This window comes from Homo sapiens, chromosome 20 (genome assembly GCF_000001405.40).
Source record: "Homo sapiens chromosome 20, GRCh38.p14 Primary Assembly".
In the NCBI taxonomy this organism is placed as follows: Eukaryota; Metazoa; Chordata; class Mammalia; order Primates; family Hominidae; genus Homo; species Homo sapiens.
In genome coordinates this window covers 24,070,515-24,142,186 of record NC_000020.11, presented here as the reverse complement: position 1 = coordinate 24,142,186, position 71,672 = coordinate 24,070,515, and the positions used below count along the sequence as shown (strand labels likewise).

Here is a 71,672-nt window from a genome sequence, read left to right as displayed (position 1 = left end):
AATTTAAAAAGTAGTAATTATGAAATAGGAAAAAAATAGAAGGGAAGGTTAGAATGTACACAACTCCCCCAGATGAATTCCAGGGATACTTCCTTATGAAACCGAGCAGAGTGGGATATCACTGATGAGGCTGTTCTCTGGGGTTAGGAAGAAGAGAGGTGATGGGGTTTATGCTTTAGGGAGAGACATTTTATCTCAAGACTTAGAACCTAAGTGACCTTAAAAAGTGTGAGAGAACTTCATGATTTGAATGGGAAAGAAAAAGATAAAAATCAAGACTAAATCTTTGTGGAAACTTTATTGGTTCCAATGCAGGCAGGAGGGTGGCTCCATCTGCAGGAGGATGGCCTTTTCAGGCACCAATGCTGACAGTGACAGGAGGCAGTCAAATGCCTAGGCAAACAGGGGTGGTTCCCTGGTGAAACCTCACCTTCGAGCCAAAACACCCTGGACTGCTGGTTCCGGATGAAACCCACGACCCAGAGTGACAACTTCTGTTCCTGTTTGCCTACCCTTCCCCAATTGGTTCTTTCTGAATAATGCTTTTAGCCAATTGAATGTTGACTTTCCCAATACTACATCATTTGGCCCATGGCTCCTCCATCCTGTGCCTATAAAAACCTCAGACTCAGCCACACTGGGGAAGACAACCTGACTTCGGGTGAGAGACCACCTTCCTGTTCCCTCTCTACTGATAACTGTTTCGTTGCTCAATAAAACTCTCCGTCCTCATCACCTTTCAATTGTCAGCATGACTTCATTCTTCTTGGATGAGGGACAAGAGCTCGGGACCCACCAAAGGCGGGTATCCAGAAAGGCTGTAGCACTGTGTTCCCCTGCCCTCACAGTGGAGGGTAGCTGCCCCACACAACAGAAACAGGAGTGGGGCCCAGCCAGTCCCACAGCTGTGGGTCAGAGTGGGCCACGGGGCTGACTGAGCTGCTAACACATTGCTGTTCATCAGGCTGTGGATAGCAGAACTAAAATAGCTAATTAGCACACTGTAATACCCCCTCTGAGGCTTAGGGGTCGCAGGCACCCCTGACTTGGCACCACCATGTTCCCCTTGGGGTGACACACCTGGTCTGGTGTGGGCTTTGCACAGAGCCTGCTCCTGTGTCTGTGCTCAGACTGGCTGGCCAGACCCCATACTTGCTCACTCACATGTTCCCACCAGTCAGAGGCTGAGCGCACAGTCGTGGCAGCATGAGATCCACACCAGAGGCTTGCCTTTAGGCATGGCTAGGTGGGCTGAGTCGATGGGGCATCTCCTACCGGGAGCCCAGCAGAGGGGCTGAGAAAAATCTTGCTTTAGTGCAACAAGGGAGAACTGGCCTTGAGCTACTTGCATGGGGCTGGGTTAGCTGCTACTCATCCTCACTGAGGAAGGACAGGACAAGAAAGAGGAACAGGCAGCCACACATCCTGGGACACCAGCAGCACCAAGTACAGGCATAGCACCCTTCTTTCTGTGGGAACAGCCCTGGCCACCACCCTCTCCCTAGGGCACCTTGAGCCTGATCAACTGCATGGCCCTCCATGGGTCCCTGCACTTCATAGGCCGACTAGGTGTTTTTTGCCCTAAAATTAAAACAATAAAATAGATACCAACCACTACGTATGTGGAAGCACAAAGATGAGGTGTGCAGTTCACTCCTGCATGACAGTTCTAGAGGGGAAGGCATCAAGTATACAGATGTCTGCAATGCAATGGCATGCACTGGGATTTGGGGAGAGATTCAGGAGCAAAGGGCAAGGACAACTGAATTCTTGGGGACTTGGGGACAGGATATTGGGGTGGAAGTCTCTTAGGGGAAGATATTCAAGTAGTAACTGATTTGTACCCACTCCCATTCCCACAAGCCCCTCCTTTCTTTGCTCCCTGAGACTTTGTCTCTTATCCCAAATGCTTGGCCCAAGGACCACATCCTTTGGGCCTGGTCAAGAAGGGACAGCAGTTCCTATCCATGCCCTGCCCATGTCTCCCAGACCCTTCACTGTACTCTGCCAACTTACAGCTACAGCTGGAAGCATTTCTATGCTAGGAAGCTCCTTCTAGAACCACAGAGGCCCTGCCCTGGGCCTGAGCCTAAAGGTGCCCAGAAATGAGCATCCTCTCAATAGCAGCAGTCAACCAAGGACTGGGGTAGCTGGGGATAGACAGCCCACCCCGCACAGCCCTCTGTAACAGAGTGCCACTCATGAGCAGCTTAAACAACAGAAACTTGCCTCTCTCAGTCTAGAGTCTGCAAGTCCACAAGCAAGGAGTTGGCAGGGCTGTGCTCCCCCAAAGCCTCTGGGAGTTCCTTCCTTGCCTCTTCTAGCTCAAGACTGTGGCCCCATACATGGCCTTCTACCTTCTGTGTCTCTGTGTCTCCTCTTCCTATAAGGATACCAGTCCTTGGATTTGGCTTACTCTGGTGATGCCATCTAACTTGATTGCATCTGCAAAGACCCTGTTTCCAAATAAGTCACACCCACAGGTACTGGGGCCAGAATGTCGACATGTCTTTTGTCTGGACATCAACTAACCCATAACACTGTCTGACGAGAGACTTCCCAGGCGCGGCAGAATCTATACATTTCCTAGGTATCCCCGAGTGATTAAGCTCCAGGTGACCATGGTAATTGGCTTATCAATACGCCCTCCTTCCAGGGACTATTCCCTCACCTCCTAAATAAACCACTTGACTTTGAATTCAACCTGAGACACAGGCTTCAAGTTCATGGCTTCAAGTTCATGGCTTTGGTGAGGGGGAGGGAGAAGAAGGACAAACCATGGGGACTGGGGCCCAGTCAGCCTCCAGGCTTCTTCCCAGAACATTTTGGGATTGGCCACCTCCAGGTCCAAACCAGGGAGTGACCTGGAAGCCAGATGGTAACATCACATGGGGGCCAGCAGACCTGGGTCTTTCAGAGAGCAGCATTGGGTGCAGAGTCCTCTTCTCAGCAGTAGCCAGCATAGCCTCCCGGGCCATTCAGCAGAACTGGGGGCCTCTGTGACCTGGGATTCTGCTCAGCACCATCCTGTCTACCCCATGTGGATGCCCTGTTCCAGCAGCACAGAACCCTTGGAGCCCCTTACTGCAGGTCAGACCAGAGAAGCCCCACCCTGGCCCCAGCAAAGGAAGGCATGGCCAGTGCCCAGGGTCCCCTCAGTGGACGCACCTTCTGTACCTCCTGTGTCATTTAAATGAACTCTGAGTCAGGCCCTGCAGGGTGAAGACACATTTTCTAGGGGGAGGAACGGGAGTGGCTCTAGGCAAAGGAACACCATGTGAATGGCAGGCCAGGAGGACAAGCAGGGCTGTGCCCAGGGCAGGGGTTTTTTGCCGTTCAAGCCCAGAACCAAAGCCCTGATGGGCACACACAGAGCCATGAAAGATCTTAAAGCCACCAAAGGACAGGCTGGACAGGGGAAAGCTGCATTTCAGAAGCCTTCATGGTGAGGTAGGCAGGAGGAGAGAGAGAAATGGGTGGCTGAGAATGTGAAGCTGGAGGCTCTCAAATAGTCTTGTGAGAGAGGATGGAAACCTGGAATGAGGCCGCAGGCCAGGCTGAAACAGAGGCCAGGGTTGGACTTGAGAAACAGGTCTGTAGTTGCATTTAAAGGGCTGGATTCCCTGTACGATGGAAAGGAGACTGGCATTCCTAAGTAAATGATGGGGAAAATGATGTTAATGTCACTACAGGGATGCAGTTGGAAGCTCCTTTGGGACTTGGGGACTGGAACTCTGTCATTCTGCTTTCTGCACTGGCAGGTTCATTGCAAGCAGTTAAATGGGAACCTTCACAGGCTCCACCTGCAAGTGTGCTGCCAAAGAGCATTGAAGGAAACCACTAGGGACCAGCAGCCTCAGCACTGCCAGGGAAAATGACAGAAATGCACATTCTTGGCCCGGCAGCTTACGGAATGAAGTCACAAACCCTCCAGGTTCCACCTTGAGAACCACTGCCCAAGAGCAGGCTGTCTCAGGCTGCACCCACTGGGGTTGGAATGAGGATCCTGTATTCTCTTCTCCCTTTCCATCTTCCCCATCCCCGCGGGCTCACAGCCCCTCCTTCCAAGTACAAATATTGGCCACTCTTCTATAGAAATACCCCTTTGCCATTGAGCACTGTTTGCCATTGGCCTCATAGACATCTGCCAAATTCTGAGGACATTCCTGAATATAAACCTAAGGAAAAGAAAATTCCACCTGGGGTGCAAAAGCCCCAACTTCATATTGGGGGGCACTGACGTTGCAGTGAGGTCCTGTTGAGTGGCCCCAGCAAGCAACCCCACTGCTGCCTGGTGCCAAACTGGACAGCGGTGAAATGAACACAACTTATCTTTTAGCGTTGCCAGTCTGAGGATGGTAAAGCATCACTTGGGTGGGAGCCCTCTGGGGCCATGACGATAGTGGATAGTGCACTGCTGGCATCCACAGAGGGCAGGAAATCCTGCAGCCCTGCTAGTGAATCCCTTAATCAGACAATATCACACCAGACCAGGTAAAAAAAGATAATGCCTCTAGTAGGTGTACCATCAAAGCCACCCAAAATGCCACCATGTTCATGTAAACGTAATCCACAGTATCAGGTCATTCCAGCTCCCTTTTCTTGGTGTGCACCCAGGAGGAATCCAGGAGGGATCTATGAGCATGAGAAACAGACTTCTCACCAGCATTAGGATCATGCCTGCCAAGCTTTCGAATTGATGCTGAAATTTACTAACATGGAAAGCACTCATACCAGTACGAAGCAAGGTGCCAGATGCTAACTAAATCCATTCCACCTTAAAGAGCATTTTAAGGAATCAGATGCTTAGGGCCTCTTACCTAATTACTGTTTTTATAACCATAAAGTTTCTCTAAGCATTTATAATGTAAGGATCTCTGGGCTCATTTTCATACTGCTGCTTTTTTAAATCTATAAAGGATACAATTTTTTTGATCTTAGGGAATTAGAAGAAGAAATTTATTCAAATAATTTTCAAAAAGAAAAAGTCTGAGGGAGAAGTGCTGCTTTGGGACAGGCACAGAGTGGGACGAGAATGGAGACTTCAGGCTCCATGTCCCCGCATGAAGCAGCTGTGGAGGCCCTGGGGGTTGGGACAGCTCAGCTCCTCTAAGTCCTGCACTTATTTCCTTGTTTCCTGGGGAGACACCTCACCTCCCAGCCCATTTTTAATTCTGTAAACTGGAGACAGGCCCCACCACAGGCATGTGAATATTACACAAGATACAAAAAGGGGAAGGTACAAAATTAGGTCACTCTGATAATTACTGTTCATCATGGTAACTAATATTCCCTGACACTTTACACTTTCCATGAATTTTTTTACACCTTCCCTCCTTTGATCAGAACACAAGTAAAGATGACACATAGGTCTGCCCACAGCACAGGGCATATGGCAGCTCTGCACATGATCTCACTTACTAGTCAGCACACCTGCTCCAGGAGTCAACAGCTGGGCCTGATAAACTCTGCTGACATCTGCAGAACCCTACAGATGCCAGGCTTTCAGGAATGGAATCCAGGATACAGTGACAATGTCCCAGAAAGAGTCAGACTGGACACTAATGAGCACCTGTCATTTATACCCTGTGGGCTAGATCTTCACTGTTCAATATGGTAGCCACCACCCACACTCAACTTTTTAAATTTAAATGTGAATTAACTAAAATTAAACTAAAATCAGTGCGCCGGTCCCACTAACTGCATTTCAAGTGCTTAACAGCTACGTGGGTCTGGTGGCTGGTGTATGAACAGCATCAGAAAAGAAATGCCTGTCTCCACAGGTGACTGGGCAGCACTGGTCCCGTTGCACCTTAACCCCCAGGTGTTCCTCTCTGTCTAGTTCCAGGGGTTATGAAGGAGACGTCCACACCCAGGAGGGTCCATTCCTCTGTAACCCTTTCCTGCTTGGCCTGGCATGTGGAAATGAGAAGCAAGCCTGCCCAGCATGGGTGGGTCCTGCGCGGCGGGGGCCTATCACCTACACTACCTGTGAGTCCCTCAGTGTCCACAGAGCAGGTCCCACCATCCCCTTCATAGTTTAGGAAAGAGATGTGGCTGAGCATGGAGGGCTGGCCGACGCAGCTCTGAGCACGGCTCCCTCATCTACCCTGGGCCTTGTTAAATTCTTAAGTGAGGCTCTCAACCCCGATGATCACTTCTGACCCCGATAGGCACACAGGAGACTGTGGGTTGACACTCTGTAGCCGAGGGGCATGTGGCTTCTTGAGAACAGAGGCGCATCCTGTGAGTGTTTCCAGGAACTGCTGGTGCACGGCCGGGAAGCAGGAGAGGCTCAGGCTGTGTGGCTTCTGGGTACGCAGCGCATGTGCTCCCTGGTTGGCTGTTGAAGTCCGGGTAAGATGCTTTCTATTGCTGTAGTTTAATTTCCCTAGTCATACCAGGCATCCATTTATTCCGAATTTCCCATAATGGATCCAGAATGTGTAAATGAGTTATTTGAGGGTCTGAGAAAAGCCATCTGTGTTGTAAAGATTACCCAAGTCACTACGGAAGTCACGCTGCCCTGACCGAAGAGGCTAGTGAAAGCCCGGTAACAGGCAGGGAGCACAAAACAGGAGTGGGCTTTTTTTTTTTTTTTAAACTTTCCCCAGAAGTCCAATGCCTCCTTCCAAAGGTAAGCTCCTGCTCTGCCCAGAGATGCAGCACCCGGGTAGACCCCAGCTCTGCCCAACATTACCAAGTGAGGCAGTGAGGCTAGGAGGCCTCCTGGAGGCCGCCAGGGCAGCTGTGGGGTCGTGGAGTTGCTCACCTGGCCTTAGGCATGCTATTTAATCCTCTGAACCTGAGTTTTCTTACGTGTGAAGTGAGGACAAAATCCTGCCCAGGGTTTTGGGACAGAATGTAGGAGATACAGGCACAGTCCTGCCGCACCAAAACGCTCAAGCAGATCTGTCATCTCTTTACCAGTGAGCGGGAGAGACCCGCAGAGCGCGGGGCTGCGTGAGCATTTGTGCCTGCCCCTTCCCCGGCGCCACCACCTCCGCACCCATGTGTCCATGGACTCACCTCACAGTGTCCCTACCTCGTACCTGCTTTGATCCAGAATCTGATCCCAGCTAACCCCAATCCAGGGCGGTTTCGCGGCCTCTGCTGCCGGGGTCCCGACCCGGCGCTGCCCAGGCTCACCGCTGTCCTCTCCAGCCTCTGCTCCACTGTCCCTGAGTCAGCTGGGTTCTCTCAGAGCCGCCTCGGTGGAGACTCAGATAGAAAGGGAGGCCCTGAGAGCCGGGAGCAGACCTCCACCCTGAACCGGGCAGCACAGGCCAAGGATCTGCACTGGAGATGGGACCAGCAAATCTCCTTTTCAGAGCTGTGCCCTAGAGTTCTGTTCCAGTTACCCCGTTCTCCCCAGTGGCTGCTCCAGGCTGGGCTCCCACACTGTGCGGTGGGCAAAGGCAACATCTTTGCCCTTATGTAAACGGCAGGACCTGGTTTACATGTATCAATAAAACAAGCCATTAAATAAAATGTATCCTGTCTTCCTGCCTTAGCAAATACCCCTTCAATTGTTCTAGAATTCATAGAATCCTAGGAATCATCCTGCTGGAATGTGGCTTTGCAAGGAGAGCCAGCTCCAGGCCAGGGCTGACCCCCTTTTCTGTTCTAAATAACCCCCTCCCTTTTGTTCTTTATAGCCCTTTCCTGCTTTGCCTAGCAGTGTGGAAAACGAGAAGCAAGCAGCACCCTGACCACATGTCCAAGCTCCATCTGCACCCCTTGGCAAGCCTCCACTTTAGGAGTGTCACAGCGTGCTCTGCTCCCAGGAGGTCTGGTCTGGGCAGAGGCCCTGGAGGTAGGCTCAGGAAGTTGAGACAGTTCTCTCCAGGCCGCCAGAGACTCTCCTAAATTGCTCTTCACTGAGCCTCCTGTTCCAACCCTTACTTCTTGTTATTGAGGTGTTCTGTCATGCACCTAAATGATATGGCTTTGTGGCTACTTCTTGATTCTGCCTTCTGGGTGTTACCTCTAGGCTTCCCACCACAGCAAACAAGACCCATGCTCTTTCTGTCACCCCTCCCACCCCTCATGTACTTCCCACATGGTTATATCACAAACTGGGGTAGAGGAGTATTCAGTGTCTACATGATTGTGATTGTATAAAGATCATTCACAGGTGAGCCATGTCATATGCACAATTATCTTGATATTTTAGGAGAAACATTTTAAAAATTTTGTTTTCTATAGAGTTAAAACTTATCTTGGCTTTTTATGTGCTTAGATTGCTATGAAATCACAACTAATTTATACTCTGAGTTCACTCACCTTGTTCAAAATAGGACTCAGCAAACAATGCCCTGCAAGTCAAATCTAGCTTGTTTATCTTTTTATAAATAAAGTTTTACTGGAACACAGCCACACCCATTAGTTTCTGTATTATCTATGGCTGCTTTCACTCCATATTATAATGACAGAGTTCAATGGTTGTAACAGAGACTATACGGCCTGCAAAGTCCGAAATGTTCACTATCTGGTCCTTCAAGAAAAATGTGCAAACTCTGGTATAAATCATTTACCTGTAACAGGTATTCCACCAACTGCATTTTCTTAACATCTCCCCAGGGTCTCTGTAGCCTGTTTCATTTAAAACTGCTCATCCTCTGGAACTGGAGCACAGCTGCCATCCTAGGGTCATTTTGTCATGCTGGGGATCCACTTTAACTCTCTCTCTCAAGTTTTACCTCCTTTTCTGGATCTCTCGTCTTCCTGTTTCTCAGTTTAGCCCCTTGTTTTGGTGGAGCACATCCTCCAAGCTCCAGAACAGCTTTCTCTGAAAGGACATGTGAAAGATAATTTTTCAAGATCTGCATGCTATACAGTATTTACTCTTGTGTTTATTGACAGTTTGGTTAGGGAAAGGATTATTGGTTAGAAATAATTTTCCCTCAGAATTTTGAAGACATTGTTTCATTATTTTCTACCATCCAATATTGTTGCTATATACCCAAAGCCACCCTGATTCCTGCTTTTTTTGCACTCCTCCCCACATTTTTAGACTTTCTTTCTAACTCTTGGGAATCATTTAGCTTCTTCTGTCAGTTCTGATTTCAGAACTCTTTGTTTACCCACCTCTTTTCCATCTTCTTTTTTTTTCTGCCACCCAGATAATTTTTTTCTCTTCCAACTTCCATTAGGTGTTCCAGTGTGCTACCATGTTTTTATTTTTTCCATGGGTTTATATGTGCTCTTTACTCTCTGTATGGCTCCTATCTCCTTCAGAAAACTTTGTTGACCTCTCCTATTAGATGCTGAATTGAGCATTTCCCATGTATTACCTTGTATCCTCTTTGTCCACCCTTCCTCCAGCCATTTGCTGGTGTTCACCTAAAGGAAGAAGCTGAGGCACAAAATATAACTTTAAGTAGTTTACTTGAGGCAAGATGCTCACAGCTGCCTAGAATACTGAGACCCTAGATATGTACTCCATTTTGTCTTTGTTACAAGCAGGTTTTTAAAGGCAAAGGGGTACAGGGAGTGGGAAGATACAAAGTTGTTTGTTGGGAGTTCTCACTGGTTTATGGAAATTACATTAATTAGTGATTGACTAGACATTGTTATTTGTATCATGAATTCCAGGAACATGAAGATCATGGGTGAGGTCACATTGTGAAACTTGCAGTAACATTTTAGGTCATTTATCAGCTAGTCTAGAAACTACAGGGAAGAAAAGAAAGAACTAAATGCCTTTAAATAATTGCCCCTGGCCATGGGTGCAGGGCTGACTGAAGTTTCCTACTCTCTGGGCCTGATAAATTTTGCATAACTCACATTCCTCAGACTGCTCTGAGCTATTTTTCTTTCTCACTGCATTGATTAACTTTGCAAAGTGTGGCCAGAAGAGTCCACTTCCCTGAACCCTGCACCTCTTGCTCTCCACATCAGGGTCAGGGGAGCCATATAAGTGTGGCTGACATCAGGGTCAGATGACACCACATAAGGGTCACCTGTGGAACTCACCTGGCATGCACACGTGTGCTACCTCATAGCACATGGACATGGCACCACAGGGGCATTCTTGACGATTTGGGGTATGGGGGTGGTGGGGACATGATATAGTTTGAATATGTCTCTACCGAAATCTCATGTTGAAATATAACCCTCAATGCTGGAGGTGGGGCCTGGTGGGAGGTGATTGGATCCTGGGGGTGGATTTCTCATGAATGGTTTAGCACCATCTCGTTGGTGCTGTTCTAGTGACAGTGAGTGAGTTCTTGTGAGATTTGGTTGTTTAAAAGTGTGTGGCACCTCCCCCTTGTTTTCTTGCTCCTCCTTTCCTCATGTGATGAGTCTGCTTCCTGTTTGCTTTCCACCATGATTGTAAGTTTCCAGAAGCCTCCCCAGAAGCCAAGTAGATATTGACACCACACTTCCTGTACAGCCTGCAGAAATATGAGCCAATTAAACTTCTCTTCTTCATAAATTACCCTGTATCAGGTATTTGTTATAGCAATGCAAGAATGGCATAACACAGGATGTCAGCTTTAAATAATGAGATTCAGAGAATGTGATTAAGTATTGCAAACCAAAAATAAAATCCTAAGCCACCCAACCTGTTGGAGGCATTTAAGCCAGACTGATTCCATCTTGAATAAGGGCTAGGTACAGTAAGGATGAGACCTGCTGTGCTGCATTCCCAGGAGATTAGGCATTCTTAGTCACAGGATCAAACAGAAGGCTGGCACAAGATACAGGTCACGAAGACCCTGCTGATAAAACAGGTTGTGGTAAAGAAGCCTGCCGAAACCCATCCAAACCAAGATGGCAACGAAAGTGACCTCTGGTCCTCCTCACTGCTCATTATATGCTAATTATAATGCCTTAGAATGCTAGGAGACACTCCCACCAGTGCCACGACAGTTTATAAATGCCATGACAATGTCCAGAAGCTACCCTGTATGGTCTAAAAAGGGGAGGGAACCTCAGTTCCAGGAAATCTCTGCCTCTTTCCCAGAAAACTTATGAATAACCCACCCCTGTTTATCATATGATCAAGAAATAACTATAAGTATGTTCAGTAGAGCAGCCCATGCCCTACACTGCCTATGGAGTAGCCATTCTTTTATTCCTTTACTTTATTAATAAACTTGATTTCACTTTACTCTTTGGACTCACCCAAAATTCTTTCTTGCATAAGGCCAGAAACTCTCTTTTGGGGTCTGGATCGGGACCCCTTTCTGGTAACAAACTGACTGAATAGATTCCCCCATCTTGGCCACAGGAAACTTAGAGAATTGTGAAAAGCTGAATTCCAGACCATGCTGGAAAGTGATGTGAGACACACCTCATTATACCCATCCTTTAAAGGTTTAGGGACAAGGGACCAGCATTAGCATTAAAATAGAGACCACAGACTCAAAAAACAGACCCTTTGTGGCAAAAAGGTGCCAAATTCCAACCTGACTCTGGTATCAATCACAAGTCAGAAGCAGACCCTGAAGGAAATAAAAATATTTTATCCCAGAATATATTTCTTTGACATGTTTTGAAATGGTCCTGAAAAGCTGTCTTTTGTGGGAGAAATTTGCATCTGCAGTGAATCTCCATGAGTATAATCAGGCATTTCCTAGATCTAGCAGAGAGTAACAACAAGTCTGATACCTTTTAAGATCTGGAAGGAGACATTTATCATCCATTCCTTCTGAAGCCAGTTACCTGGAGGCTTCATCTACATAACAAGAACCTTGGTCTCTGCAACTCCCCTTTATCTTAACTCAAGCACTTCTTTCTGATGACTTCGAGTCTTTAGACAAAGCTTAACTCTTCAAACCAATTGTCAATCAGAAGATCTTTGAATCTACTTATGACCTGTAAACCCACCTTCCCCAAGATATCCCACCTCTTTAGGTGGAATCAATATACACCTTTATGATTTTACCTACAACTCCTATCTCCCTAAAATGTATAAAACCAAACTGTAACCCAGCTGCCTTGGGAACACTTTCTCAAGATCTGTTGAGACTGTTTCCCAAGCCATGGTCACTCATACTGGCTCAGAATAAACCTCTTTAAATATCTTACAGAGGTGTTTTTTGTTTTTTTGTGTTTTTTTTTTTTGGCTTTTTTCTTCATTCCATCCAGAGTATAGAGTTTATATGAGCACAAAGCTTGAGGGTGGCCACCCAGGAAAGCACTGACTCCAGATGAAAGGGGGTCAACATTTCCAGAGTGGGAAAGTTATGGTTTCATTTACATAGGCAGAGACAGAAAAGTTCCAACAGAATCACAACAGTTTCCTTACAAGACCAGGTGCAGGTGCCACAGCTATTTGGTTGGTTACAGATTACTTTATTATTCCATGAGGAGGGGTGGTGATCTGAGGGGGTCTTTTCTCTGGTGCACTTTGGTCTTAATCATTTATAGAAAAAAGGCAGAAGTCACAGCTGCTTGCACATGACTCAAGTTGCATAGCCACGTTCCCTCAAGGTCAGGATAAGTTAAAGTTCAAACTTTCATACATTTGAATTATTTTAAGTTTGAATTTTTGAATTTAACCAAGAGGACTCCTTTCTTCTATATCTTGTGTGGAAAATTTTGAGGGGTATTCCACATGACCTCCCAGAGGAAGCCCAGCAAGAGTGAACCCCAGTTGCCCACAGTGGCGACCTGCTCAAGGCACAAGCTTGAATTGTCTTTATTCCTTTGCCTGCTTTGCTTCTTCCAGTTTTTATTCCTATTCTCTAGGGTCATGCTCCCTGAATAAATTCTCCTCCACCAAACTATTTTCTCAGCATCTGATTTCCTGCCTGGAACTCAAACTAAAGCAATAGGTATCTGCATTTTTTAAGCGAACTTGCTATGTAATACTAAGAGTTCTATATTAAATTAAGGTTTCCTCCCAAAACCAAGTTTGGGAGGATAGCAAGTGGTGGGGATGTAGAGTTAGAAGTAGTCTGGCCAGGCCTCAGCCTGTTGTCCCCAAGGAAGACAAAGGGAAGCCCCAATTCCTTACTCCATTGTTGCAAGTTACTGTCATGGAGGGAAATGTCTCCTCATGAGCATGTGTATTAAAATAGAGACAGCTGCAGCAATGGTGATGCTGAATTCCATTCCTTTTTTATTATTGACTTCAGGCCCTAATAAAGCCCATTTGAACAGAATGAGTAGAGAACAGAATTAAATGGAGAAGGATAAGCCAGCTTCAAACTGAACATTGTTAGTTCTTCCATGATTTGCAAAATACATCTAGGTTCTAAAACATCTGTGGAAATGACAATCAGTAATTTTCATTTAAATAGAGGAAAAAAAACCTTCAAATGATAAAGGAAAGTGGATTAGACTGTTTTCTCAACTATGTCATGCTAACTTTAAACACAGATTAAAGGGGAAAATGTCTTCCAAATTAAGCTAATATTTCAAATTGCATCTTTAATGTCATCTTGTAAATATATCTCTCTTCAGTGGGTATCAGTTTGAACTGAAAAGTAGATGTCTTTGTTCCTCAACTATTAGTTTGGTTATTTTATCCCCTGCAAGGATGTTTGGATTGCACTTGGTTACAAGTGACATAAAACCTGAGACAATGACCTGAACAATAACAACACAAAAGGTTGTTTCTCTTCACCTGACAAGTCCGAGGTAGGCAGCTGTTGCCATTGGTTCAGTGGCTTGACAACATGAAAGCAGGTGGTATTCATACTCTCTTGACCCTTCTTTCACATTTGCAAAATGGCTGCTGCAGCTCCAGTCATCATAACCATATTCAAGGTAAAAGAAAGAGGGCCAGGGAGGGGGTGGTGTCCAGTGTGTATGCTTCCTTTTACTCAGAAAGCAGAACAATTTTGAGATGCTCCACAAAAGAATTCCTTTGACTTTCATTGATCAGAACTGGGTCAATGTAGAGTAAATGCACCTGATAGCAATAATTTAAGTTACACGGGGAAATGACCCAGTATAGCAGATGCACCTGAATGTGTGTTCTGAGCTAGGGAACCTCGATGTGGCCAACCCGGTGATTAGTTCCTTGTCTGTGAGAAACATCTGAACCCCTGGCCTGTCTCATGGAACATGGGCCATACAGAGGATTGAGGCCCCAAGTTTTGGATTGGATGAAAGTTGTCAGCTGGAGGTCGATAAGGTGAGGGTATTAATTGAAAATGCTATATAAATTGCATGCTGTTTGCAAGCAGTTGTGGCTTTACTGCCCAGCCTGCTGCCACTGGACAATTTCTGCATGTAAGGCAGTTTTCCTGTCCCATCCACAGCCACTAGACTCTCTCCTGTATGTAGCCCCTAATAAAACCCCATGTCTCATTTGCTGGCTCTGGATCTCTTCTTCAGCCTCTTGAACCTGGTGCTTTCCCTACTGAGGTTAATAGGGATTCTGCACAACAATCACCTGACCCCAGCTGCCAGGGAAGCTGGGAACTCTAGAAGTGGATTGGCTGGGGCTCCATTAATAAACTTCAATAAGACTGTGCTGCTGCTGGCAAGAATGACAAGGGATGGGTGTTAGCTTAATGGTTTGGGTCCCTAGAAGCAGAGTCTGAGATGAGGATTCTTGAGAAGCAATTTATTGGGGGAGAGCTCTCCAGAGAAGAGCATAAAGAACAAAGCAATCAGGATGGGGCAAGCATCATGTGATTTCTTCAGAAGTCTAGCCTCTGTCTGTATGGAGGACCATATTCTTTAATGCCTCTGCCATTGAGAGGTGAGGTATATGGCCCCTCCTCTTGGACCTGGGTGGCCTGGGACTACGTTTTTATTTCTAAGTTGTATTTTAGGTTCAGCGGGTACATGTGCAGGTTTTTTACATGGGTAAATTGCATGTTACTGGGGTTTGGTGTACAAATGATTTCATCACTCAGGTACTGAGCACAGTACCTGACAGGTAGTTTTTTGACCCTCACCCTCCTCCCTCCTTTCCTCAAATAAGCCCCAGTGTCTACCGTTGCCCTCTTTGTGTCCAGGTTTAGCTCCCACTTTATAAGTGAGAACATGTGGTATTTGCTTTTGTTTCCCTGGTTAATTTGCTTAGAATAATGGCCTCTAGCTGCATCAGTGTTGCTGCAAAGGACACAATTTCATTCTTTTGTATGGCTGTGTAGTATTCCATCGTGTATGTGTACCACATTTTCCTTATTTGGTCCTCTATTTATGGGCATATAGGTTGCTTCCACGTCTTTGCTATTGTGAATAGCACTGTGATGAACATATGTATACACGTGCTTTATGGTAGAACTATTTATATTTCTTTGGGTATATATCCAGCAATGAGATTGCTGGGTCGAATGGTAATTCTGTTTGAAGTTCTTTGAGAAATCTCTAAACTTATTTTCACAATAGCTGAACTAATTTACATTCTCACCAGCAGTGTATAAGCATTCCCTTTTCACCATAGCCTTGCCAACATCTGTTATTTTTGACTTTTTCATAATATCCATTCTGTCTGGTGTGAGATGGTATTTCATTGTGGTTTTGATTTGCATTTCCACATTGTCCTTTGCCCATTTTTAATGGGATTGTTTGCTTTTTGTTGATTTAAGTTTTTAATAGATTCTGGATATTAGACCTTTGTCAGAGGCATAGTTTGTAAATATTTTCTCCCATTCTGCAGGTTGTCTGTTTACTCTGTTGACAGTTTCTTTTGCTGTGCAGAAGCTCTTTAGTTTAATTAGGTCCCACTTAGCCTGTGACTACTTTGACAATAGAATATAGTGGAAATGAGGCTGTGATGGTTTCTAGGCTCAGGACCCAGGAACTGGCAGCTTCCATTCTCTGTTCCTTGGACCACTGGCTCTTGGAGCCCTCAACTGTCATGTAAGAAGTCTGGCTACCCTTCTAATAAGACCACACAGAGAGACCCCGAGACAACCTGAGGAGGGAGAGGAGGCCAGCTGTGTCTACCTTCCTACTTCCCCACCAAAGTGCCAGGTACTTGAATGAAACTGTTGGGATACTCTGGGCCCACTTAGCTGCCAACCGAATGCTGAAACCACAGTTAATACCCTGTGGAACAGAAGAACTGCCCAGCTGAGCCCTGCTGAATCCCTCACCCAAAGGATCAAGATATATAATAAAATGTTTGTTGTTTTAAGCCATTTAGTTCAGGGCTATGTGGCTGTTATGCCACATAGATAACTGGAATCCATAGATAAACTGGGAACTCTGGGACACAAATGGCATCCAAGGGTTACTTCACCTGAAGCAGGAAGCTGAGCCCTTGTGTCCCAGGATCAGTCAATCTTGGAGCCAGGAAGACTCTGGGGGTGTGAGGAACAGCAGGGGGCATTTCCAGGTAAGGCATTTCCCATCAGCCAAGGGCAATTCTCCATCACCCAAGGGCAGTGTTCCAGGGAGAGTATGGCTGAGGGACTGAGCAGTAAACCTCCTGGCAGCTGGAGGATGGGTGCACCAGCCCAGTAATGGTGATCTGGGTGAGATGCACCACTAGCTTATTTCACAGTGGACAACTAAGTGCCAGCCAGAGGTGGACATGCCCACACATGCACACACACTCACACACACACACACACACACCCCATATATATTTAGGTAAGCACATAAGTATCTCAAATATCAATAGAAATACTTCACTATTTTCCTTCAGTTCTGAAAATCGAGCAGTATATTTTTAGTTCTCATTGAATTCACCACCCTGTTGCTTTATATAAGAACTCTCTCATCCTTACTCTTTATCTCACTTCTTTGCTTTCTGTTGGCTGGCTATGGCAGCTTTCTAGATGGGAGGTGGAGCTTGTTCATGAGGAGCAAGCCGTGGTGGCCCAGTTTTCCAAATGCACCTGCTTGGTGAACACAATGACAGGCTCTGCGAGTGTGTAGATCTCAGGACAGAGCCTGAACCACTGCATAGAAAGAAAGGAACGGTGCTCCAGCAACCATGACATGTGGTCCAAATGTGCCATCAACAATGCAATGGCATTTCAAATGTCTATTAAAATGTGGGAAGTTGCCAGGCAGACTGACTACACATCTGATAACAACGTTACTTAAACTCAGTCATTCACATGCTCATGTATTCTTTCAGAGATTATTACCGAGGGCATACCTTGTACTAAATACCATTCCCACATAGGCTCAGGGTAATGCCCAAGGGCAGATTCAGAAGACACCATCCTGTGTTTGGACGTTAGCATCTGCTGAATGTGTGAGGCTCCTGGGGAAGCTCTGCTGCTTTCAGGCCGTGTAACCCAACTTCTCTCTGCCTTGCAGGGTTTTGTGCAGACTTACAGTACGTATGCGGTGGCTTGTATGGTGCATAGAATATAAGAGGGACCTCAGTGGTTCCTCTGCTCCTCCTTCCTAAGGGTATCATTTTGTATGAAGCCAGTACACCCACAAAAATTAGGAGATTTAAGATCTCACCAGGAACCTAGCTGCTATTCCATGATTGACAATACGTTTATAAAGTAGATTGACATTGTTTCTACACTTTATATAAGATGAAAGGTGCTGCATAGAAGGAGGCCAACATGACGATGGTGGAAAATAGGGAAGATCAATACAGAGTGTCAGAAAGTCAAACTTCTCATATGGAACATGGCTTTTAGGTGTATATTCATTGACTTGGGAATTTAAATGTAAGTTTGGAAGTGTAGCCTGTGGTGGTGCTTTGTTTTATCTTCAGAGCAAACTTTGAGTTTAAATTTAAGAAAAAGAGGTTTGCATTTGAGGAGAGGAATGACAAGGGCTCCCATGCAGTGTGGACTGTTGAAGTATGGCCCTCCCTTCAGAGCAGCACCTCACCTCCTAGAGGAACCCCTCCCCTGGGTCAGAATGGTTTCCTAGAGGCACTGGCTATGCTGAGGATTCTCTTCAGGGCTTCTTCTCTTAGGTACTCAGTATGACAAGCCCTAGCAGTCACAGGGTTCCAACAGAGAGCAAAGACTAGCGGGTGAGGAGCCGCTCTATAAAATCCACCTTTCTGCCCAGGCATCTGCCCATCTCTCTTCTTATCTCACAGAGAAGGTCTCAGGATCTCTGTGGGAAGTCCTCTGTTGGTCACCATGGAAACACAGTCTTGGTCCATGCTTTTTACCAATTACACAGACTCAGGACATTCAGCAGCCTGATGCCAGAACACACACACAGTCAGAGAAGAAAAACCCACTTCCCCAACGTCCTAGGTACAAGGAAAAACCCATTACCGCAACACCCCAGGTATGAGGGAAAACAAAGTCTGGGTGTTTTCTTTATTCCTGACCTCTTTTCTCTAGTTCCCTCCCCTAATTTTCAGCATGTGGCACCTTGGTCTCTCAAAAGTCATGAGTTTGATGTGGCAGTTCTTACACACCCAAGCCTGCATAAGCTTTGGGCTTGGTCCCACATAAATTTCCAACAAGCTATTGCCATTTCAGATAACAACAGAGAAACCGATTCACCTGGCCCGTGTATGAAAACCACATGCCTGCCACCTTTACCATTTCCAGCCTTGTATCTCACTCATCTCTCCCCAAGTCATTCACACTTTCTAAGCACCCTTTCACCTTCCCTTCCCCTCCACTCCCACCAGTCCCAGGTCAGGAATAAAGCCTTCTCCAAATGTTTAGCTCCTGTTCAGATAACTCTCAGACTCAATATCACTGAGGCCCATGCAGGTCACAACAGGTCCTTGTCTGTTGTCTTTGCTTGGTTGCATGTGTGGTTTAGCCCATCACTGCTCTGTGTCTTTCACAAGTTAAGTGAAGTTTAGTAAACCGGGATGGTTCTGATTCCTAGCCAAAATGAAATGCAGGGTATTGTCTCTCTGGAAAATAGACACAAGTTCCCCTCACCACTGTCCCTGTGCCCTGTTCCGTACTTCCCATGCCCTGTTCAGAGAACCAAGAAAATTATTGCAGCAATGACAAATCCTGGCATCCTTCCTGCTTGCTCTGTCCAGCCAATAGCAGATTTCACCCTCCATCCCCACTTCCTAGAGACTGGGTGAATGACTGTGATGGTGGTACCTGCTCAGATGGCCCTTTTTGCCTACACTCCAGCAGTGACAAGAGGGAGCAATGACCCACTTGGTTTGTCAAAACACAGTGTGGACTTGATCTTTACCCAATGACTACATTACTGTCTTGTTATTTTAAAAAGCAGTGCTTATTTATTCAAAGAAATCCATTTCCTCTTAAGTAACAAGCTATAATATTACTTTTGCTTTGGGCAAATATAAAAAGAAGGAAACTTAGAACCACATGGTTTAAAGGAGAGAGGAGAGCCAGATTCTAAGATCAGGCTAAATTGCTTTCCTGAAGGGCAAAGATTAGAACAGGACCTTCAAGATTTAAAAGTGATTTCTCCCTTTGTGCCAAATTGATTGGACACCAACTTCCATTTAAGAAGAAGGGACATGTTCCTATTTGGCACCTACTGAATACCTTGTATCCTGCTCAAATTACCACATGAACTTCCTGCTGTTGAATGAGTTCCCTTTTCCTTTCTCCCTAGTACCCATTATTTAGGGCTCCACATCTCTCATCTCCCCCTTCTTTCCTTCCTAAAGAAAGTGAGGCAGCAGATTAAAAGACCTATCATTTATGAAGTTCCTGCCATGCATGCCAGAGATGGAGCCAGCTCCTTCCTGGGGTGGGACTTGTTATTGGAAGCTGATGTGTACCGTAAGAGGCCTCTCAAAGGCATTATAGTTTAAGCAAAAAGTGTGTGTGTATGATATATTTATTGAATAATGAATGTGAAATTTATAAGACAGGTTGATTTTGGAACATGCCTATCCAGCATGAATGCTTTTACTCCCACAGTCCTATGCTAAAGATGGAAGTTTAGGGGTAGAGGTGGGGGATAATATTCCAAAGCTTTGTCTATTTTAGGTACAGCTGCTTTAAATCCACTGATATTTGAGCCATCGTCTTTTGAAGACTGTGCGGTCAATCTCAGCAAGTTTTCCTACTTTTTGCCCTGCCAGGCTAGTTCCTCCAGAACCAATGGTGTGTTGCTCTCCAGTCAGCCCCCAAAGTCAGCCTCCTTATCTTCCTGAAATCTTGCAACTTCTTCAAAACTGATGCTTTCACTTTCACAGTTGATTTGCATTTTCTTTGATTCATCCCAAGTTAACAACTATCAACAGAAGGATACTGACAAAGGTATTAGTGGATTAGTAAAGGCAGATGTCAGAGTTAAGCAGAGAGAATGAGACTGAACAGAGACTAGTTACACAAGTGGCTTGCAGCTTTTAGAGGAATATTTTCATGCCAGGGTGGCTCCCTGTGAAACCACAAAACTGTGCAGGATCAGGGAATGGCACTCAGACAAGAAGGATACTTTGAAGATGCAATTCAACCCAGAGAACATCTAGCAGGACTCAGGCATCTGTTCCCACTTCAAAGAGAGAAAACTGAGGCTCAGAGTTGGAAGAACTTGCACCAGTGTGCCCTGCTTCACCAGCACCACATGGAAGTCCAAGATTATAGTCCCTTCCACCTCTGCATTATATTAAGTGAGGTCCTCCTTTCCATCACTAAGCGCTAAATGCTCCCTGTGAGCACTCAAAGCCACACCCCACCCAGGTCTCCCAATTGTTTTCCATTCCAGAACACATTCAATCTTATCAAGCCCAAAGACTTATGGAAGGAACATCTCCACCCAGATACCCCAAATCACCCCAAACTGCAAGTGTTCCAAATAATAATCAGTATCCCTCACCTGAAATGAACACCCACCCTTGATCTTCCCAACTCTCCGTTAACCAAATGGCACCAACATTCACCCAAATGTCTGATCCAGGATCCGAGAGCTGTCCCTGTCTTCCCCTTTACCAACCAATCCAGTAGATTACCTTCTCTTTCCAATCTATTCCTTCTCCTCCAACACTATCCTCACTACCCTAATCCAAACTAGCACCACCTCTTACCTGGATGATTATGATTGTTATAAACAATTAGCTAGCATGCCTTGGATCTTATACATTCTTAAAGTGGCAGCTAAGGTGGTTCACTAAAATGTAAATCCAATCACTCTTAACACCCACCCCCACCACCAGAGATTCCTTGTGCCATAAAATAGAAACCAAACTCTTGTGCAAAATATGCAAATCTTTCATTTCCTATTGCAGCTTAACCTTTAACCCCCCTTCCCACCAGTCGCCTTAACATACCTCTCTGTCTCCTGAGAGAGAACCACCTCTCCGACCAGGGCCCTCAAAGCATCAGTACAGTCCATGCTCCCCAGCCAGAGACCACGAGTCAAAGTCTGGTCTATTACCTACTGCAGCTCAGGAGAGACTACAGGCCATGGAGAACCTTGATGTTCCCAGTAAGAGGTGTAGAGGAAATTGTGATGGGACCTGGGCTAAGGTTGGGTGATCCTCGGAGTAGTCAAGGAAGCAGGAAGCAGAGCCTATTGTGGATATCGTCACGACATGGAGTAACTATGACTGGTTATTCACTGATTTTTATCCAAGGGGTACGAGGAATAGGGAGACTGGAGCTATAGTTGCTAAGGATGGGTGGTCATGTTCACAGCTTGTAGGGTTCCTGTTCTTGGCTGTGCTCAGACACAATGATGGAAGGTTCTTGGTTTTGCCTACTTCATGATGGCTACAGAATGGTCTTTTCTGATGCTGGTTTCCTGTGAATGGTTTGGGTTCAGCAGGAATTTTCCCTCGGAAGGCTCTAGCTAGTTGGATGAGGAAATGGGTTCTTCTTCCTTCTCTCCCCACTGCTTCCCTGTCCTTCTGAACAGCCTCTGAGCAGTAGCCATAGTGGTAACAGTGTGGAGTCCATCAGTCACAGCTGTAGTGCCACATGGGGAAGGGGGAGCTCCTGCTTTTCAGTGAGAATGGTGTAGGGGCCAGCTCCTGTCTTCCACAGGGTGGTCCTGGAGGAAATGCCTCCTCTCTCTTGGGCTCCTTCTGAGAGACCACTGTGCTGATCTCATGGGGCAGGGTGCACAGCCATGGGACCATGCAGGCAAAGTCATTCACTGTGTCTCTGGGGGTGTTTCCCTCTGTCCTCTGAGAGCTGGGGTGAGGTGACCCCATTCCCTGCCCTCCTTCAGCTTCTCTTGCATAAACTGTCCCAGACTCAAGGAGAGGAGGTGGGAAGCATGTGGCTTTGTCTCAAGCTCCTTGTCCAAGCCGTGATCTCCAGAAGCTTTGCTCAGAGCTGACCCCCAGGATCCTTCAGCCTGCTCAGTGTTAATACAATGGCTCCCCATTCCCATTCAGCTCTGTCTGCAAATTAGGTCCCCTCAGACAAAACACAAGAAGTGAGCAGGCAGACATTGGTCCCAACCCACCACTGAAGCCCACACAGGCCCCTGACATTTGTGCCCCATTTATTCTTCCAACAGCCAAGCCGATCCTGGTTATCCCCACTCTCCAGACAAAGACATCCAGAGCGAGTAGCTCAGCGTCTTTCCCGTAGTTCCACAGGCTGACAAGTGGTAGATCTAGAAGGCCCAGCCTGTGATGGTGACACTGTGCTAGTCTGTGGCTTGGCCTCTCAGTCCTCTTTGCCACAGTCATTGGCCGGCATGAGACCCAGCTAAGCTACTGGGCCCTTGTCCTGCCCAGGGACATGGATCTACTCTACAGACTTTGCATTTTCTTGTTTACAGTCGCTGTCTTTCTGAGATGTAAACCTGTCTTCATTTATGGTCTGACATCTACTGACACTTCAGAGAAGTTGGGGCAAAGACATGCTGGGGAATGTTGCTACTTGTCCTCTGTCCTGGGATGAGTGATCAAAAGCATGTGGCCAAGGGGATTGCAGAAGCAGCTGCAGCTGAGTTTGCTGTTCTCTGATTTCCCACTAAACTCCACTTGCACCAATATCTCTTTCCATTCCATTGTCTCTGTAATTGCCAAAACATCTTTTATTAAGAAACAAAAACAAAGAAGAAACCAACTAAATTTCTCCATGTTGCTCACAACTTGCCAACCTTCAGTCACCAATAATATACTGGTCACTTTTGTAGCACTTGCTGTGTGTGGGGAGGTACTCAGAGTTCACACAGATTGGTCCAGTGAATTCTCAGAACAGCCCCATGGGGTAGGTGCTGCTAGGACCGCTATTCCTACATATGAGGACACAGAGGCACAGAGAGGCTCCATAACTGGCCCAAGCTCACACAGCCGAAGGGCGGAAAACAGGCAGTCTGGCTGCAGGGCTTCAGTCCCAACCACAGCACGTTCTAGGTCAGCATCTGGTGACTCGAGGACCAGTGGGATCCCAGCACCTGCTCACCTCTCCCACCCAGGCTAGTCCCTGATCCATTGCCCCAAACTCCTGCAGTTCCCAGAACAAACCAGGCTCTTTGGCAACGTCCTCCTTGGCACCAGATGTTTCCTTTTCCTAATCTGGGCTTGGCGAGCACCGACTCCTTCTCCAACATAATGACTCATCTCTGCCCTCGCCTCCCGGGGAGGTCCTTTTCAATCATCTGATAACTGTCAACGTTGACCTTCTTTCATCAGGACCAGCACTCCTCAAACTTCAAAGTGCACAGGAATCACACAGGAAGCTTTGAAAAGTGCAGGCTCTGGCTCCACTGGGCAGCAGGGCCTGGGCTGCATTTTCAGTAAGATCCCAGACAAGACCCTCGGGCTACTGGGTTGTTCCAGGGACCACTCCCGGCAGCAGCCCGCCCATGGCTCCTGTTTGCCCCTGCCACCCACCACAGTGCTTGGCCCTCCGGGGGGTGATGCCTTGCCTGTGAGTCTGTCCCACACCATCCATGCCAGCCTCCATGGCAGGTGTCACAGCCACCCCTTTCCCTGTTATTTATCCCAGTGCCCGACACATCAGAGAAGTAAAATACGTGCTTTAATTTTTTTCCTTCAATTCTAAAGGACATCTCAATGCCAAAAGCTAGACGTCATCTAGATGAAATGTAAATAAGGCAGTGAGCATAAGCCACTTGCATTTAAGCTTATTTTTTTCATGAGAGCCCAAAATATGAGAAGAGACAGAAGCCTGATAAACACAATACATCAGGAATCGGAGCTGAGGAAGTCAGCAGACTTTCAGATGAAAACAGTCCAACTCGACACATCTGCCTATGATTTTCTCAGCCAGCAGCCCATGAAATAAAAGTCCTCTGCTTTATAATTTCTTCTATTTGTTTAACTTAAAGGCCCATGTACAGCCACACAGTGTATTAAATACTGAGCAGCCAGAACTGATAAAAACGACAAACATGCATCGCAACCACTCAAGCTGAAGAATCAGTTTTAGCCAGCTGTGCTTCACCTGCCAAAAAAATAATCCCACTGCTTCCCCTTGAGTTTCCCCAAAGCAGACGCTGGGAGGAGGAATGGGGCCAGGACCCTACACAATGTGGAAGTGAGCACGCCGCATGGGAGGAGAAGGCAGGAGAGAGTGTGGCTGTGCTTCCCGGCAGCGAGGTGACCCGTCCCCCACTGGGCAGATGAGAAGCGCAGAGCCCGGACATTCGCAGAAAAAGGGGCAGCAATGTAGCCTGTCGTCTGAGGCCAGGGTGTGAAGGAAACTTTGGGAGCAATGGCTTTGGGAGAGCAAAAAGAACCCAAGACATCAGAAAGGACTTCCTTGAGCATGTTTGTTGTCAAAAGCTGCTTTGAAAATTCTGTTTCAGGCATCTGTTTCCAGAAAGACTTGCACAGTCCTATAGTGAGTGATAAGATTGGTGTTGAAGGAACCCTGGGGTTTCCTCCAGGGGCAGAAAGCATCACGGATGGCCCCATGAGCACAGCATTTTAGCTGCATGGAGTCATCGCACATTCCAAATAGAAGGGAGCAGAAATTATATGTTTCCTTCAAATGAGAAAACAAATCCTCAGGAGAGTTAAGAACTATCCCCAAGGTCACACCACTAGGTAAAGACAAAAGCAGAAGATGGATCTAAGTTTCTGAGCTAATCCCTGCTCTTTCCATTTTGCGAGAAACTGAACATGGAGTCAATCCGGGAGGGGAAGGAAGCCTCAGAGGCTGTGAGAGCCACCTGCGTGCCTGCTGCCAGTAGCTGGCATGGCCACCCAAGCAGCAGTGCCCCTCCTGGCCTTCCTCCTCCCCCTCTCTCATCAGCACAGAATGCTGAGGCTGGTGGTTAGCTAATTTATTCCTATCATGTTATAGATGAGATAATCACCAAGGTCCTAGGGAGAGCCCCAGGGTAAGTAACTAGGAATGGGCAGAACTGAGACTCTGAAATCAATACCGAAACCAATAGGATTCCCACCTACTCATGAGGCAGGAAAATAGGGTCTGGATGCAGGGAACTTAAGGCCAATTTGCTCTGCCTCCCCAAAGCTGAATCAAAGGGAGAAACCAAGATCTGGGGGCAGGGAATCAAAAGCCAATACGTGGTAATTTCCTAAAGCTAGATCCAAAGGCAAACAAGGATCAAAGGCTACACTCCCTACAATTCTCCCCCTTCCCCCACATCTCAGATGGAAAGGGACAGTGCCTTGGATTGGCTGCGGGCCAGGCAGGGGCCATCCCTGCATCTGCATTGGCCGCAAATCCACTCCAGCCTTGGGTTGACTGTAGGCAAGTTCACATCAGCTTTTAATTAGCCATAAACCAAATCCTTCCTCCAGATGAAGGGTAGCCCACAGGGACCTCAAAAGGAGTACTTAAAACCCAGAAAACTGTGTAACGGGGCCCTTGAGCCACTTGCTCGGGCCCACTCCCACCTTGTGGAGTGCCCTCTCGCTTTAATAAAGCTCGGCTTTCTCTGCTTCGTTTCTGCATTTCATTCCTCTGCTACTTCCTTTGTGCATTTTGTTCAATTCTTTGTTCAAAATGCCAAGGACCTGGGCAATTCACACGCAAGGCTTTCCTTCCAATAACACTCACTGTCATTAAATTTAAAAAATAATAATGGAGAAATACATGTAGATACATATTTCAAATAGCCCTCCCCCTCTGCAGTGGGCTGCCCCATCATCACACTGTCCTGCAGCACAGCCCCACAGCAGCCCGCAGTCTGCTTCATGAGGTCCTAATGACCCCAGGCACTAACCATGCTTATGGAAGCTACCCATGAGGTGTTGTTAATGCAAATCTAACAGCCATGTCACAAACTGGACATACTGTATTAGGAAATTTTTTTCTTTCTTTCTTTCTTTCTTTCTTTCTTTCTTTCTTTCTTTCTTTCTTTCTTTCTTTCTTTCTTTCTTTCTTTCTTTTTTTTTCTTTTTGAGATGGAGTTTAGCTCTTGTAGCCCAGGCTGGAGTGCAATGGCACGATCTTGGCTCACTGCAACCTCCGCCTCCCAGGTTCAGGTGATTCTTCTGCCTCAGCCTCCCGAGTAGCTGGGATTACAGGCACTGCCACGATGCTAGGCTAATTTTGTATTTTTTTAGTAGAGACGGGGTTTCACCATGTTGGCCATGCTCCTCTTGAATGCCTGACCTCAGGTGATCCCCCCATCTTGGCCTCCCAAAGTCCTGGGATTATAGGCATGAGCCACCGTGCCTGGCCGTTGTATTAGGAAAATTAAACCCAGTTTGCCTGGCTGGATGCAGACATCAGATTTTGTTCAGTTCCAACCTTTTGTGAGAATGCTACTTGGCTTCCAGAGGAAGAAAATAAACTGAAGATAGATAACGTCTAAAAGAAGTCCAGAGAGGTTGTGTGAGGATGTGTGTGTGTGTACGTTTGTGCATGAGTGTGCATGTGGGGTATGTCAATGGGTATATGAGTGTTGGGGAGGTGCGAGGGGTGGATGCAGGGCTTTTTCCCCTTCCCAATTCCTACCTGAAGCAACCCTGGACTGCATCAGCTCCTGAGGGAATTAAATGCAGACAGCAGTGACAGCTCAGTTTCCTGCTTCTGTCTAAATCAGTGACAGCTGAGTTTCCTGCTTCCGTCTAAATCTTCCTTTCTTCCAACATCTCACACATCAACAACATCTTTTGCAGCACTATAAACATTATTTGGTTTTGTTACCAGAAAAGGGTCCAGATCCAGACCCCAAGAGAGGGTTCTTGGATCTCATGGAAGAAACAATTCAGGGCGAGTCCAGAAAGTGAAAGCAAGTTTATCAAGAAAGTAAAGGAAAGTAAAAGAATGGCTACTCCATAGAGCAGCTCTGAGGGCTGCTGGTTGCCCATTTTTATGGTTATTTATTGATTATATGCTAAATAAGGGATGGATTACTCATGCCCCCCTTTTTAGACCATATAGGGTAACTTCCTGACATTACCATGGCATCTGTAAACTGTCATGGCGCTGGTGGGAGTGTAGCAGTGAGGATGGCCAGAGGTCAGTCTTGTGGCCATCTTGGTTTTGATGGGATTTGGCCGGCTTCTTTACTGCTGTCTGTTTTATCAGCAAGGTCCTGTATCTTGTGCCAACTTCCTAGCTCTTCTGTGACTTAGAATGCCTAACCTTCTGGAAACGCAGCCCAGTAGTTCTCAGCCTTATTTTACCCAGCCCCTATTCAAGATGGAGTTGCTCTGGTTCCAACGCCTCTGACAGCTTGTTCCAGAAAAAATAAAAATCAAATATCTCTAGAGGTGAACATTTCTTAACTCAGTTTGAATTGAGTACAGGTGAAATATTTCAGAGGTGGTCCTGTATTCTTAGCAACAACAGCATGCTCCAATTAGGTGCCTGTTACATGCCAGGTGCTTAATTTTGAACTCTCTTCTCTATTCTTTGAAGTTGTCCTACATGTGGGACCAAATCATCTTGTACATATGAGGATACTAAGAGAGGCAAGAGGCCAAGTTGACCTATGAACCTAGATGTGTCTGATTCCAAAATCTGGATTTGAAAATCACTGGTTTAGTGGAAATAGCTGGACAGACCTGAGATTAAATCCTATCTTTCCTGAGTAACCCTCTCCTTGGCAAAGTACTCTCAAGAAAGTGGAAGAAATGTCTGTGAGGGCTAAAACTGACACCTGTGGTGATGGCCCAAATTAGCCAGTTTTGAGGTCCTCCACATTTGGTGCATATTGGAATCAGCTGTGGAGTTTCAAACCTCAAAACTCCAGGCCTTTCAGACTGGAGAAGGCCAGATGTGGGATTGTGGTAACTGCACAGGTGAGCTGGATAGACAGCAAAGATTGAGCATGGTGACCCATGTCAGTGGTCCATGCTCCTCTCCAGCTTGAATGTCAGAATCACCTGGAGGGGTTGTTAAACCTAGAGTACCTTTGTGAGCAGGCCTCAGAATGTGCGTTTCTGACAAGTCCACAGATGCTGCTGGTCTAGGAACCGCTGCTATGTTGTAGCAATGGCATGAAGAAAGGCAAGTGAAATACCAGGCCCGGGTCTGGAGGAAGCCAGTCCTCAGTGATACCCGTGGTCACTGGCTCCAGGCCTGGGAGGTCTCTCCCTGCACAAACTCAACTGTGTTGACCACTCCAAGATGGACAAGACCCATCTGTGAGCCCATGTGTTTACTCCATATTGAAGAGAGACTTTTGAGCCACTGATTAATTCAGAAGAATTTATATTTCAGGTAACAGAATATTGGTGTTCAAAAGGATAGCATTTATTATTTTTAAGCTACATTTTATGAGTAAGCCAGTAAAGTCAGTCGAGCCTCAGAAAAACAAAGTGACTTGAAGAAAACCAGACAGCTAGTTAGCTATGGCAGAACTGGACTAGGACCCAACCCTCCTGCTTTCCAGTTCTCGAATTCAGGTTGGTACCAAGAGCACCTCAGATGTGTCAACATAGGCACTGGAGGAGCAGCTGCCCTGCTGCTGCTGTCCAGCTCCAGGAGCCTCACACTTCCCTGTGACTTGGGGAGGGAGCTTCTGTGCGAGTCCTTCAGACCTGTGAGTTTAGAAGTTGGGAGCATGCACTCTCTGCTGGGCTGCATGCCCTGAGCCCTCTGCTCTGAACTGAACTCCTCATCTCCTCTGTGCTCTGCTGGGCTCAAGAGAATCTGGGCTCAGGCGACTGTGATGCTGCCAGTCTCTAATCTTATTAACTCACTCCAGAGTATCCCTGCAATGGCCTCTCTTCTTCCACTCTGTCCATCTTCACCCACGATTTGAATTAGGCTGCCCGGAGACATCTCGGCTGAGTCTGTCTGGCCAATTTGCTGTTGATTACTTCTGCCTCCTCATTCTCTGACCACATGGATGTGAAACCTGTTAGTTTGATTAGGAAGTGAGAGGCAGTCACGGAGCCAAGTGTCTGGGGAGAGATTTCAGGCACGCACAGAACAACCCCGCAAAGGTGACTGGACCAGGAAACAGGCAGTTTACCGCTTGGGCATGGGGAGGTGGAGGAAATAGATTCTGTGAATGCCCTGAGAGAGCAGACAGCCAGGGGAACAGCGATGCTCCCTGGAGAGCGTGTGCAGGCTCACCACTTGCTCTCTGGCATCACAACCCCTGGACATGCTCCGGGCTTGATCTCCCCACGGGGCTCCCTGCCCTAACTCCCCCAGTCTGGACTCCTAGAGACAGAGCTACATGCCTTCTCTGTAGGGCAGGGAGGTGATCTCACTCTGCACTGTCCCATCACCTCTTTGGGCCTCAGTTTCCTCATCTGTCCAGTGAAGCTGGTGACCCATGCACAGGGTTGCCGAGAGGCCCCAGGGCAATTTCGAGGGTTAGGCGAAGAAATTTTCCAGGGGAGGAGTTGGTGTGGGGCAGGGCAGTGTTGGCCCAGAGGCTGCCTGCTTTTGCCCACGGCATCTTTCTGAAAGGTGAACCCCACAGGTGGTTCCCCTGTGAGCATGGGATGGACACCACCTGCTGGTGAAGAGAGTCCTGTGTGGGGAAGGGAAGGGGTGAAATGGGTCAGATAATGGTCTGAATTCATCTAGAATCCCCCCGGCTTTCCTCTGTAGTGGAGGCCAGAACCACCATTGATTTCTACCTGCTAAAGCCTGAGAGATTCGACTTAATCCCCAGGACACTGCAAGGGGCAGCTGGGTCCCTGCCGCTTTGTGACTGAGGGCACCTATGCAGGGAGAGCTCAGTCACCTGCGCAGGGTGCCCAGTTGAGGGAAAACTCATCACTTTTGTTCCCCACAGAGACTTAGCAAAGTGAGAGAAGGACCCCCTGGGCCCCTCAAGTCTGAGAGAATCTGGCCCTGGAGCACCGTGGCAGATTCAGCAGAGCACAGAGGAGGCCAGGCTCCTCCTCAACTAGGTGAAACCAGCTTCCCCGCCAACACGGCACCAGCCCTGGGGAGGGAACAGTGCCCGGAGGAGTTGCAGGGATGTTAGTGGACATCTGCCATGTGCCCTGTGTGCCACTGGGAGGCATGGGTGGAGATCAGGTTCCAGGCACACCTCTGGGACATACCACAGGGCCAAGCTTTTGCAGGTCAGGGGCAGAGAAGTGAGACTGATTTCTGCCAGGACACCTGCGAACAGATACCAGCTGCCTGGAGTCTGTCAGTTGCTGAGGAGGCATAGGAAGAAACTAGTTCACCCATGTCTCTCTTACACACAGGTTAAAATCAACCTGTCAAATCTCATGAAAAACCTGGTGAAGTTTTGTTGGAATTGTATTATACTGGATGATCAATTTGGAGAGATTTGACAGCTCCAGAATATGAAGAATTTCTGGCTACAAATATGGTATGTCTCTCCATTTTTTTAAGACTTGTATAATGACTTTCAATAAAATGTCATACATTTTCATGTTACGGTCTTACATTAAAAATTATAGGCTGTTTATATTTGTTGGCCACCATAAGTGAAATATTTTAATTATATTTTCTAATAGTTGTTTGAGTACAGAATACCACAGATGTTAATATATAATCTTTATATTAAACAATGCTAGGTTCAATTATTATTTCTTATAATTTGTCTGTAGAATCTTTGAATTTCCTATATAGACAATCGCATTTGCAGATAATAGCAGTTTTGTTATTTTAGTCCCTGGGGCCTGAGCTTGTCTTGTCACTCTGGCTAGAAGGTGCTGCACAGAATGGAAACGGTGGGTGGTAGGGATCCTTCCTTATCTTTTTCCTATTTTAACAGGTGATGCTTCTGACATTTCACACTTCAGTGGAATTTTTTTTTTCATACCTTTCTGGTATGTATCTCTCATGAGATTAAGAATTTTTCAGTGATTTCTCATTTGAAAAGAGTTTTTGCCTTGAATTTTTTATCAAATTTATCAAGTGATTTTTCTGATTTCATTGAGCTAACTATATGGTCATTTCCCTTTCATTACGAAAGTGGCAAACTATATTATTTTTAAGTTATAATTTTCCAATGTTTGACAAAATTGCTTTCTTCAATAATCTCAATTTAGTTGAGTGCTATCTTTTTTATATAATGCAGTACAGTCATATGTCACTTAATGACAGAGACACATTCTGAGAAGTGTGTCATTAGGCGACTTTGTCATTGTGTGAACACCATAGAGTCCATTTGCACAAATGTTGGCGGCATAGCCTACTGCACACCTAGGCTATATAGTATGGCCTATTGCTCCAAGGCTAGAAACCTGTACAGCGTGTCCCTGTACTGAATACTGTAGGCAATTGTAACACAATGATAAGTGCTTGTGTATCTAAACATATCTAGACATAGAAAAGGTACACTAAAAATATTGTATTATATTCTTATGGGACCACCATCATACACATGGTTTGCTCATTGACTGAAACATCATTTTGCAGTGCATGCCTGTATTTTGTTTAAAGACATTTTGTAGAAAATGTATTTATATCTCTGTTCCTGATAGAGATTGGTCTAATTTTCCTTCCCTTTCTTTATCTGCTTTTGGCATCAGGGTTAGAGGTCAGCCTCAATACAAGGAGAGCTGGTCTGGAAAGGTTTCTGTAAGTCGGAAATTGTCTTTTCCTAGGAAATCATCTGTGTGTCCAGGGCATTTTGGGGTTGGGGAATCTGTGCACAGACTGCTTGAGTTCAGATCCTGTCTCTGCCATTTGTGTGACCACGAGCAAGATGCTTAGCTCCCCCATGCCTCAGCTAACTCATCTGTGGATTAGAATAACACTACCTGCAAGTGGAGTCCCAGTGACAATTAAATCAGTTAATGCACATAGGCCAATGAGAATAATACCTGGCACATGGCAAATGTACACATGGAAGAGCCCTTATGAGTCTTAAAAAACTTGCCTGGGAAACTAAGCAAAACCTTTGTGGGAAAGGCTTAAATACTCACGCAGTTTATTTAAAAACAAAAGTAATAGGATTTTGTTCAGTGTTCTTTTTCTTCTTGATTCAGTCCTTTAGAGTTTTCTAATAATTTGTCAATTTTACCTGTTTTAAAATTCATATTTAAGTCTTTGCTATATCTGTATTATATACTAGTTTTTATTCCTAATATTGTTTCTTTCACTTTTTCTTCAATCAATTTTGTACTGTGGTGGTTCAACTTCACCGGTCAATAACCAGCTTTTGATGATGTTGATTTCTCTTTCATTAATTGCTACTTTTATTTTTATTACTTCTTGCCCTGTTTTCTTTGAGCTTAGGTTATGGCTCCTATGCGTAGCTTTTTGGTTTTCAGTGTTTCTTTTTCCCTAGTAGAGACATGTCAAACACGCGCTTCCCTTTAAGTACTGCTTCGGTTTCTTTCCCTTTCGGTCTGACCGTTCGCCGTTTTGTTGGTTTTCACTGAGTTGCAGCGGTTTGTAGAGGTTTCAAGTTTTCATTTTCACGAAATAGTCATTTTCAAAGAGTATTACTTCATAACTTACACATATGTTTGAAAATATGTAATTATTTCTAGCAGTGTTGGGGCTGCCAGCCATGTGGCATTTTTTATTTATAAGTGAATCCCATTATGATCAAAGATTGAATTTTACACAACACAGAAACACGCGGTGAGCTCCAGGTGTGGACAGGAGGCTCATTTTGAGAGTTCCCAGGGAAGTGGGGCAACAGTCTTGGCGGTTCTGGAGAGAAGTCTTCATCATCTCCCAACCCATAACCCCGGAAGTCCCCTGGGAAGTAGGCGGACATCGCTGGGCCCCTTGCCGCCCCTCACGGCCCCATTGCATTCCATGCGCTCTGTGCTCTTCCTCCTCCCTCACTTCTACTACGTGCTGCCCGCACCCACCTTCCTGAAAGCAAGGTTCTGGTTGGCTCACTGTGCTGCCACCCAGACGCCAGGATTGGACAGAACCTTTGTAACAGGCCATCTCATTGGCTCCTGGCTTTGCTTTCTCCTGCACTAGGCTGGATTCTGATCCTTTCTGGTGCCTAGGGTGACAGGCGATCAGGTTGCAAAAGATGTGTCCTTTATGCAATCACTTAGCCTATCGCAGATTTCCAGGTGCCCTGGCTATGACAACGACTCAGTCTTCCAAGTCAGGGGCCAGTCATGATCTGGCTTGGGGTGTGTCACCTTGGACGAAGCAGAGCTCCAGGATGACTGAACACAAATGCTTCTCCTCACTTCCCTAGCTCCTACTCCAAGCAGCTAAACCTTTGGGCCCCGGGCATATGTAATGCACAGACTCCCTATCCCTGCCTGCAAGGAACTCCTCACCCATAGGGAGAAAAGTATAAGAAGCTCAAGTTACTATTCTTATGTCAGAGGAGAAAATGTTTGAGATGTTTCCAATTTGTAAAATCAAAACCAGGGAGCAGGACTCTGGGATGTTTTGATTCTTTGGACCACACCAATTTTTCCCTGTGGGAGGAGAGAAGGCCAGGACCAGAGGCTTAGGATTCCTTTCAATAGACTATGTAGACGCTCTCTTCTCCCCTCCTTCAGCCCCAGACTCTTTCCCTGATGCCACCTTAAGAGATGGACACAAGCCCATGGCAGCAGGGACATCCTTCTCCTTGTATTGATTGTTGCTTTCACAAGGAATATCTGCTGGGTCAATTCAATTTTTGCACCTGGAAATTGGCATCACAATGCTGCTTGCCATCAGAATCAAAAGGGAAAAATAAAAGGACACCATCTGCTTTGAAAAATACCCCACTGTGATATCAATCTGACTTTTGTACCTTGAAAAAATTGTGGACCATCTTGCAAGAAACCGTGTTAGAGGGAGAGACAATCTTTATTCCAGAGATTTGGCTTTCCTTGCTGTGTTCAGTTTAGGATGGGTCAATCTCAGACAAGATTTAATAAAAGATGCTATTTCTGGTCCCAAATGACATCATCACAGAAGGCACCATTGATCTCCAGTTATGGTGAAGAATATAAAATCTTCTTTGAGAGGTCATTTTTCTTCCTGGGGAAATCTATATTTTGAAATGACATTTTATTATGGCCCAAAAAAGTGTTCATTTCTGCTTCAAAACATTTCTCATACTTCATCAGATGATGCATTAAAGATGAGTGTTTTTTTTTTTTTTTTTTTTTTTTTTTTTTTTTTAGATAGAGTCTCACTCTTGTCACCCAGGCTGGAGTGCAGGAGTGCAGTGCAGTCTCGGCTCACTGCAACCTCCGTCTCCTAGGTTCAAGCGATTCTCCTATCTCAGCCTCCTGAGTAGCTGGGACTACAGGCGCCCACCACCATGCCTAGCTAATTTTTGTATTTTTAGTAGAGATGGGGTTTTACCATGTTGGCCAGGCTGGTCTCAAACTCCTGACCTCAGGTGATCCACCTGCCTCAGCCTCCCAAAGTGCTGGGATTACAGGTGTGAGCCACCACACCCAGCCGAATGAGTTTAATTTCTTGTACTTAACTAATTGATTGGAGAAAGTATTTCTAATCATTTAATAAGTGTTTTCTGAAATCATTGCCTGTCATGAAGAGACCCAAATATCATGTTCTGTCCTGTTAAAATTGTTTCTGGTATTTGGCAAAATATATCAATACAGAACAACTATATGTGTGGCTAATATAAAAAAATACATTATTTCTATCAACTGTAGGGAGAAAAAGTCTCTATGTTGAAAAGGAGAAAAAAAAATGCTAATGGCATTTCCTTGTCAGGAACAGGATCTTCTGGGCACTAAGCAGAAATGAACCTGGCAATAATCAATATTTCAATGCAGAAGGAGACTGGGTTTGATTTAATCGCTGGGGAATTATTTGATCACTGCCGGCATCTAACAGAGAAGACCTATCCCATTAGCAAAGTGGCTCTCTGGCTAAGAGGAACAGGAAGCCGAGACGAAGTACAAACAGAGGGAAGCTCAATGCCTGATTAGGAAAAGTGGAGACAGAAGCCACAGGGCACATGCGTCGCCCTCACTAATTGATCAGACACCACAGTGCAGGGATACGAAGTCATGTCGTCACAGTTTTCTTTAATAATAATATAATCAAACACATTTTAGGGAGCTTTACAAACTAACTTGATTGAGGTAAAATGTACCTACAACAGAATGCATCCATTTTAGGTTGACTTTGATGGGTTTTGACACATCTATGTACTGTGCAGTCATCCTCATAATCAAGGCATCTAGTATTCTGTCACATCCAAAATTCCCTTGTGCTTTTTTTGCAATCAATACTCATGCCCCCAGCCCAGACAACCACTAAACTGCTTTCTGTTACAATAGTTTAAATTTGCCTTTCTTAGAATTTCACATAAACAGAATCATACAGTCTATATACATTTGTGTTTGAATTATTTTACTCAACATGTTTTGGACATTCATCCATATAGCTGCTTGTGTCAGTAGTCATTCGTTTTTACTTGCAAGTGGATACTTAGTTTATTCCAGGTGTTTGGCTGTGGGCATTGTTTGCTGGGAGCATTTTTGTACAATTCTGTGTGTGCACATACTTTCATTTCTCTTGGGTAAATACCTGGGAGTGGAGCCGGTGACTTTTATAGTAAGCTTATGTTTAATTTCATAAGACACCTCCAAACACTTTCTCAAAGTGCCTGAATTCCAATTCTTGCAAATTTTAGCCAACACTTAGTATTGTCAATCATTTGTTGTTGTTAATTTCAGCAATTCTCGTGTGTGTGTGTCTGTGTGTGTGTGTCTATGTGTGTGTGTGTAGTGGTAGCTCATTGTGATTGTAATCTATATTTTCCTAATGACTAATGAACATTTTTTCATGTGTTTATTGGTGACTCATGTATCTTTTTTAATGGTGTCAGTTTGAATCAAATTTTTAACAGAGCATTACTAAAACTCAAAGAATTAAGATCTCCCTAGCAAATGAATCAGATAGATCAGTGGTATCTGCGTATGTATTTTTATCATACAGACTATGATATAAAGTATATTTTTAGATCTTCTATATGAGTTAAGTTTCATATAGGAGAATTTTATATATGCCTCCTATGTGTTTAAGTCTCCTAAACTTTGTGGCTTAAATCCCCAACCCTGTGGACTAATTCCCCAAATTCAATGATGAAATCACCAAATCAAGGTTTACCCTGTGGATATCAGCTAAGGATTAGAACAGGCTCTCATTGTATGATGATGTTCATGGCTGCTGGTGTTCTTCATTCCATGGCAATTATTTAGTCACTTTGGGATTGTCACAAAAACTGCACTTTCTGAAATTTCAAACAGTGAATATTACCTGGAAGGCTTTTCTACAAGTCCAGGGAGATGGCTGGCGCATATGAAACTGCATTAGTAGAACTCCTAGTAATGAAAGCTCTACTCTGCAAAACTTAGTCTTATGGTTACCGCTGTGTTCAGGTCTCTGCCACCAGGAGTCTGCTTCATAGTTCTTGACTCAGGAATCTCCTGTTTCTTTGTAGTGAGACAGCTGTCAGTAAAAGCTCTTTTTAGCTTTTCACCATCCAAAGGTTTTTACCTCCTCCTGACCATAATGGGTGAGAATGCACTGCCTGGCTCAGGAGTCAAAAATATGTGGTCCCATGGGACCTCTGCTCTGTCCCTTGGCTTGGGGAATGTGTGGCTGTCCACCAGGGACTGCCTCCTTTCACTAGTTTTGGGGTTGCAGCAAGAGGACCCCTCACCTATGCATCACCAATGCTTCTCTAAACTCCATGTTGACACCCAGGGCTCCTACAAGAGCTCCCTGCATGGAGGGTTTTGTCCCTGTGCATCAGTCTGGGGGGCCTATCAGCCCCTGCACTCCATCACTCAGCTCAACTACCCCTGCATAGCCCACTCATCAGCGCAGGATTCCTGGTGTTGGGAGCACGGCCTCTGTGCAGGCCCAGGTTTCCCAGGATGAGCCTGCTGCCTGTTTGTTTCTGTGCAATGCTGACTCTCCATGCTTAGGTTCATATATTTCTACCAGCAGTGAGGTGTCCAGACACCACATCCATGTGTCACCACAGAAAATAAGGAGCCAGTTCTGGAACCCCACAGTCTTTTATGGGATATCATAGTCTTTTCCCCATGATTCAATTTTATGGGATATCATAGTCTTTTCCCCATTATTCCAGTCCATCCTGAGAGGGCCACTTTCTGCAAGCTGCACCTCCCCACCCCGTTAAAGCATCGTGAGATCACCAGTCATTCAAAGGCAGTGGTCCTCATGCCACACCCCAGCAGCACACTCTATACCCAGGGAGACTTCTTACTCCAAAAGCATCAGAACCAGATGATTTTGGACTAAGGACCACTGGTTTCCCAGTGCTTCTAAAAATCTAGAAGATTTCACTTTTTTGTCTGTGATGCCTTACACACACAGATGCACTTGTTCTCTGCATATGGCGTTTTACAGACTGAGAGCTCAGAGGAGCTGGAACCCACAAGTGGTGGCCATAGAGGATACGGGCAGCCTGGGCTCCTTCAACGACTCCATTCATGGATGTAGAGAAATGCTCCCTTTCATGGCAGCTGCAGGTGGTATCTTTGCCCCTCTTCATCCCACTGCCTCACAGCCCTGCCCTGGCCTCACTGATTCCAGCACTGAACTTTCCATCACAGTTCTGTCTCCGGTCAGTCTTTTCCCTGGGGCACTGTGGGCTGACCATGTTTCAGGATCAGGCTCAGGATGAAATCGAGTCTCCCCTCACCAGTGCCCATGAGCACATCTACACATACATGTCTCAGGACAGTCCCTGCTACAGAGCAAAGGCAAGGGCTTTTCTCTTTATCCACTGCTTTGTTCCAAGCCTGTTGCCTTTATGGCAACTGTTGATGTTACTGTGAATCTCTCTAATTTTGTCTCAGTCTCAAGCTAGCACTAGTCTAGATCAATACAAGTTACTTGTACTGATGCGGTCTGTGCTGTGGCAGATCGTCTGGTTCAGGACCCCCCATGAGCTCCAGGGCCTTTACAATGCCATGCCTCCTGTTGAGAGAAGAAGTCTCTTTCCCAACCCCTGAACCTGGGCATTCCCGTGGCTGCCTTTGATGAATGGACAGTGGGGGACAATGAACTGGGCAGGCTCCTGAGCCCCAGTATAGGTTACAGCCCCCACCTTCACTCCCTTGCAACACTGAGACCACAGTGTTGTGGAGAGTCCTGGATCAGCGTCCTGGAAGATGAGAGGCTACTTGGGCACACGGAGGTACCCCGACCAACAGCCATACCACCTGCCAGCATGGCCATGGGGCCAACTTGGGCCCTCCAGCCTGGTCAACACCAGTGGCTACAGCACATGTAGGAGCCAGGGGATACCAACAGAAGAACTGCCCAGGCTGTCAGCCCTGGAGACTGTGAGAAATAATAAATAATTGTGAGTTTCAGCCCCAAGTATTGGGGGGCTTTATTACCTTTTACTGCATAAAAGGTTTTCAGGAAATCTGGCTCTCCTTCATTATGCTGGCTTCTACCCACTTAGAAAGGAGTTTAGGCTGGGGATCAGGCCCTACACTCCCAGGCATTGAGATAAGGACATTTTGGATGTTTTGTGACAGCAATCCGTGAAAAGCAGACTCCGACTCAGCTGTTCCTGCCACCTCATCTGTAACAAAATGAAGCAAAACTCCCAGCTTCTGCAAATGCTGAGAACAGATCACAGTAAACTTGAGGTCATCTAACATAGAGAACTTTGGATATTTGGCTAAAAGCAGAAGAAGAATTTGGCTCTTATTCTATTTCTTTTTTTAATCATTAATTGGAATAATGCATCTCAAAAATTGTATGCACAGAAATGTCTTAATATTGAAGTTTCCATCTGTCTTTACCCCCCTTCCTGTACTATAATCTCATTCTAACAGAGCAGAAAACATCTTTCTAAACTTCTACTGAAATAATAAAGTACTTTCAGAGAATCCATTCATTCATTTTAACAGACACATTTCAGCATACTTATGTTCCAGATTGAGTGGTAAAGTTTGTAGAAAGAGCTTTGGACACCATCTCTCCCTATGCTGAAGAATCTGTCAGCCTAGATTGGAAAAGAGATGATTAAAGAGTCTGAGAATTGATGTGACAGAAGGATATTTATATAATAACAGTCATCATGAAAATGCATAGAAAAGGCACAGAGGGCAGACTTCAAGGAGGCCAGGGAAAGGTTTTTTCCTGAGGAATTCATGAATGAATTTAGTCATTCATTAGTCATACTGAAATAACATTTTTGGTAATGTCATGTTAGGTGAAAAGGTTATCACAAGAAAGAAGTTGGGGAGAGAGGAGAGAGAGAGAGGCATTTAGGATGGCTCTTATTTCAGGGTCATAGGAGTTTTTGGGTGCTAGTGGGGATGAGGAAAGTCATGAGGTTGAAGTACTTTTATTTGCTCAGATAACAAGTTTAAAGCACATATCGAAGGCAGCTAAAGCCACTGAAAGACGAATCTGACAAGCAGCATAGTCCAGAATGCCTATTAGGAAGCTCACTTTGAACGCAGCCTGTGTGGCCATGGGCAGGATGGGCTGGGGAGGAGGCCCTTGCTGAAGTCCAGGTGATCACTGATAAAGGCCTGAACTGGGATGGCGGTGGGAATGGAAGAAGGGGACCACGAAGGGGATGTGTAGAGCAAGACTGCTGAGGACTCGGTGACTGGAAGGGGAAGTTGAGGAGCTGCCCTCTGCTGGCCTGGCATGGCTACCGCCAAAATACCCTTAGTCTGAGATGTGTGCCCCAGTAGGAGTCCAAGGGTAGCCTTGCATTGAGCAACATTTTCACCTAACGACAGTCACATCAGTGGTTTGCTTTCTTTTGTTGGTATAATATGGCTTATGATTTCTGCACACACAGATAAAGACACGTCCTACAAAAACCAGTCACACGGGACTGTGGCGCTGATGGTGGGCTCACACAGTCACAGATGGTCCTTCTATTTTTGTTAATTCAGACATTTTTTTTCCCAGTGCAGGAGTTGTTACAACATGAATTAGGTATAATGAGATTCATGAATTAGATAAGAGGATTTGCTAAGACTTGACTGGGATTGGCTCTAACTTGATTAGAACCAGGAACTAAAGCTGAAAGTAGGAAAAAAGGAGACCTGCGTTCTTTTGTTTGCCTTTGAGATTTTATTGTCATTTTTGTTTTTAACCTTCCAAGTTCACTTGCAGCACATCTCACCACCACCAACAAAGATGACAGAACACTCCAAAGAGCTACTGAGCACACGAATTTAAGGACAAAGAAGGAAGCTTTTGAGTTTGTTTATTTGTTTTAGCATTGATAAATTAGTTTCAGAATTTTGTTTTACAATAAACAAAACACACTTACAGCTATAAAGCACCTGATCATTGAAATTCCTGCAGGAGATAGCATCTTTGTTGTCTTGGGACTTTAGTCCCTAACCCTGCTTTACCTTTGAAATTTTTTTTGTGATAAATGATGTTTTAATAATACAAAGATATTTAGTAATGTGATAATGCCATATTCTCCAGGTCCTTTACATGACCCCGAGAGACTGGACCAGCAGAGCTGCTTTTCTTTCAACTTCCCCTGTATAACCGTTTTCTGCCTTTCTCAGCTCCCTGTAAGCCAGCCCCATTTGTTGGCCCAAGCAGGATTTAAATGTATGAGCCTTAGTCTTTCCCACTTGGCCCAGGCTCCCAGATTTGACTTAGAATTAAGTCTCACTTCTTAACCTGGATCTGGTTCAGGAGACCCCTAAACTCCAAGTCTCTGAGCTGAGGCACCCAAGAGAAAGACACGCAATGGGATATCATAGTCTTATAGGATATGCTGCCTTAATTAACAAATGCATGATTTAAAAAAGTCAGTAAGCCATACTATGGAAAACTATTCAGCAATACAATGAGTAGAGAGTTAATACAGGCAACATTTGGTGAACCTCAAAGAAATTACAGTAGTCTCCTCTTCTTCTTGGGAGATGTATTCAAAGTCCCTCAGTGGATACCTGAAACTGGATTGTGAAAGCGATCAGTCAGAATTGTGTGAGTGATTGTTTATTAATAGTTGACACTTTTTTCCTGACAGGTAACTGGAGACTGGCACAGAGGAGGCACCCAATGGCACTGATTATTCTTGGCCAATATGGCTGGAGCCATAGAAGGCTGATCTTGCCTAAATTTGCCCTACTTGGTGTTGAACAACTTCCCCTACCTGCTTTCTGGGCCTTGTCTTCCTTTTGAATGATAAGAACTTTGCAGTCATATCAAGTCCATTTTGATGGTCATTTGACTCCAGGCCTCCTTCTTACTCAAAGCAGTTTATGTCACTGTACAGTGCATGTACTGCACACTAGGGGGCTCCATAACGGCATCCTTTGGAGTTGTGCGGTGCATAACAAGCACAGCCATCCATGGCAACCCTGTTAACACTTGCCAATCCACTTTCCAAATCAAATCGTGACCTGTGTCCCCCAATTTCACACAATCAACCCTTCCCCCTTCCTGCTTCTTGGGTATTTGGTTCTGGCCTGGGTTTCCTGCTTTATCTGATAGACCGATTAGGCCTTTTCGTGCCCCTAGCATGTGGAAATTAAGCAGAGACTACTCCTGTCAGTCACTGTGACTGCACACCCAGCTGCCCTTATTGACTCATCCTCAAATGCTGGAAGAGGCCCTAAGCCTGGCAGACATGTAATGCAAAGCTCTGAAACTCACAGACAACTCATTTATTTAACAGGTGCCACTGGGTGCCTCCTCTGTGCCAGTCTCCAGTTACCTGTCAGGAAAAAAGTGTCAACTATTAATAAACCATCACTCACAATTCTGACTGATCACTTTCACAATTTCTAGCTTTCGGAAAGTTTTTATGAAAGTAATTATCACTTTCATAGTTTTAGCTCATAACAAGCAGAGTAGCAACTGTACAGAACTTTGCTTAAATGCTGCCTTAATTAACAAATGCATGAATTTAAAAAGTCGGTAAACCATACTACGGAAAACTATTCAGCAATACAGTGAGTAGAGAGTTAATAGAGGCAACATTTGGATGAACCTCAAAGGAATTTACAGTAGTCCCCTATTATTCTTGGGAGATGTATTCGAAGTCCCTCAGTGGATACCTGAAACTGGATAGTATTGAACCTTATGTACAATGTTATTTAATGTGTAATTTAGGCACAGTGCTCTTGCACTTTTGAGCCATTATTATGTAAAATAAGGGTTATTTTAACATGAGCACTATGATACTGCAACAGTCGATCTGCTAACCAAGACATCTACTAAGTGACTAACAAGTAGATAGAATCTACAGTGTGAATATTATAGACAAAGGGATGATTATGCCTAATTTTATCACACTACTCAAAACAGTGCATGATTTAAAACTTAAGAATGATTTCTGAATTTTTTAATACAGTGTTTTCAGACCACAGTTGACCACAGCTAACCAAAACCATGGAAAGTGAAACCACAGATAAGGGCTCAACTAATGTAATGATACGAGAAAGCCAGTGTCAGGTATGACAACTTATATACATGGCGAAGCTATTGATCTCTCCACCTATCCATCCATCCATTTGTTAACCTAAGAAAAATGGCACTAGAGAAAATTTTCTCTAATTATGTGGGGTTTGCTCAGAAATAGAAATAAGGATTATGATCTGGAGTGCATGGAATGGCAAGGCACCAGCACATCCAGTGAGGGAAGAGTAAGGAGGGCTTTCATTAGCAAAAAGAGACCTACGTAAGCTGCTTGGAAACAGAGTTCACTGGTTCCAGAAGTTCAAAGCAGAGTTGCTGTCATTTCGTTGGTAGAAATGCTGTTACTGGGAAAGTGTTCTTCTGAGAACATCTTTTCTAAATCACTGCAATCCTAAAGGATGTCTAATGCTGTCAATGTCACTTGAGAGTAAAAAAAAAATTAAAAATATCTAGTAATAAATCTTATCAAAGCAGATGATACACGAAGGATGAGAAAGGGTCTTTTGAAAGTCCTTGTCTTATCTCGAACAGGTAAGCATGAGCCTCCTCTCCTTCTGGACTTCCTGGCCCTATTTTGTCTGGGTCTGGCAAAAGTGATTCATCCTGGTATCTTCAGCTTTCACACATGCATCCCCGTGGGAGGAGGGTGTTTACTGAAATCATAGCATGAGCTGCCAACAAGGAATTCAGAGGAACAGTCTGCTGGTTCCTGTGTATGCAGTGTCCATTTTCCTTCTTCTTTCTCCATAAAATTTCTACCTCCTTCTGTGAATTTCCCAGGGCTATGTCTACCTTCTGTACCACAATGTACAAGGAATAAACACAAAACTGTTCAGTCATATTCCCCAGACCTTCGGATCCATTAGCCTTGTATTTGTTGTTTTAGTTATTCTCCTCCACACCCACCCCCACCATCAACTACCCAAAAAGTCCAAATTTGCATGCTAGCCTGCCTTCGAATCCTTTGGGAATGGGCTGGGATGCCCGAGAAAACTATGATACATCTAAAGGAGATGCCTGCACAAATGATAGAATGGAAGACCAACATAAAACTAGGTCAGGGAAGCTACTGGCATGTGAATTTTAACATCTATTATTCTGCGTTCACTTTTTTTCATTAAAAGATTCCAGGAGTCAGGCAAAACTGGGGGCACAGAGTTAAAGTCAAAATGCAGAAGGAGGCCGGGCGTGGTGGCTCACCCCTGTAATCCCAGCACTTTGGGAGGTCAAGGCAAGAGGATCACTTGAAGGCGGGAGGATCACTTGAGGCCAGGAGTTCGAGACCAGCCTGGACAACATGGCGAAATCCTACTAAAATACAAAAATTAGCCAGGTATTTTGGTGCATATCTGTAATCCCAGCTACTGGGAGGCTGAGGCAGGAGAATCACTTAAACCTGGGAGGTGGAGGTTGCAGTGAGCCAAGATTATGCCACTGCACTGTAGCCTGAGTGACAGAGCAAGACTGTGTCCCCCTCCCCACCAACCAAAAAAAAAAAAAAAAAAAAAAGAAAGCAGAAGGAGCTAGCCAGATCACCTAAAATAATGAAAAAACTCATTCCAGGGATTGGAGCTGAATTAGGAACAGAAAAGGCCAATGTGGGAAGTGTCACTTGCTAAGCAAGGAAAGTTATTTCTGCTGGCTTTTTATGGCTCATTCATGCGTGCGGTGTTTTCACCTTGAGCAAATACTAAAAGTCAGCCTTTGATGGGAGGTACCAGCCAGGTGGCTCTGATGTCTACCCCCTCATTTCTTTATGCCCTACCCGCTAAGCCATCTCCATCTTGCAAATTCTTTTGTTCTTTTTTTTAATATCTTTTTATTCATTATATCTTATTAAATGCTTGGAAGTGTGTGTGTGTGTGTGTCTATATATATATATATGTTTCGTTTGACCTATTTCTTAATGAAGGTTTGCAATGTGGCAGGCACATACCTAGATGTGTATCTGGTATTAGCTTATCAGATACTCATGGGCGAGGCATGCTCACTTTACAGGTAGACAACCAAAACTCAGTGGGTTTGAATGACTTGGGACGTGTCACCCAGTCAACCACTGATTGATGGCATGTGGACCTAACCCATTCACTGGCCTCTTGTGCAACTCTCAAATCCATATTTCCATCCCTCTGCTTTAGTTTATGTTCAAGCCCTTATCATTCCTTACATAAATTATTGAAAAAGCCTCCTCACTTTCCTCACTGTCTCAAGGCAAGACAATTTTCTCCTAAAATGGCTGATTTCTACTAGTTGTAGGTCATCACTTTTCCTATTTTCACCATTCTTCAACCTCAGGTTCTTGTATCCATACAAACATACTCAGTGAGTTTTAATTCAGCTGGCTGCTAATTTCACATTCCAGGATGTAGAACAGCCAGTAATAGCTGCATCCATACAACAGCCAATATTCAACAGCCACTTATCAACCACTTCCGATGCTCTTCCGGGCACTGAGTAAGATGGGAAACCTCAGCACAAAGACAGCAAGTGGCAGAAGAGCGGGAACAGCGGCATTTAAGATCTGGGCCTGGAGGAGGATTTCAACACGTCCTGGGAGAGGGGGAGGTGGAGAGAGGCTTTGTGTTTGGATGCCCCAGGAGAGGCGAGAGGCACGACTCTGGGAGGCGAAGGGAAAAGAGGAGTGTGTTGTTAGATGCGCTGGAGGGAGAAACAGATAATGCCTGGTTGGCCCCGCTAAGGAACTTGAACCCCGTTCTGAGAGTCCTAAAGGGCTTAACATAGACAGATGAGATTAGATCTGCATTTCTCCAAGAGCGTCTGCTAAAGGACGACCTGGAAGGGCAGCTGGAGGTCTGCAGTGTTCAGAACAGAGAGTGTTCAGAACAGAGAGTGTGGATGTTCTGCTCTTTGTCTGCTCCTAACAATGGATTTTAAGGAGCAAGAGTGGAATTATTCTTTTGTCAGAAAACTCTACAGTCCTGTGTTAAAAGAAAAGGACTACGTTTCCTTAGCAGTTTCAGCAGAAGGATCACCCCTTAGGACATAAGATCAAACCCTCACTCCACTGTAAAATGCTCAACTGGAGCAACAGAAGCAGCCACAGGCCCCCAATCTCCATGTCTATTGTTTGCTGCCCCGGCAGTGAGTGTCCGACAGGTAGAGGCTGAGAATGGAAGTGCTCAGTGGCAGGTGCATTTAGCACAGGGACTCCCTCAGTCTGTAGCTCCTGCCCCTTTTTAATCCAGGGACTGTCCCTCACAGCTTCACACTGGCCTGCCGGGTCCCAGCTGCCAGCAGGCTTCTCAACATCTTCATTAAAGCCCTGGAGGGATTGATTTCATTTCAATTAACTTGTGCTCCCTGAGGTCCTTGATGGCCTGTATTCAGTTTGAGGATGATTCCTGAGAGTGGCCGCCCCCTTTCTGGACAGAGGCATCTTTTAGGTACAGATTCTATAAATCCTCTTGCCACTTCTCACCAGGTGCCGCCTTTTCCATCTGCACTTTGGATTCCTTTTAAAGGACAGCACAGTCAAAAGACTGATCTTAGTGATTGAGGAGTGGGAAGCGTGGAGAGGGGCACAGCAGAAGGAAATGTGGGGGAAATGGGCTGGAAAGGCAGCTCTATCACCGGCTTCTCAGAGACATGTGCCGGCTGCATCCCATTGCCCCTCCTGAGAAATCTCATGGGTCTTTGTCTTTTTAACCAACAGCATGGAGCTACGTCAGTGTGGAAATTCACCTGCCACGCTGGGACATTTCATTTTCATGAGTCATCAGGTTTTCATGTCTACGCTTGCCATTTGAAAGAACACCAATAGTGAGGCGGCAGGCACATTTATTATCACTCATAAATTATGAAGAAAAACTTGAGCTGCCATTAGTTGTCAAGGCCTACCTTGAAGGCACAAATATTTTCAGCAGAGCCAGTGGGAAAGGGAGGGCGTTTCAGCCCAAGGTAATCAAGTTACTGCATTGTGGAACCTCTGGGCTGAAAGGAAACTTGGTAGTCATTTTTCTATTCTCTCCTAGAAGTCCCTTTTCAATATTCTTAGAGAGTTTAAGTGATTGATATCCTCACCCACTTACAAGGTTTTGAAAAACAACTTGCCAGAAAATGTGCAATAATTTTTAAATAAAATAATATTCAAAATAAAAAAAAACCCACCAACCAATTAGACAAGTGCCAAAGTAATGGTTTACAGAGGAGGCAGAGTTTGGGCCAGTGTCCATTTGAGCTTTCCTGGCAGCCAGGCAGAGGTAGGGCACAGCTTCTGTTAGAGATAAAGGGGCTGGCCCTTCAAGGGGAGGGTTCCCTCCTACTGAGTCCATCAAGAATGCCTATGATCCCTGTACACTTCACAGGGAAAGTAGCAGCCACCTGCATGTCATCTGCTCTCCACAGCATTTCCACATCAAATGCTGGAATAGACCCATGTCTGTCTGGGTGAAACCACTCTCACCGAGTTAACAAGAATTACATGCCAAGTTCTAGACAGAAATAGAATTAAGCATTAATCTGCTGTGCCCCTCTCCACACTTCCCACTCCTCATTCACTAAGATCAGTCTTTTGACTGTTCTGTCCTTTAAAAGGAATCCAAAGTACACTCATTTCCTTGTAGCTGCTTGCTACCGAAAGTCATGCAGCACTACATACTGACCACTTGCATCCGTGTTGTTCCTATAGATAGGATTTCTGATGCTAGAATAATAATGTTTCTGTTTAACAATTGCTTAATATGTTTTTCAGATCCTGAATTCCAGTGGAATGGCTGATACCAAGCAGCATGAAGACCCCCCCAGAGGAGCACTATCAGCATGAAGACCCCTGCAGAGGAGCCTAATCAGGATGAGAATGAGGTTTCTTCATCTCCTTGTCTCATGACTTCACCCTATGCTCTTTGACCAGTCAAGGATCCCCACACCTCGGCCCACTATTCATCCAAACCCCTTAAAATCCCTACTTCCAAACTCCTTGGGGAGATGGAGTTGAGGTTTCCTTCTGTCTCCTCATTTGGTTGCTTTACCATGAAACCTCTTTCTCAGCTGCAACTGGGTGACTTAGCGTATTGCCTTGCTGTGCATCGTGAAACAAACTTGGTCCTGTTACATGGGTTCTCCTTGAGTAAAACCAAGGACAGAGGAGGCAGGGAAGCATGGCTTAGTGAAGGAAATTCATCAGGGGCCCCAACTGATTCAAATCAGGGCTTAGACTATCTGAAGAAATAGATTAACTGAGTAGTTTTTAAAGAGCCTTTCTGAAGTGGCTACGTTGTCTGGGGTAAATACCCGGGGTTTGTTCTCTCAGTCCTCTCACTCCAGGAAAATTTAGGACAAGGACACTCATGAGGAGTTTAGGAGTGGAGGTTTAATAGGCAGAAGAAAAGAGAAAGAAAAGCCTGGGCGTGGTGGCTCACGCCTGTAATCCCAGCACTTTGGGAGGCCGAGGTGGGTGGATCATGAGGTCAGGAGATCGAGACCATCCTGGCTAACACAGTGAAATCCCATCTCTACTAAAAATACAACAAATTAGCTGGGCATGGTGGCGGGCGCCTGTAGTCCCAGCTACTCGGGAGGCTGAGGCAGGAGAATGGCATGAACCTGGGAGAAGGAGCTTGCAGTGAGCAGGGATAGCGCCACTGCACTCCAGCCTGGGTGAAAGAGGGAGACTCTATCTCAAAAAAAAAAAAAAAAAAAAAAAAAAAAAAAAAAAGAATAAAAGAGAGAGAGAAAAACAGCTCTCTCTATAGAGGGAAGGGTCTTCCGAGCAGAAAAGTCTGGCTGGCAGGGATGCACCAGATTTTATAGTCCAGCTTGAGGAGGCAGTGTCTGATTTATGTAGGGCTCACAGAATGGTTCGATCAGGTGTGACATTTACATGGGGGGGCAGGGCGGATGTGAAGGCTGGTTACCCCACCCTTGTGCAAATGAACGCTCCCCTAGGCCTGCTCCATCTTGTCTGCTCCTTCTTGAACACGTGGCTGACAGAGAAGGGAAGATGGAGACACCATCTTGAATATGTCTAGTCTCTAGTTTCTGGGGGCTTTCACCCATTCAAGCTCGCAGTTTGCTTGTCCATGTCTGCAACTCGACTTTACAGGCTGTTCTTTGTTAGAAAATGATTTGAGGCTGCTTGAGTAAGTAAAAGCCTTACTGAGGACTCCCATACCCTCACTATCTGCCTAAGTGATTTCCTCTGAACTCCTATATCACTCCCAAAAATGTCTTTTCAATCAGGCTTTGTATGTGTACCATCAATCAATAATTGGAGGCTGACTGCCCTGGAAAAGCTGGGACTTGCACTGAAAATTGGGGCCTGATTCATATGCAGGAGATGGGATACAGAAGCTGAAGTTCATGCGTAGGAGCCTATATATCCTTCTCAGAAAGAAGGTGGGACATCACAGAACTTTTTCACGAAAGTTGTTCTTTGCCTATTCTAACTACTGAACAGAACCATCAGTGAAGACTCCATAGAACATGAATATAATGATTATGGCATAGGAAATTTTAAGTAGTTATTTTCATGTGCCGGACACCACAGGAAGATCTCAATGATGCTTCTACTGACAGTCTAATTTTGAAGGACACCATGTCACTTCCTGCTGGAATGAACTCATGGCTGACCATGAGCATCTCTAGGTAACTAAACAAGCCTGCATTTTGGAGCTAGTGAACATAGACCCATGGAATTTGGAAGACAGCTGTGAAAATGCTGCCTTGGCCTTAGAATTGCTGGTTTTGATATTTTTTTAAGGCACATGTTAGGGTGCAGGTTTTTCTACTTAATGACAACAAGAACATATTTTCAACATGCAAACACCCAGGTTTCTGTGGCAGGGACATCATGATAACGTTCCAGATATTAAGATATTTGTTATGAAAGAAGAGCAGGATCCCGGCCCTGCTTTCTTCATCCCAGGTGTGAGGGGGCCATCAGCTGCTTTGTAGCCTCCATTCCAGGATGCAGGCTGCCCTTAACTCTTGGGTCTCCATGCTTACAGAGGCAGCAATAACTAGGTGCCTCTTGTAACACTGTTTGGTTTAACCTGGACACAGAGACAAAAGACAAGAAAGGATCGATTGCAGCTACACAAAGTGTTTCTTTAGTTGTAACAAACTTTTCAGTAGGATGTTAGGAAACTTGGGTGGGGCTCTCTCCCAGCACACTGGGAAGCCTTGGAGGGTTTCAAATGGGAAAACAGTAGGACTCTTGTTTTTCAAAAAGCGTTCTTGCTGCTAGGTGAAGAATGAATATGGTGGGGGCAAGGTCTCTAATACTACGTAAGAGTGGCTTCCAGGTCCCAGAATGAGAAGTATCTAGGGTTTTTATAAAATTTGAGGCTGCTTTATTAAGACAGAGCTGGAAGAAATGTCTCAGGGGGTCACTAGGGGTAAAGGAATGTATCAGAGTCATAGTATTCACAACTTTTTTTTTTTTTTTGATGGAGTCTCGCTGTCGCCCAGGCTGGAGTGCAATGCTGCAGTCTCGGCTCACTGCAACCTGTGCCGCCTGGGATTGAGTGATTCTCCTGCCTCAGGCTCTTGAGTAGCTGGGACTATAGGTGCATGCCACCACACCCGGCTTAGTTTTGTATTTTTAGTAGAGACGGGGTTTCACTGTGTTGGCCAGACTGGTCTCAAACTCCTGACCTCATGATCCACCCGCCTCGGTCTCCCAAAGTGCTGGGATTACAGGCATCAGCCACCACACCCGGCCATATTCATGACTTTCTTACCAAATTCTTTCTCCCTGTGAGTTGGCAGACCCCTCTCTGGGGTTTATTCTCCAGAGATGGGAGGAGCTGGAGGTCAGTAGGGACAGAGTCATCACCAGGGTCATCAGGGAAAGGAGAGGGAGGAGGGTCTGTGCTGTTGGCCAAATAAAAGGAAAACTGTTTGATGTCATTCAACACAGATAGGCTCCTGCAAGGCCACAGAGTGTATGTCCTCCCAGCTGGACGAAGCAAGCCTGCCCCTGACACCTGCAGGGCTCCAAGCAAGAACATAAATGGAGACCCTCATACCACAGACCAGAATTTAGAGATTATACATCAAAATCTCAAACTGCTAAATATACTACATTCTAACCTCTTACTACTTCAGAAATGTCTTCATAACAACAAATCAGGAAAATATTAACAAGGCTTTGGGTGTGTGGGTGCGTGTGTGTGTGTGTGTTGTTGTTGTTGTTGTTGTTTGCTTTTTTGAGACAGGGTTTCACTCTGTTGCTCAGGCTGGAGTGCAGTGATGCAGTCATGGCTCACTGCAGCCTTGACCTTCTGGGCTCAAGCAGTCCTCCTGCCTCAACCTCCCAAGTGGCTGGGAACACAGGTGTGTGTCACTATGCCTTCCTGATGTTTTTACATTTTGTGGAGACAGGGTCTTCCTATGTGGCTCAGGCTATTCTGGAACTCCTAGGCTCAAGCAGTCTTCCCACCTTGGCCTTCCAAAGTGCTGGGGTTACATGTGTGAGCCACTGTGCACAGGCTATGGGTTTTATACAACTAAAGGGTGGCAATATTTCAAAAATGACTGAATTAAATTTGGATTCTGAGTATTCTGTTTATGGATTGTTTTTGTTTATAGTAGAGTATTTTGTTTATATATAGGTAAGAAAATTAAAACACATGTGTGATTCATACATTATTATATATTTAGTGTATAAAATTTATTGTTCTTGTGTTCATTTCAGCAAAATCATGAATTGGCTATTTTTAATATCATCATATAATTCATATTCTAGCGATAACGTTGTTTAGATGATGAAGATATTAAATGTATATATTGCAGGTGGTATGAAAAAACATGTTAAATAAAATTGTATTCAAAATGCTCAAAATTTGGATGCATTTTTATCATAAATGTAGATCATAATAAATAAGAAAATGCATTTTTTGCATTCAAAATTTATATTTCTTTTAAAATGTTTTATGATTATTGAAACCTAGTGGCAACAGGATGCTAGATTGACATAAGTATCCATGTTTAACTTAATATAGGTACAGATGGTTACATATGAAAATATATTATTGGGTTAGTATACACACATCTATCTCCTTACTCTCTCAGCTGGGAGAGCCTGAAAATCATACTTTGCTAGCAATGAGCATACCTAGTACCCAGATCTTGGTTTTGTATGCCATTATCCAACAAAAGGAACCATGGGTCCTTGGAGAAATGGCTGATTCTAAAACTGGGGCAGAAAATATTCAAAGTGAGCCTAAAACACCTTGTAGTACCAGAAAGTAAATATGTGCTCAAAAACTAGACAAAAACAACTACAACAAAACCACACGCAATGATGTGATATCTCAAAGGGACACAAACACCAAGCAAAGGAGATTCCAGTGGCTAAAGCTGGGACAACTTCCACACCAAAATTAAGTTGTCTTGGGTTATTACTCAATGTATAAAATAAATAAATAAATATATAAATTCATATTTATATAAATAGATGATTGAATAAATTATTAATTGGGTATGAGGAGGCAAATCTCCCATGCAGAAGAATTCCAAATAAATTATGTAGTTAATCTACCCTAAGGGGAGGGAGCATAAACCTCTACTCCTTAACTGTGAGCTGTGTATGGTGATTTCCTTTCAAGGAGAACAACATAGAAAGGAGAAAAAGAATAGCTTTAAAGTAGAGAAACCTGACTAACCTGACCTCAGCCAGGTAATCAGGTTCAATATCAGCAGTCACAAATCATGTTGAGAGTGTGATATGATGGGAAGGACACTTCTGAGGTCTTCCTCTTCAAAACCCATGATCCCTATCTAAGCATGTAAAAATCAGCCAAATTCCATTAGATGAGAAACCTACAATACACCTTACTAGTACTCCTTACAATTACCAGGGTCATTACTAGGGAATCCTGAGAAACAGTCACAGTCTGATCCAGCATATAAGAAGCCTGGGAGCCATCACTCCCAACCATGAAAGAAAAACACTGAACAAACTGAACATCAACAGCCTTCTCAGATCCGTCAGACAACTGAGGTCACAGGGCAAACTGCTGCCCCCGCAAATTGAAAAGTAGATATGGAGAATCACAATTTAACAGAGTGGAAGCCCAGGGGCAGAAAACTTTACAAGAACTGGTACTGGGGTGGGAAAACTTGAACTGTAATTGACAAATCTGGTCCTTGCAGACAAGCCTGAGAGTTAAACACTATGAGGGGCCCCATCTTAGGAGTCCCCCACACTTTAGCAAGTATTGCCCCCAGGGGCTCTACCAGGTTTTCACAGTGGCAATGGGAGAAAAATTCCCATGTGCTTGCAGCAGGAAGGGTGGAAAAGGAGCCACTTTGAAATATGCCCTGAGCCTTCTGTTCTTGACAAGCCTGTCCCCAAGAAAAACAGTTTTACCTACTGGGGTTTTATCAAAGCCTAAGTGACCTGGGAGGAGGAAAAGATTTAACTTCTGGGCCACTCTATCCTTCCTGTCTCATCTAAGGAGGGAAGGGCTGAGAAGCACTTGTGAAGGTCACAGCTAGTTGCACAGGGTCGCTAAAAGACAGGCCTAATCATAGGAGTGTCAGGTGATTCGCAGCACCACACCACACCATGCCACGGCATTAACAGGGCTCCTGGCTGGGCGCAGTGGCTCACTCTTGTAATCCCAGCACTCTGGGAGGCCGAGGCAGGTGGATCATGAGGTCAGGAGATTGAGACCACGGTGAAACCCCGTCTCTACTAAAAATATAGAAAATTGGCCGGGCGTGGTGGCGGGCGCCTGTAGTCCCACTTACTCGGAGAGGCTGAGGCAGGAGAATGGCGTGAACCCCCACCCCGGGAGGCCAGCCTGGGTGATAGAGCGAGACTCCATCTCAAAATAAAAACAAAAAACAAAAAACAAAAAAACAGGGCTCCTGTATGATAATGGTGAAATACAACTGAAAGACCCATGTGACTCAGACCTTATTTAAGAAGTCTCTAGGGAAACCCAAGGCAACAGAGGCGATAGAAACAAAAGCACCCAAGAAATTTTATCCTCAAACCCTTAGAGCTGTAGTAACTGTAAACACAGTCTAACCCCTAGCTAGGTCAATATAAAATTTTACACTAAAGGCCTACTTGCCTCAGTCTCTATTATCCACTACATTATGTCTGGCTTTCAACAATAAATTGAAACGTCTATTACAAGACCAAAAACACAGTTTGAAGAGACAGAGCAGCAACAGAACCCGAGTCAGCTATGGCACAGACGCTACCATGTAATGTCATGGTGAATTTCCTTATTCCAACCCAATGATTAGCAGTGAAACTGGAGTGAAGGAGGGGGGCTAAAGGGCCAGGTAGTTGTTATCCTTTCTGTAATTTATATTAATTTATCTTAGCTTCCAACCACTGTGGACACATTAAACATGTATAATACCTATTCCAAACCTCCAAACCGCAAATAATTGAAAAATCACTATAAGTTATTAATGGGTGTTCTGCCCTTGTTTCTGCATATAATTTTGCTAATTAATCACTTGCTAATTGATCATTTGGTAATCAAGATACTGTATGAATAGACAAATAGATCAATGAAACAGAATACACAGCCCAGAAATAGACCCACATAAATATAGTCAATAGACTTTGACAAAGGGGCAAAGGCAATACGATGGAGAAAAGTCAACAAATGGTCCTCGAATGACTGGGCCTATACATGCAAAAAAGTGAGTCAACACACAGACCTTACACCCTCTGCAAAAATTAACTCAAAATGCATCATAGCCCTAAATGTAAAACACAAAATCATAAAACCCCTAGAAGATAACATAGTAGAAAATCTAGATACCCTGATTATGGCAAAGACTTTTTAGATATAACATAAAGGCACAATTTATAAAAGAAAAGTTGATAAGCTGGATGGCATTAAAATTAACTTCTGCTCTGGAAAAGATAATCTCAAGAGAATGAGAAAACTAGCCCCAGACTAGGATAAAATATTTGCAAAAGACACATCTGCTAAAGGACTGTTATTCAAAATGTACCAAGAATTCTCACAACTCAACGATAAGATTAACAGTCCAATTAAAAAAAATGGGTAAAAGACCTGAACATACAGTTCACCAAAGAAGACGAGCACATAGCAAGTAAACATATGAAAAGATGCTCAGCATCATTTGTCGTTAGGAAAATGCAAATTAAAACAAAAATGAGATACCACTGCACACTATTAGAGCGGCCAAAATAAATCCAAAACACTGACAACTCCAAATGCTGGTGAAGACACGGAGCAACAGGGTCTCTCATTCATTGCTGGTGGGAATGCAGATGGCGCAGCCACCTAGGAGGACTCCCTGGCAATGTCTGACAAAGTTAGACACACTTTCACCCTATGATACAGCAATCTTGCTTCTTGGTGTTTATTCAAGTAGTTAGAAACTTATGTCCACACAAAACCTGCACACAGATGTTTATAGAAGCTTTACTTATGTTTGCCAAAATTTGTAAGTTACTAAAATGTTCTTTAGTAGGTGAATGGATAAACTGTGGTACTTCCAGACAATTAAATATTATTCAGTAAAACTCGAAAAACAAATGAGTCATCCAGCCTTGAAAAGACATGAAGCAGATTTAAATGCATATTAGTAATTAAAAGAAGCCCAGCAGAAAAGGCTACATACTGCATCAGTGCAATTATATGCCATTCTTGCAAAGGCAAGACTATGACCACAGCACAAAGGCAAGTGGTTGCCAAGGCATGCAGGGAGGGAAGGATGAACGGGTGGAGTGCTGGGGACTTGGGGGGCAGTGAAGCGACTCTGGTGATGCTGTAATGATGGATACATGTCATTACACATTTGCCAACATCCATAGAATGTACACTGAAAACAAGCCCTAATGTAAGCTGTGGACTTTGGGTGATGATTATGTGCATCGGCTGTAACACACGTGCACTCCAGTGTGGGAAACGGATCATGGGGGAAGCTGTGGGACAGAGGGCAGGGGTCTATGGGAATTCTCTGTACTTTATACTCTTGAAACTTCTCTAAAATATAAAGTTTACTAATTTTTTTTTAAAAAAGCATTTGTTCCTCTCCTGGTAGATTGACCCACTTTGGTATTTTTCCAGACTTTTCTGCACGTAAGAATTATCTGGGATGCTTACAAAAAGTCAGATTTCTGAGTTTTGCATAGAGCAATGGAATCTCCACAGAAGAGATCTGAAAATCCACGTCTTTCACAAACTCCCAAAGGCAGTTCTTATCAGTTGGAAACTTTGGGAAATGTTTACTTTATTCTAAACATGAGCTTCCCTAGACAAAAGATTTTTTTTTCCTTTTAAAGTATTGAGTAATGAAAATACTTTCAAAGACATTCTCATTTACTCCTTATCTTGACATCCTGAAGGACAATCAGTGGACATATGTCTTCTTGAAAACTGGGTGACGGTGTAGGAGAATCACACCTCTCACCAACATTCTGAGCACATGGATAGATGAGGCACTCTTGCGGAATCACAGGATCTGTTTGTCATCAACCACTCATGGCCAGGAGAGGAATGAGAGCGCTCCACGCCAGTGAGGGAAGGCAGGTGTGCTTCATTTGCCATGGGCAGAGACTGGCTGTGCCAGGCAGACCCCACACCGACAGCATCATTAACTTCTCTGATGAAGAAGATGTGATCCCAGCTCTTTGGGAGGCCGAGGTGGGAGGACCAGTAGAGGCTAGGAGTTCAAGACCAGCCCAGGTGACTTAGGGAGACCTCTTTAAAAAAAAAAAGCTGGGCATGGTGGTGTTTCCCTGTAGTCCCAGCTACTTGGGGGGCTGAGGTGGGAGGATCACCTGAGCCCGGGAGTTTGAGGCTGCAGTGAGCTGTGATCATGCCATCGTACTCCAGCCTGGGTTGACAGAACAAGACCCTGTCTCTAAATAAATAATAACAATAATAAATGCATACTCCAAGTCTAATATAAACATGATGAGTATCCTTTTTTGTCTACTCTATCTCAGTGATTTGGAAGAGGAAATCTCAAGGACCATTTTTGTTTGTTCCTCATCAAAACAAAATTCACAAAATATTTGGCCTGAAATAGGAAGGTGAGCCCAGCTATACTTTCAGGATCCAAACCTCCCCTTTGGATATTTGAGAAAAGGGGCCTTGAAGAGACTGAGACTGAACCTCCAATATTAGATGAGGAGGGGAAGGGGCAGCTCGTCCACTCAGGAGGAAGTTCAAAGAGGTCCTCACAGATGCTCGCCAGTACATGGTGGAGAGAGCACCTGTGTGCAGAGCAGCCTCCTGACCAAGGTGAGCCTAGGCCTGTCTTCACACCTGTGCCCTAACACAGAGTTCACAGGAATATCCCACAAAAATCTCCTCCTTTCCAGATTCCTTAAGACCCAATTCTCAATTACTCGGCACTTCAGGGTCTCCTCTCTCTATGGATTGTGTAGTAAGGCAGGCTGGGCCACCACCTCTCTTTCCCATTTGTATTTAACATCTATGTAAAATTGAGGGACTCAGTAGTGAGAGCACTCTCCAGTGGAGGAGGATGTGAGATTCTAGAATCTCAGGGCTGCAGAGAACCATGAATCACTTCCACTCAAACCTCCACTTCTAACAAATAAGAAAACATACATTTATTAAGTGGGCCCAAAATCAAATCTCATGTGCAGTCAAGATTTCTTTGAGGAGAATACTCTGAGGAAGAAAGGTATGGGATATGCCTGATAAAATAAAAGCTAAATAAAAACTGGGAAGTGCTTCTCCGAGCAGTTGTCCAGTGCTAACTCTGTGCCGAGTATTTCTAAGTGTTTTACGTATATTAACTTATTAGTACATAATTCTCCAAAGAACTCCATGAAGTAGGAAATTTTATTATCTCCTCTTTACAGAGGTGGAGATTGAGGCACAGAGAAGGTGAACAACTTGCCCAAGATCACACAGCCAGGAAGTGACAGAACTGGGATGTGAATAAGGCTCCCAAATGAACCCAGGCTCCTAATCAGAAGCTGGAAGTTTTAGCTGGAGCTTTAAAGACACAAAGGATAGTAGGACTCAAGACAGAAAGGGAGAGAGGGCGGAGGGCACCCAACGCACCAGCGCCAGCATAATAGCTGCCACCCAGCAGGGGTGTTTGCTGTGTGTTATCCTTCCAGGCTGGTCAAGGTGCATCCAAAGAGCCACGTTCAAACAATGTGCTCATTTGTTTAACCCCCATTAATAGAGTTCTGGATGCTTTGATGAGAGAAAGACCAAAGAAACAGGTATGATCTTGTTCTCATTGGTGTGTGGGCACAGTGGCAGAGAGATACGCACCAGTTTCCACCTGAATCCACTTGAAATGATGACTGTCGCCAGAGTGGGAAGGAAGCACATGCCAGGTGTTATTTCTTGCATACCTCCTATTTTGAAAGTAAAAAGGCAGGACAGGCTCCCTGAAGACCACTGCTGGAGCTGAGATCTGAAAAAGGAGGGAAAAAAGGCCCTAACCAGGCAGTGGGGAGAGGACAAAAACCTAGCACTGGGTAGGGAAAGCAGCTGGCCAGAGGTGGCCAAGATGAGAGGAGAAGGGATGGGGGCAAGATTGGATTTGCCTCCTGAAAGGATCCTCCTGACTGCAGGGAGAAGAATGGACAGCCTCTCAAAGGCAAGAGGGCAGACAGAACAATATGCTGCAGGATGGTTATGTCTGCTGGGAACATGTGGTGGGTAGAATGTGGCCCTGCCTCTAGGCTGTGTACATGGACCACTGTGGACACCTGCATCTTCTAGGAGCCTTAATCTTACCAGATGTCTCCAAAGGCACCTGTGGTCATCAGGAAGAGTAATTATCGGCATAGAATAAAGGCCATGAGTGAGAGTTCTGGGCAGTTTTAACCCCAAACCACATTGTTCTCGATGACATTGTTCAGACTCTTTACAAATAATATACCAAGTCTTTCATTACCCAGTGTGTCTCACAGATTAACAGAGTTGCCAGATGAATGTGTGATGGCCATATCTCTTGGAATCTCAGTGGCTTATGTTTTATATGGCGTATGAGTTCATAGTTCTATGAACTACGTCTAATTCCATCACTAAGACAAAGAAAATTCCCCAAACATGCCAATCATCCACCAAAATCCCCCCCAAAGTGGTGCATTCACTTGCTTGGGTGATTTTCTTTATGAATGGCTCAAGTTTTCATGTGTTTGAATTTTCACAAATAAAAGGAGGGCAGTTCCTCCAGCTCATCCACTCACATACTGCTTGTGTTGATGGGCTAACTTTCCTTAAAAGGTTTTCAGGCAGAAAAATAAAGTTCTATTACTAAGCTACTTTCTCTCAGTCATGATTCTTCTTATTAGTCTTTCTTCTTTCCAGCAAAACCCACTATTAAACTGTGGTCACCAAGGTCACCTCTGGACACAGAAGTCACTTGTGTGGGGTGGCTGGGATGTGGCCAACAAGGCGTCCTGGCCACATGCTCTCCCCACTGAAGCCAGGAAACACACCACACGTGAGTCCCTGAATAATGTGAAGTTATTTCTCTCCTATTTTGAAAGTAAATACTTAGAAATGCAATACATTTGTTGAACAAACACTAATATAGAATATTATGTCAAGCACTGTTTTAACCACTTTATAAATGTTAAGCTATGTAGTCTTTCTGATAACTCTGTGAGACCCAGGGAAGCCATGTAACTCATCCAAAGTCACACAGCTGCAGAGCTGAGCCTCGTGGCTCTGAGCCTGTGCCTCCAGCCCTCTCTCTGTGCCCTGATACTCTCATAGTAAGGGGGTGTACTCACTGACATTTCCATCTCAGTTGGTCAACCACTGAAAGGGAAGAAATAATGATAAACAAGAAAGAGGATCCAACCTTTGTCAAGGGCAAATTTGCCTACCTTGAATGTTTGCTATGCAGGATGAATCAGAGGAGACTCCAAGATCACTGGTAAAGAAGGGGTGCGAGGCCAGGAGCTTGAACCTTGGCCGTATTTTCTAACTGTGTGAACCATGGGTGTCACTTTCCCTTACATAAAATTACATGAGATTCTTTCAAAGTCCAATTCTTCAACTCTAAACCTCGAATCTAATAATCAACATAATCTTTGTTTGCTAAGAATTCTTTCCATTTACCTTAATTCCCTGCTGTTTGTGCTGTTCTATAAAAATAAGTTGCAGAAACATTATAGGAATATTAATTTTTCTCTGATAACTTTAGAGTTTCACAGTCCTCAGGGTTATCATTTAAACATCAATTATCCTTGCTTGGTTGCTAAGGAGAAGACTTCATTAATAGAAACTCTGTTTAATAGACACCAAACAGCAGAGTGCTTTCTATAATTGGATGGGCCACAAGTTAGCAACTTTTGAACCTCTGGGTGCCTCTTGTATATGTATCCAGTCCCTTGCAGCCAGGGCATGAGAAGGCCAGGTTGGGAATCCCAGATAGGTGGGCAGGAAGGATACATCACTCACTCATGCAAACACATGGGGCAATGTTGCCCCCTGAGAAACCCTGCTCCTCCCTGGATGCAGAATGTGAGGGAAGTCCAGGGGCCTCTCCCTAGCCTTATCACTGTAGGTCAGAAACCCATAACCCAGAGACACTCATGCTCCTATATGGCTCTCCACATCGTGAGTCCCATCTTGTGGTGTGTGCAAGTGAGAGGTTTGTGTGTGCAAATGCACACATTTGGTGGTAGACGAAGACAAAAGCAGAACTAACAGATTGATGAAGAAATCTTTGGTTTATATTCAATTTATTTATTTATTGCAATTTGGTATATTCTGTTTATGAGTAATATATGCTCACTGTAGAAATTCTGGAAAACACAGAAAAGCTTAAAGAATAAAATAAAGAGCACCGTAATCATACTGACCAAAGACACTGACATGCATATACATAATACACATGTGTATGCGTATCAGTATCTTTTTGCTATAGAGTTCTATTTATAAAATTGAGATATTGCTATCTTGTTAATTTACTTATTTTATCCTGAACAATTTTTCATGACAATCTGCTCTCTAAAATTATAGTTTTAACAGACGAGTAAGTTTTCTATTACGGATATATCATGATTTAACTGTTTTACTGTTGATGTGAATTTTTACTATTGTAAACATTACTGTAACCATCCTCATATATAAATATGTTTCATATCTCCATTTCCTTAGGGTAGACATAGGATAGATTTCTAAAAGTAGAATTAATAGATTATATATGGCTTTTGGACCTGTATTTCTTTATCATTAACTTGTACCAAATTATAAGTCTGACTCTGAGTATGGAAATGCCTATCCGTATGTGTATTTATCTGCATGTGTATTCAATTTAGAAGTGAAGCTAAGGAGAGGTATTTGCCTCAGCAGGAGTTTTGGGTCATGCCATGCCTGCAGATATCACTCTGGACATTTCAGTGTAGCCAAGGCTGGAGAAAGGACAGCAGCAGTGGGGACCCACAGTGCATGGGTTCTGGCCAGGGCTTTCTGTGCCATGCATCCAAGACCTCAAAGTCAGTGTAGAAGAAGCTAGCCACAGGACGCTCATGTCCTTTGACCCCGTCAGAGGAAACAGCACAGTAAGCAGGGAAGCGGCCCTGGGGCAGAGCACGCAGCAGGCCAGGCATGTGAGGGCCTTGCTGTCCATCCTGCTTTATGTGTATGCGAGGGGGCACCAAGAGCTGGAATATTCCCTGACCTCACGATCTGTGAGAAAAAATACAAAATATGTACTGAACCCCTTTGACTGAGATGAAGAGCCATCACGCAGGAATTACTTAACTCTGGAAAGAGATATTAATTTCCCTGAAAACCCTGTCTGAATATTTTACCTCAGTGGCTGTCATCACCTGTCCTGCCTGCCGAAGAGCATGTTCTTGCCCAGAAGGCTCAAAGTGCTTTATCTTATTTATACCTGAAGAAAGGCCCTGCTGACGTTCATTGTTTAGGCTTCATGTGACTTATTAATCAAGTCATCCTCCCTGCTATGCAGGCATTTCACACATACTGATAAAATGTTCTCCAAAGCAAGAATGCACAGTGAGAAGTCATCAATATTTCAGCAGGCATCTTTTCTTACAGCTGAGCTAAGTCACCTGTCCCTGCAGGTACATCGTGTACATCCATTCCCTGCCTCTCCAGTCAGTTACAGTGATGCATAGACTGGAGCTCCAGTGATGCCCAGGCCTACAGCTGCACCCAGCCCTGCAGGAGGGAAGAATTGACAAAGAAATAGATTTGGGAATAAATATTGTACCGAGCAGACACTGTGCTATGCCAGGCCTGTGCCGATGGATGGAATCCACAGTGACACACACAGCCTTGATCCACAAAGAGTTTAGTTCAGTGAAGGAGAAATAGATATAAAAAACAAATCACAACTCAGTATTTGCCATAGCTAAAAGAAGAGGAGACCTAGGGAAACACACACAACTCATATTATTCATGAATATATCAGAGAAAACATAAATACCTTTAGGAATTTGCTACAGAGCTCAGTTTGGCTTTGAAAGTGGAAGGAGACGGCGTTTGCCCAGTGCTGGGAGTCAGCCCCTTCAGGGACAGCCTGGCCTGCACAGAGCCAGATCCAATGATTCACTGATGCAGGAATATGAAGACCTGGCCACTTAGGCCCAACTCTGTACAACTTGAAAGGGCACATTCCAACTCCAGAGCACCCTGTGGGGTCAGCCTATATCAGGGCTCCACTTTCCCTCTGACCAGCCAGCTTCCTGACCCTTCCACATGAACTGCAGGGGATCCTTAATAAACAGTCTGCATGCTAAACCCCATGTGAGGGTCTGCTCACCGGGAAACCCAATCTGTAGTGAAGGCAGAGTAGGGGTGAGGCCCCCTGGGCCAGAAGCAATGGGAGGTAGAAGACTTTGTCTGCCAATTAAAATCCACTGTTGACATCACCTGGGAGCTTCCACAGAGGCAGATCTCAGCCATGCTTATTTCCTGGTATGACCCACGGATCTTTCTTTTCCTTGGAGTATAACTGACTCATTGCTTGCCAAATGTAGTTGTAGGATTTATTGTTCTCTCCCAGGGGTAACCGTCCATGCTAAGCCACATTAGATGCCTTGGCTCTTGATTGAAGCCCATGCTGCCTCCTTGCTGGGGCATTGTAAAAGCCCGCTCAAGTCCCCCAAGTATCAGCCGTCATGCCTACATTGCTTTCATCTGAAAATTTTACAAGATGAACTTTATTGTTCAGACCATTCATGAAAATACAGTTATATCGGCACAGAAAATGGCCTGTGAGTCAATCTATTTGATACAGTATTTCAAATGAAATAGTCTCCATGTAAGTCTGACTGTTTAATATAGTTTTGAGTTCTATTTTTACTTGCTAACTTCAAACTTTTATTGGACTTATAAGAACCCATTACTTGGGTAATTTAACCATATCTGACTTAAACAATTTATCAAACAATTTCTCTGGCCAAATGTAGTGTTTTAAGTTGTAGAGAAAGTTAAAATTAATCTTGACCTAAAATTTTTACAATATTCCTGTAGATAAATTGTCATATCTTCTTGTTTCTTAAACCAGGATGGAAAATTGTTGGTGAGGACCTTTATTTATCAGAAAGTATGCTGCCCCACTCAGTTTTTCAGCCTCCTTGCCTCTTCTCCCGCTGACAAACTCCCTCTTGGATCAAACTTTAGCCAGGCTTCTCTGTGCCCTCTTCTCAATTAGGCCTCAAACTTGACCTGCTGAGCTAGTTTTAGAAAAGGCCTCCTTGGCTGGGCACGGCGGCTCACACCTGTAATCCCAGCACTTTGGGAGGCTGAGGCTAGCAGATCATGAGGTCAAGAGATCGAGACCGTCCTGGCCAGCATGGTGAAACCCCGTCTCCTCTACCAAAATTACAAAAATTAGCTGGGCGTAGTGGCACGCTCCTGTAGTCCCAGCTACTTGGGAGGCTGAGACACGAGAATCGCTTGAACCTGGGAGGTGGGGGTTGAAGTGAGCCGAGATCTCACCACCGCACTCCAGCCTGGTGACAGAGTGAGACTCCATCTAAAAAAAAAAAAAAAAGAAAAAAAGAAAAGAAAAGAAAGAAAAGACCTCCTATGTTAGTTTGTCACAAATCTCCTCAGCCTTGATATCTGATCAAGTTCCTCATCCCTCACTCTTGATACCTAAGTTCTTGGCCTGCTTTCAGCAAGAATTCTGTTAAGTTAGTTTACCCTTGAGATCTAATCAAGCTCTTTTTAGTAATTTTCCCCACTGACCCCTCACTCTGCTTGTTGGTATAAACCCTCCACCATCCCTGCTGAGTTTGGAATTGGACCCATCTCTTTCCCCCGCTGCAACAGTCTCAGGGAAGCCTTCTTGCCATGTTTAGCAAGTGGCCGGTGCGTAATTCCTCTCTAACTTTTCCTTGATGAAGCCCGTGGTTCTCAAGCTCTAGGAGATATAGACCCCTCACAGAGGCATGTGCCTTTCTTGCTGGTGGAGCGCAGGTGCACATCCACATGTGGCCCAGGCATCCGTGAAGAGGCCTACTCACTGGCACGTCTCCATACCTGCACTGACTCCATTTATGTATTTAAGGGCAGAGAAATGCAAAGCCAAGCCAGGAAGAGCATTCACTCTTTTGACACAAGCAGGGGTGTCTCTGGGTGGAAACAGAACCAGACAAATCTCAAGGTGGGTGAGTGTGATGCCCTCTCCTCCTCTTCTCTACTCAGCAGCCTCCCTGATGCAAGCTCTCTTCCTTTCTACCTTCCTGTCAATACTTCCAAGACTGTCAGTGGGCACACCTCGAGTGCGTGATTCACCCCAGGCTGAAGTCATGGTCCTTTCCTAACAGTCCGCGTGTTCACAGAAAAATAATCTAAAAATACTGAAGGATTTAACCACCATTCATGCATATGTCCAGGCCCGAGCAGGTTGGGAAGAGAGTCTTTCCCAAATCATTCAAATCAAGGAGCATAATATATGGCACAGCAGTTGTCAAAGTGGGCGGCTGGACCAGCAGCATCCTATGGCCTAGGACTTGTGAGAAGCACAACTTCTGCAACCCCTGCCCAGACCTACTAAATCGGAAGTACTAGGCATTCAGCCCAGCAATCTGTTTCCCAGGAAATCCTCCAGGGGATTCTGATGGATGCCAAAGTTTGAGAAGCACTGAAGGTGTGTTTCAGAGTGTGGGCCCCAACTCCATCCCCAGGTTTGAACTCCGATCCTGCCACTTACTAATTATGATTCTCCCAACCACTTCAATAAGCTTTCTGCTTCATCTTCCTTCCCTGTCATATAAGGACATTGATAACAATTGTCCATAGATAATTAAATAGGTGACTGCATTTAAGACATTTGGAGCAGTGCCTGACTCAATGAATGCTACAACCAGAGGGCTGAAGCAGAGGGTGGAAAGCTTGAACTAGAACCATATATACACATACTCACATACACACACTGTCACATACACACACAGTCACACACACATACAGTCACAGGCATATACACAGGCACATACCCACACATGCACACACAGTCACACACACATACAGTCACAGGCATATACACAGGCACATACCCACACATGCACACACACCAGAGTGGGCCAAAGTGGGAAAATATCTTGTGAGTTTAACATGGACAGAGACAGAAAACAAATAAAAGTCAAGAAGAGAATCAGAGAAGGGCCAGATGCCAAGAGCTATATGTCCAATAGTCCACCCAAGAGGGGTGATAGGAAGCTCCTCCTAATTGTTCTGGAAGTGGACAGATTAGGTGAGAGAGGAAAGAATTGAAGAGCATCAGCTCTCTCCTAACTCTTAATCTAAGGGGCACAGTGAATGCAGTAATTGGAGACTTGTTCTGATGGTAAGTGCTAATTCACTGGCACTTGCGATGGTTTGAGGTCAGAACATCGTCCTCCTTGGGAAGATCAAGCAGTGATAAAGACACTCTTGATTTGGACCCTAAACTGGGTTGACCATGTTATCAAAATTTAAGGTTCTGCAGCTACATTATACCACCAGGAAGCCAACGACAACGCTGCGCATGGTTTCCCCCCATGCTTCAATTTCTAGGTTTATTTCTGACAAAAGCACCATTTGTCTCAACTGCTGACACCCTACAGGAAGAAAAGACAGGGTTAGATGCCACTTGGTAGTTTTCAAAAACACTTCTGCATGTATTTGAATTTCTGCACCATCCTATAAGGTATGCAGACACAGGTTGATTATTTATTTTGTTCATAATCATTAGCACTGTCCCAATTTACAAATGAAGAGACCATGGCTCAGAAAGCTTAAACAACACACACAGATTCAGTGTCTAACAGGACGCAGGGCCAGGGCCCAGACCATGTGGCTGCAGGCTCATTGCCTGTTCCTGCACACTGCTTGTTCTGAAAGTCCAGCAGTCCCAGCCTCAGAGAGGGGACTCAGGTCAGGATTCACATGGTAGTGAACACAGATAATTTCCATCCAAAGCCAAATCCTCAGCAAGACACTGCTTCTCCATCACTTGCAATGGTGCCAGAAATCAAAATGATGGCAAGAAAGGGTCCAGGCTGAGGACCTGGGTTTCATGCGTGCTGTGGGTGGAGAGTGGAAACTTGGCTGAAACTGTAGGCCCGGGAGCACTTGCACTGCCTGCACAGGCGCCAAGCATCACATCCCTGCACCACAAATCCACCAAGAGTTACACTTTCTAACAGCCATTTTAAACAGCACCTCACTTTATCATTTAGACCAAAACTTGAAAAGAATCTCTGGAGGAACACTGTCCTGAAACCAACACCTAAGGGAGAGAAAAAGTGGGTAGTACTCAATGTCTTCTTAGCAAAGAAATTCTCAGAGGATTGAGGAAAGGGCCAGGTATTAGTTTCCTATTGTTGTGTAACAAATTACCACACATTTAACAGATTTAAAAAGCACATTGATTATCTTAGTTTCTATGGGTCTGAGGTCCAGGCATACTTCAGCTAGGTTCCCTTGCTTAGAGGCACACAGGCTAATATCAATGCTGGCTGGTGCTGCATTCTGACCTGAGGCTTGGCTGTAGAGCTGGGGCTTCAGGTTCTTGCTGACTGTTGGCTGGTAGCTGCTCTCCACTCTTACAGGCCACCTGAAGTTCCTCACCACATGGACTCTGAGATGGCTTGAATATCTGTCCTACCCAAATCTCATGCTGAATTGTAACCCCCAGTGCTGGAGGTGGGGCCTGGTAGGAGGTGATTAGGTCACGGGGGCGGATCCCTCATGGCTTGGCACTGTCTTCATGATAGTGACTGGATGAGTTCTCTGGAGATCTGGTCATTTAAGTGTGTGGCACCTGTCCCTGCCACTTACTCCTGCTTTTGCCATGTGACACGTCAGCTTCCACTTTGCCTTCTGCCATGAGTAAAAGCTCCCTGAGGCTTCCCCAGAAGCTGAGCAGATAGATGCTGGCACCACGCTTCCTATAGAGCCTGCAGAACTGTGAGCCAATTAAACCTCTTTCCTTTACAGATTACTCAGCTTCACATAATTCTTTATAGTAATGCAAGAATGGAGTAGCACAGAAAATTGGTTATGAGGAGTGGGACATTGCTGTAAAGATACCTGAAAATATGGATGTGACTTTGGAACTAGGTAACAGGCAGAGGTTGGAAGAGTTTGAAGGACTCGGAATAATAGAGGAAGATAAGGGAAAGTTGGAAATTCTCAGAGACTGGTTGTGACCAAAATGCTAATATGGACAATGAAGTCCATATTTTCCCACACCATGGGTTAGGACACACGTGATCTGGCAAAGAAGTTCTACGTTTCTTTCAAATGTGAGGAGGAGTCTGAGAACTTCACAAAAACAGGAACATTGGGAGGCAGTGATGATGAGTGAGGGCACCCCAGAGCCTGTCCTCCACAGGGCATATTGTTTTCATCTGTGAGTGATAGAAATAACAGCTCTCTCCCTCTTTTATCTTGTTAGGCTTGGTTCAGACCCATGTGGTGGCCAGCATGTCACTGATAGTAATTTTTATATGTCTGCAAACACAGCAAGGATATTTCATGTCCCAAAGCCCTGTGCATGTCCACTACTCTGTGACTTCACTTACATCATTCCATCAGTCTGGAGAGATACCCTTTTCCTCTCAGTTCATTCTTCACAAGGTCTTTCCTGATCACCAGGTTCACCCACGTCAGAAGAATCCCTACCTGAGTTCTCATAGCATGTTTCACTTACATTTATGGAAGCACGACTTTGCATTAGGTGAAGCTCATTTCATATGTGCTCTGTGAGTTACATTACGAACTTATATAAAGTAGAGATCATCTCCCTAGCATGATATTTCCAGCATTTGACAAAGGTTGTGATCCATAGTAAATGCTTAACAGACGTTTGATCAATCAAAGGAAAAATAAATGTGCATAAACACCTCTACTTTAAATACTCTCAGAATCAAAGGGGTTTAAAGTCAAAGGGAATATTCTTTAGGACTATCTTTAAATAACAGAAAAGATATACATTGATTTTATGACATTCTCTACATCACATAGAGATGGTCCTACTGAGGCTTCACATCAATGTGATTTGACAGTGACACAGAAGGTGTGTGTTTAAGTCTGAGTCCCCTAAAGAGTCAGACATTTCCTATATATGTGTATTCATATCCCTTTGTGTCCAGGAAAACACATGAGGGAAATGGTGGCTTGGCGTGGTCAATGTGCACAGGATACAGTGAAGTCCACTAGACCACGTGGCATTGTCATGGATGATGCTGACCCCTGGATCAAAAAGTGGCGTTCCTATCATTTACTTCCCAATTTATCTGCTTAGAAGTTCTCACTGAGATGGTCTTGACAGTTACTTAGTTACAATATATTTTGTGATGAGGTCAAGAAGCCAACGTAACTTATGGAAAGTGAGGTGAGATCTTAGGGAAACATTATTTAGATTTAGCATATCCTTAGGAAAAGGCCAGATTACTGGTTAGTTCTCACTAATGTAAGCAAATGGGCACTCAGACCTCAATAGCATCATCAGTGGCTGAGATGCTGTATAGATGAGATGCTCTCCCGTCTCTCCTCCCCACACCCCCTCTCCCCACCCCCCTCCCCCCTCCCTTCCCCCGTGGAGGGGAATAATCAGCCACTGGTGGGGCTCTGCATGGCCCCAAGCCACTTCTCATTCCTCCTCCTGATGTGCTTTGATACAGTTCTTTTACTTGCCATGGTACTTCCTGTAGAAATAGATATATTTAAGCAGCTGTTCACTCTCATCTTAAGGACTCATTAGCATTTTAAGAGCTGTTGATAAAGAACCTAAGTGAAAGGAAAGAAGTCTGGAAAAGGAACTTCACATAAAGACAGATCATTGCTGAAAAGTCTCCCCTCTTCCTAAGGGCTCACGTGTGGCAGGAAGTTCGCAGCACTCATGGCAATTGATCCAACAGGCATGTTTCAAATGGTAGGCAGGTATCTCAGAAAGTTGGTATGACCATGCTTTAACGTAAAAAAGATTTGTCTTTCCACACTTTTGATAACACAATTAGAACAGTCTCACTGGTTCTCAAAATTAAAATGATTTTAACACTGGCCTGTAAACAATGAGGTGACAAATTAAAAATCCCTGGCTGGCTTCTCCAACGGTCTGAACAGATCTTGGGGTAACTGTTCCCTGATTCCATTTTCATCTGAATGATGCCATGGAGCTCCCTCCACCCACACTTCAAATCCAAAAATCTTAGCAACTGGAGTCCACTGCAGGGTGTCCACTAAGATCACAGCCATGCTTCTAGAGAACAGATATGAAAACCCCCTCAGGGATCAGTGGGAAAGAGAATATTTAAAGGATTTTTTTTTATGGTGGCAAAACTTCCCTAACTTGAGCATTCTTTTTTCACTATTGTGTACAGATGGGCCACAAAAAAGTTAGGGAGAAAATAACAAATTGTATTCCCTTGAATTTCTTTCTTCAGGAAACCTGTAACAGTACACATTTTGATTAATGCAGGCCTTTTTTTTTGAAAAGAAATTTTCTCTACAATGTATGAAAATTACATAAGAAATGAAAACTAATTAGAAAACTGAAAGAGAAATAGCTTCCAAGAAAAAAAGTGGAGGAAGGGGATATGTAAGATTACTATTGCTATTCATCTCATTCTACAGAAATTTATTTTCTTTCAAGCCATCTTTAAAGGAAAAAAAAAATCTCAGCATGATGACTGATAGGGCTACTCTTCTTTCTCTAACACCCAGGGCTTGGGGGTTGGGTTATGACTTCGTAGTATGAAGTTATGACTTCCTAGTTATGAAGACTTTTGCCAGTTGGGTACCTCAAAGATCTGTCCCACATTCTGCTTCTGAGACACAAGGACAAGGCCCACAAATCATCCCTGTGTCTCCAGCGAGTCCTAGTGAAAAGGAAGCCAAGCTTCCTTAACCCCATTGTTTTATGTGCTAGATGATTTTTTCTCAAATCATGAAAATTTCTTCTGTCACTTCTAAAATGTGACTTTCATAACAACTGGAGCAGGTAACTCAGGTATGATACTCTTCATTTTATTGACAACAAAATGGAGTCAATGGAGTGATGCCACTGGGAATAGTGAGGTAAGGATTTCCAAAAGTCTGCTTCTCAATAACAGCAGTGTGAACACTGGCAAAATTTATCACAATCACCTTTTTCAAAACTCTACAAATTAACCAAAGGACTGTAGTAATCCAAAAGGAGTTTACTGAAAAAACAACAACAACAAAATAAACAGATGAATCTTGGTAATAACAGTGGTATTTTGCTCAATCTTTTCCCATGCCTCTCTCCCCAGCTCTGTGGTAGCCTTGAAAACATCAGGTTCCCAATCATGGTAGCTGTGAAAAACAGCAGCCTAACAGGCACTGAGGGGATGAAATGAATTTTCAGCTCCCCAAAGCCCTATCCCTTGAGAAATGTCATTATGTGACTGCCCTGGCAGCTCTCAGGAAACCCCAACTTGCAGTGCCTGTCTTTATTTGACCTAACTCAGAGCTCTCTGCCTGTGAACAGCTTTTCCTCACGACATTTGTTGAAAATAATTGGTAGCAATTATTTACTATCTTAGCTGCCTGAGGTGGTGACATGGAGGAAACAAAAAGCTGATCAAAAAACTTAAAAGGAATCGCTGAGGAAGGAGATATCTATAGGAGACTTTGAAAAACTTCAAAACATCCATGGTAATGTAGGAGGCCATATGCATGTGTGGGACTAGGTACGTACCCAGGACAAATCCCTAGACTCCAAGCTCTTATCTCTGGCTGACTTCAAAGATAGGTGACCAGGAGGTAAAGACTAAGGCAGTGTTGTAAACTGCCTGCCAGAGTGCTGAAACCATGCCCCAATGAACACATTTACTCACTCAGCAAAGCCTGTGGAACTTATTGACAAGACATTTAAAGAAACTTCTGTCTCATCATTAGTTGACCACTAAACTAACTGAACAGAGGCTTCAGAGGCCACAGAAGACAAGGAATACAGACTTTACAGAATTACTTCAGGAAAGTCACTAGGCAAACAGAAACAACAACAATTAAAAATAACTACAAACCTAGGAGAAGAAGGATATGATTTCCAAGTTATTGGATTATATTATTTAAAATGTCTAATTTTCAATAACAAAAAATTAGACATGCAAAGAACAAGAAAATACGGCCCATATACAAGAATAAAAAAATCAGTCAATGGAAACTGTTCCCCAAAAACCTCAGACATCAGATTTGCTATTTAAAAAAAGGCCTTATGTAACCTATTTTAAATATGTTCAAAGAACTTAAGGAAGCTTTGTCTAAAGAAGTAAAGGATAAGAACCGTATCTTCCCAGAAAAGAATATCGATAAAGAGATACAAGTGATTTTTTTTAAGAACCTAATAGAAATTCTGGAGGTGAAAATCACACTAACTGAAATGAAAAATTCCCTAAAGAGTTTCAAAGGCAAATTGGAGATGGCAGAAAAATAATTAGTGACCTTGAAGATAGAAAAATTCAGATTATACAGACCAAGGAATAGAAAGAAAAAATAATAAAGAAAAAGGAACAGAGCCTCAGAGAACTGTAGAACTAATCCAGCACACCAACACACAGATAGTGGGAGTTGTGGAGATAGAGAACAAAACAACAGGGGCAGAAAGAATATTTGAAAAAATAATGACCAAAACCTTCTCAAATCTTATAAAAATACATGAATCTACATGTCCAAGAAGCACAATGAATTCCAAGTAGGATGAACTCAAAGATATTTACATCAAAACATATCATAATCAAATTTTCCAAAGCCAAAGACAGAGAATCTTGAAAGAAGAAAACTAGAAGTAACTCATTGTGTATAGGAC

At 44.5% G+C, this 71,672-nt stretch overlaps 1 long non-coding RNA gene across 2 annotated transcripts, besides 5 other annotated features; it reads left to right on the top strand.

Moving 5' to 3' along the window:
• Window positions 23,323-24,033: an enhancer, noted in NCBI's record as "NANOG-H3K4me1 hESC enhancer chr20:24098790-24099500 (GRCh37/hg19 assembly coordinates)". NCBI's record gives its function as "activates a minimal SCP1, AML or CMV promoter by ChIP-STARR-seq in naive H9 embryonic stem cells {active_cell/tissue: H9 hESC(naive)}" and the evidence as "EXISTENCE:reporter gene assay evidence [ECO:0000049][PMID:30033119]".
• Window positions 24,034-24,743: an enhancer, noted in NCBI's record as "H3K4me1 hESC enhancer chr20:24098080-24098789 (GRCh37/hg19 assembly coordinates)". NCBI's record gives its function as "activates a minimal SCP1, AML or CMV promoter by ChIP-STARR-seq in primed H9 embryonic stem cells {active_cell/tissue: H9 hESC(primed)}" and the evidence as "EXISTENCE:reporter gene assay evidence [ECO:0000049][PMID:30033119]".
• Window positions 28,880-29,380: an enhancer, noted in NCBI's record as "H3K4me1 hESC enhancer chr20:24093443-24093943 (GRCh37/hg19 assembly coordinates)". NCBI's record gives its function as "activates a minimal SCP1, AML or CMV promoter by ChIP-STARR-seq in naive H9 embryonic stem cells {active_cell/tissue: H9 hESC(naive)}" and the evidence as "EXISTENCE:reporter gene assay evidence [ECO:0000049][PMID:30033119]".
• On the top strand, window positions 30,229-50,652 carry WAKMAR1 (wound and keratinocyte migration associated lncRNA 1). Of its 2 annotated transcripts, XR_001754557.2 has the most exons (4): window positions 30,229-30,462; window positions 47,173-47,282; window positions 48,660-49,064; window positions 50,341-50,652. It is a non-coding gene; the product is annotated as a wound and keratinocyte migration associated lncRNA 1 (long non-coding RNA). The 2 variants fall into 2 exon arrangements; XR_937390.3 differs by lacking the exon at window positions 50,341-50,652 and having other exon boundaries at window positions 48,660-49,909.
• Window positions 38,439-39,638: an enhancer, noted in NCBI's record as "CDK7 strongly-dependent group 2 enhancer chr20:24083185-24084384 (GRCh37/hg19 assembly coordinates)". NCBI's record gives its function as "activates an origin of replication core promoter dependent on BRD2, BRD4, P300/CBP, MED14 and CDK7 cofactors, with strong dependence on CDK7, by STARR-seq in HCT116 cells {active_cell/tissue: HCT116}" and the evidence as "EXISTENCE:reporter gene assay evidence [ECO:0000049][PMID:35650434]".
• Window positions 50,032-50,235: a silencer, noted in NCBI's record as "fragment chr20:24072588-24072791 (GRCh37/hg19 assembly coordinates)". NCBI's record gives its function as "represses an EF-1alpha promoter that drives an FKBP-Casp9 reporter gene in an ReSE screen in phorbol 12-myristate 13-acetate-treated (for megakaryocytic differentiation) K562 erythroleukemia cells {active_cell/tissue: K562(+PMA)}" and the evidence as "EXISTENCE:reporter gene assay evidence [ECO:0000049][PMID:32094911]".
• Window positions 50,653-71,672: the final 21,020 nt, after the last annotated feature.